The 72,089-nt window shown below is 42.8% G+C and overlaps 2 protein-coding genes across 3 annotated transcripts; both read left to right on the top strand.

The window, feature by feature from the left end:
- The first annotated feature begins 18,167 nt into the window (after positions 1-18,167).
- On the top strand, positions 18,168-52,368 carry LOC125894797 (protocadherin-1-like). Of its 2 annotated transcripts, XM_049586421.1 has the most exons (4): positions 18,168-18,667; positions 18,780-18,867; positions 39,486-40,317; positions 48,280-52,367. In XM_049586421.1, exons 3-4 carry the CDS (start codon positions 39,508-39,510, stop codon positions 50,527-50,529), a joined length of 3,060 nt encoding a protein of 1,019 aa, XP_049442378.1. In that variant the 5' UTR covers positions 18,168-18,667; positions 18,780-18,867; positions 39,486-39,507; the 3' UTR covers positions 50,530-52,367. The 2 variants fall into 2 exon arrangements, with proteins under 2 accessions (XP_049442378.1, XP_049442379.1); XM_049586422.1 differs by lacking the exon at positions 18,168-18,667 and having other exon boundaries at positions 18,716-18,867; positions 48,280-52,368.
- Positions 39,508-50,529, top strand: LOC125895001 (protocadherin-1-like). The gene is made up of 2 exons (XM_049586768.1): positions 39,508-40,317; positions 48,280-50,529. The coding sequence occupies exons 1-2, from the start codon at positions 39,508-39,510 to the stop codon at positions 50,527-50,529; spliced, it is 3,060 nt and encodes a 1,019-aa protein (XP_049442725.1).
- Positions 52,369-72,089: the final 19,721 nt, after the last annotated feature.

Raw genomic sequence — 72,089 nt, 5'->3', positions numbered from 1 at the left:
CCAGTTTAGAGGTCCAGTGGGCTCTGTCATGAATCTTTGTGGCCACCGTACTCAAACCTTTGAAGATTGTTTTCTCAAACTATTGGCTCTGTGACGGTCATTATGTAATATGACATATTTTGCTTATTGTTTGGGTACAAAAACAATTTTACATATTTATTTTTTCATTGATTTATTAGGTGGATATTTTGAGCATGCTTGAATATATGTCATAATTACAGCCTGGGTTGATCCAGATGTTTATACATGTGTGAGTTTGTATATTTTAATATGTCACTTCTATATATTATTATATATATTCTATATATTAAAGTAAATGAAGGAGTTTGATGAATAAACAGGAAATAAAGCAGCACATTCACCGTCCAGAGTCCAGTCTGTCCTCGTCCTCCCTACGTCTCTTCCTTTCTTCCTCCTCCTTTTGTGTTACAGGTCATGCGGCTAATGGGTTAATTAGCCGAATGAAGTGCACTGCGGAGGAAATGTCAGGCTCGATGGCTGCGGTTTGACTTCCTGGACGGGAGGTTAAAGGTCGACGGCAGGTTTACTGAACCTTTTCCCTCTCACCTTTTATCTAAATGTCACCCAGGAGCCATTAGCGTGGGCTTCTGCCGGGGGACGCCTCATGTGGTGGGCTGAAGGGGAGACGTCCTCGCCGTCGGTGATGCACCCAGCGACCCCTGAGGCGCTCCTGAACGCTCAACCAGCGTGAAACCACAAAGGTGCAACGAGACGCCAAGAGTCCTCACTTCCTGTTTCTGAAGGTCCTGCAGGAAAGTGATGCATTCATGGCTTCTGGGGAAAATGGGAAACATCAGCTTCTTGCAAGAAAACCCCGAACAACCCAGAGATAATGATTCATGCTCCACAGAGGACGATCCTAACTAACATCAGCTCTCTGATCTGCCCTCTAGTGACACCAGGGCCCAGTGGTGGCCGGGGGGAGGGGCTAGAGGAGGTCTTAAGCTCCACCTGAAAGTAGCCTCGCCCTCCTCCCTTCAAACCCCCAGTAATTTTGTGATGAAAAACATTTATGGAATGAAAACAGAATATAAAATATGAGGACATCTAACTTGTATATTTATCAAAACAAAACAATGAAATCATGTTTTATTTATGTGGTATTGACCCCTTGACCTTTGCTGCATGATAATGTTTAAAAAGCCGTTCAAGCTGTTTCTCATCGACAGTTCCTTCAAGTGTCAAATCAATTCGGTGAAATAAAATAAGTTAGTGAGTTCTAGTGTGTGTTTTTGTTTTTGGCTTTTTGCCTTTTATTTGAAAGAACAGCTTGAGGATGAAAGTGGGAGAGGGAGGGGATGGCGTGCGGCAAAGGTTTAAATCTGCTGCATCAAATTTAAAGTATCTGGGACCGGTTGCACAAACACACATCCTCCTTCACTGAGGGACTTACACAGTCGCACAGAATCCCTTAAAAGGGAGCTACGGAAAAACATGAACTAATTTACCATGTTGAAAGAGACGTCACAGCGGTAAACGTTTCCATGGAGATTGTTTGTTTGCTTGGACTCACACTTGTGACGCCTGTTATCGTCTCACAAAGTTGTTTTAAAGTTAGATAGTGGGAAAAATGACAAGCAAATCATACTGGTCAGAGGAGGAAGAGATTCAACTTCTTGAGGAATACAATCATAAAAAGAACAAACTGCAGTAAATCTGATCTCCAAATACCAGAAAACAATCTTAGGAATAAATTGCAACAAATTTTTTTTCAGTCAAATCTATTGTTAAGTATTTTGAAAACAGACAATGCATGTAACAGGCTGAAGTTGACACGGCGTCCCAGAACGTCAACAACCAACACACCCAGGGTACCTTGGACGTCATATGTGGACGTGGAAAGTCCATGACCAAACGTCATATGTGTCGATATGTGACGAGGTCAGAGTGAGGATGTGTTCGCCCAGACCTTATTGTTTTTCCAATTTGTGGACATTTATAACCGGCATTTTTCTTCTTTGAGTTAGCCGCTAACTGCTATCAGCTACTTTTTAAATCTCCCATAGTGGGTAGCACACCTAACACGTCTTTAAAACGTCACACCCGTGCCACCCATGATCCTGTCCTGCAGGCTGTCATGTTTGTACAGACAGCATTTCTGTCCTGTTGTTATCCCCAATCCCATTCCACAATTGTACTTAATATACAGAACGGCGAGGCAGCATAATGGCACGATATTTCCGCTTTGAACAGGAAGTGTACACGGGGCTTCTGACTGATGCTTTGGGTTTGTGGAGCCAGCTCAGGCAAAGAGAGCCTGGCTCTGTTGAACTGGCTTTGTCGTACAACCCTTTCAGCATTGCCAGGTGGGAAATGTAGGATTATCGTACCAGAGACTCAAAATTATCGTATTTTGAGGGAAATTATCGTACGTCCGTCATAATCACAATAACTATCTTACTGATGCACTATAGGCAAATATAGTCACTCTAGTGTTTACTTTTTTCCATTTTCCTTGCTTCTGTTTTTCCTCTTCTTCTGTTTTGAATCTCATTCTCACTCGACTTCCTGACGGGTCCCAGCGCCTCGTGGGGCGGGTACAGCTGACCATTCAGCCAATCGTGCTCATTGTTCAGAGACAAACGTCACCCGTATGTCATGCTAAGCAAAGTGCGATTGGCTGGAAACATGTCACATGGGAACAGATGCCTTCAGGGCTCACAAAAACAACGCCGGCATACTGATTACAGCCACACATTCATGAAATGGTCAAATTATTTGGCCTTTTTTGGGATTATTGATCATACATTGTACAGAGGGACAAATTATTGTACAAATACGATAATTATCATACACCTGGCAACGCTGATCCCTCTGAACCCCTTTTATTCCCTGATATTATTCATATTTTGGTGAGTTTGCGGCATGAAAAGTCATCCTGCATCAGATATAGTCACTTCCTGTTGTCATGGACATACAGACGACAGTCAGCTGGATCTGACACTGAAGAGATCTGGTTTTAAAGACAGTTTTTCTTATTCATAATACATTGCAGCCTATCATTACTGTAAACAGTGAGTTGTGTGGATTCCAGCGAGTGTTTGATATCTGTGAGTTAAGACTTGAGTCACAAATGGAAAGAGTCGGTGCAGATTTTGGCGCACAACGCCTCAGATGCATTTGATGAAACAGTAAAATTAGAATCCAAACACAGATCCAATAAGAGTTTGTCCCACTTTGTACACGGACGCCCGTCACACATTCAGAGGGAACACAAAGCAAATTACCGTCTCTTTATACATGCAAATCTAACAACTGGAGTGGAGTGTTTTTTCTCTGTGATTATTCTTTCCAAACAAACACCCCAGTGCATAAACCGCCACTGTTTATAATTAATTAATATGATTTAAAAAGCCATTAATGCACCATTGTAACGGCTTCTTTGAGGCCCATATAATGAAAGAAACACATGTATGCATACAACACACAGTGCACATTATTAGGTTCAATCAGCGCCCGATGACATCACATTCACTTCATGTACACATGAGAGAAGAATGACAGTGATTGCTGCAGCTCACAGTTTACTGCTTCATTATAATGTGACTCATTAGGAGCCTTTTCAACTGTTTTTTTTTTCCTCTGCAAGTGTTGTTTGGTGCTTTTATATCAGAGAGAGCAGATTATTGCTGTACATGTGTGACTGCTCTGAAGCACAGAATTAGTAAAGGCTGATATTCAATACAGGCCACAGCTCTTTATTTACACACTTTATTTATACACACACACTCAGAAATACAAAGATGGAAATAGTAGTGTGCAGCTACTCATGGACGACAGCGTGAGAAGTAAACATTGATGGCATTATCTTTAGTAACTGGGCCATCGCTGTTGAGTTTTTTAATTGTATTTCTTTAGAGTGTCATCTAATTCCATTACATTGTAGAGAACGTAGACATCTCTACAGCCGATATCTCCAACACTCTGCAACTCACACCAAAACTATTGACACTGATAAATAAAAGTTACTCTCAAAATGTCATATTACATATTACTTAGCATCATTTGAAGGTAATAAGTTACTTTCCAGTATTACTCTGTGTAGAGTAAGGTCCTGATAGCACAGAAAGTAAAAAAGCGTTAAAACATTTCATCACACCTCAAGTTTCTGCGCTCTGAACTCCTCGAGTTAAAAAAACTTAAATTCAGAGCAGAAAATCTCCCCATGTCATCTCTGCTTTTTCCCCATTGTCCAATGGGATGGTTTGAGAGGCGGGGCTTCTGTGGTGGTCATGACAACAAGTTTACAGTTGGTAAAAATGGAAGAGAAACTGGTGATAGTGGTTGATGGATACCCAGAGCTATACAGCCTGACGATAGACAGCAGGTTGTCAAACTGCCCCTGAGTCATCCTAAAATCTGCCTGTAAACGTCCATGATGGAGGAGAAGCTCCTGGACCAACTGGTGGTACTCCCCATGATCCAGCCTCTTTTTTAGGGTCTCATGTACCCACACAGATCTCTGTTTATCTGCTGACAGCCTCTCACCCTCAACCACAGCTAGAATGAGAGGCAGGGTTCACCCTGGACAGGTCACCAGACTATCACAGGGCTATCACCCACGCTGACACAGGGAGAACATGTCAGAGCACCTGGAGGAAACCCACGCTGACACAGGGAGAACATGTGGGAGCACCTGGAGGAAACCCACGCTGACACAGGGAGAACATGTCAGAGCACCTGGAGGAAACCCACGCTGACACAGGGAGAACATGTCAGAGCACCTGGAGGAAACCCACGCTGACACAGGGAGAACATGTCAGAGCACCTGGAGGAAACCCACGCTGACACAGGGAGAACATGTCAGAGCACCTGGAGGAAACCCACGCTGACACAGGGGGAACATGTCGGAGCACCTGGAGGAAACCCACGCTGACACAGGGAGAGCATGTCAGAGCACCTGGAGGAAACCCACGCTGACACAGGGAGAACATGCAAACTCCGCACAGAAAGGCTCCCCCTGAGGCGACAGTGCTAACCACTGCATCACTGTGCCGCCCTACTTTGTGTTACTTTCCCCAAAATGAGGAACACTCTGGTTAGGGTTAGAATAAAAAGATGATTGTTTGACTCAATGTTCACACAGGAGGCAAACACCGGGCTCCTGGGTGAAAGTCCGGGGTTTGTTGGACCCATCCACCTCCCCTCCCACCTGCAACTACAGCAACTTTCTACAGCAACTTTCCATTTCCTTAAATTACATTGTTACCAGCGGCATTTCATACTGACACTTTAAACTGACGTTGAAACATTGGCATGATGATGGCGCTCTGAAAGATCAGAGGATCACCACAGTTATTACAATTCATCCAGAACATGAACATGCACTCACCAAATCTCATGGCAACCTACCCAATAGTAGAGATATTTTACTCAAAACCATCAGTGTGAACCTCATGGTGGCACTAGAAGAAAAGTCAGAGGATGACCAAAGTCAGGGGGGTGCTATCATCTGGGGACCATGAGAGTCTAAACCAAATTTCACACCAATCCATCTGATGGTTGAGATATTTCAGTCTGGACCAAAGAGGTGGACGGACTGACCGAAGGACGAACCTTTAACACGGCTATAAAACCAGATCCACTGATCCTGCTGATTGCAGCACAGATACTCCAGAGCCTTCAATATTATCAACTTCCAGCAGAGCTTCATTATTTATGCTGTACATTTCACACACACACACACACACACACACACACACACATACAAACCTCTGGAGGTTAATCTAATTTGTAAACTGCGTGTGTGTTTGAGCAGCCAATTTGTCACTCTTTCATACTGCAAATATTTCATTAATTGTCACAGCTTTGGTCTTTTTTTTCCATTTCATTGTTCTTCTTCTGTCACACTGAACCAGAGGCTCTAATTCATATTTATTTCATATATTTTTTATTTGTACATTCCCACTGTAGCCGCCGCTCCCTCCTTCTGTGGTTTCCTGTTCCTGTTTGTTGCTACAACGAGCCGATTTCCCCTCAGGGATCAATAAAGTTTCATCTGATCTTATCGATAGATGTTTACTGTCGGTGTCTAATTAATTTGGCTCGTTAGCAGCAGGTAGCCGCCGCAGATTACAGATTACAGTCTATTCATCAAAGCGGGGTGAGACGAGCCGGCTGAATGTAAAACAGCTTCCTGCTGAAGAGAGAGAAGCTGCTGGGCTGAGCTGTCTGTCCGCCTCCTGGACGACCTTTGACCTTCCTGCTGGACTCAGAGGTCAAAGGAGCAGCTCACCTGGGACGACTCGCACATTCTTAGAGAGTCCTCTCGTTTCTTGTACAGATTCAGGTGAGAACATGGAGATCAGGTTCATCTCTGCTGGTCCAGTACACAGAGGGGTCCAGGGTGTGTTTAGCTTAGCTTAGCATAAAGACTGGAAGTGGAGGGAAACTGTTAGCCTAGCTCAAAGAGGAACATAAACTCCAGAACAGCCTCTCTAAAAATCTCACAGAAACCAAATCAGGTCCAAAACAGCCTCTCAGTAGTTTTCATTAAAGTGCACTATATGGCCAAAAGTATATGGACACCATTGTCAAACTGATCAGTAACTGTCGCTCTGTCCATCATCATCCTCACTGTGACCTCGTCACATGTCCACGTTTGCTCATGGACTTTCCACGTCCACATATGGCGTCCAAGGTACCCTGGGTGTGTTGGTTGTTGACGTTCTGGGACGCCGTGTCAACTTCAGCCTGTTACATGCATTGTCTGTTTTCAAAATACACTTCTGTTTTCACAGGAAATGTACAGTTTCTGCTCGTTAAATGCGTACAGTCTTTTCCAAAATAAACTTATAGCATAAGTGAACACCTCATTTTTACGTTTATTTTCTTGTGCAACAAAATCACTTGGTTAGGTTTACAAATAAATTTCATGATTTGGCTTAAAATAAGTTACTAATATAACACACTTTTTTGCCACAGAATGTGATATCATGCAAACCATGTGCCCAGTTTGATGTGGAAGAAGTTGACTGATCTGCACAGAGTCCTGACTGCAGCCCCGTCCAGCATGTGAGACCTGACTGGCTGAGAGGAAACATCCATATTGGACAATTCTGCAAAACTCTAGATTACATTAAACTATTTTTATGTCCAGTGCCAGTGTTTATAAAATTCTGTCTTTTTAAAATATCTGTTCATGCACAGAAACTCCTCCAAATCCTTTCTTTCCACTGAAACACTGACGCTGGACTAAAGTTGTGAGGTGCAGAACAGACGCCTCTCTGTCGCTCTTGTGTCTGAGTGAAGTCAAATCTCTGCAGCAGCTTCTACATCTGGTAAAAAGCCTGAGAGTTCAGGATGTGTCCACATACTTTTGGCCGTGCAGTGTGTTGGGTCACGCGGGTCCATCAGTCCGCAGGTGTCTGGAGGGAAATTTTTTAATAGCGTTTCCTTCACGTGACTCATCTGTGCGCTGAAATTACAAATCATTCCCCGAATTCCTCATTTGGGACTCTTTATTTTTTTGCCGTTCTTTCACATATTGTGCCATTGAATTACTTCATTCATTCCCTCGCATTAATAATTCAATAATTCAGTTCAATAATTAATATTGTTATCAGCGTCTTTCCATTTGTCCCTGCCCCCTCGACACCTTCGCTGCAGACCACTTGGATTAATGCAGTTTAACTTTGTTGAGACTCTGATTGGATGTTTCTGACAGACAGGCTCTGTGGGACTCGTCGTGAACTTCTCTCCTGAACCACACTCTGTTTTAAACCAATGAAGCAGAAGCACACTTTCTCTCTGCTTTATGATTAATGATGATTATCAGCGCAGGATTATAAAAACTCTTGTTGTTTTCACAGCAGGATAATTAGCTCCACTTCCTGTCTGTGTGTTTCCCGCTCACATGTTGCTTCAGTCCGTCTGTCTGCAGCTCTGACACGTTGCTTCGGTCTGTCTGTCTGACAGCCAGACGAAACACACAGGAAAAAAAACCCTCTTGCACACTTCAGATGATAAATAAGAGGACTCCAGGTCAGATTTTGTTCCCTAATTGCATTTAAAATGCAGAAAGTAGAGATGAAGACAAACGAAATTCACTTTCTTCTTTTCTTTTCTCATGTTTTCCATTAATTTCTGTGACAGGCTGCTGCTTTATTATTCTTTATGAGAGGCTGTAATGAATCAATGCCTCCAGTGAAACAGCCGGGTACTGCTGCTGAAACTAGCCACCAGTATTATAGCCAGTGTACAGGGATGTAACAAAAACTCCCAGATGTCTGCACCTTTTGTTTTCATGTCACATTTTTAGTTTCTTCTCAAACACATTTGTTGTGTTTCTCTCGTTTGCTCACGTGATAAGTGACAGAAATACTTCCATGGAGAGTAAAAAACAAGAGCGTCAAACTTCACAGCTGACCAGTCACAAATGGTCACCTGCAGCCTCGACCCCAAACTCCACCCTGTGACAGTCGCGCAGGACGCCTGTTTCAGCCGCTGTTCGACAATCCACCAACATGCATCAAACGAACATCATTCGCCTGATGCATAAACGCCTCCTTTGTTTTCTGCATTGACCTTTAAAATGAGAAACTGTAGAGATGTTCAGAAGTGACAGAGAGACGTCAGACTCAATCACAGACCTCGACTCGTCTGGGCAGTTTTATGTCAACGTTCTCCATCATGTTCCTCAAACAACAAAACGCAGTGCTGCAGTTTTCAGATTCATCCAGTCTGGAAACAAAAAGCTGCCTTAAAGTGGACGAAGGCCAAAACAGAAAGATAAAGGATGCAATTTTTATTCCCTCCAGGATTTCACAGGCTTTTTTGTGGAATTGTTGCAGCTGAAAAAAAAACTAAATTTCACAGCAGCGTTTCTAAAAAATTGTAATTCATGTTGCTATGTACTGGGGTGTTTTGTTTTGTTTTTTGCAATAAAAATGCAAAAATAATTCATTAAATCGATTAAAGGCACTTTGCTAAAGTGAGAATAAAACCACACTCTTCTGACTTGGTGAGTGAAACACGAACGTCGCAACTTATCAGCATATTTAACCCTTTCATACATGGATTAAGTTTTTTTTTTTCCAAAGTGTTTATATTCCTCTTCAGGCATGAAAACAAAAATTTGAAGTTCATTTTTTTTAGCATGTATTTTTCAAGATGTTTTTTACATGTCCCAATGGGTGGACAGCGTGTGTTTAAGTTTTCACCTGAAGAATTATAAACCAATTAAAAACATTAATTATTATGTGAAGCTATAGAAATATATATTTTAATGCTGTTAAACTAGAGTGTTCACATATTTTGATTTACTCCAATGCTTGTGCAAAAGCATTCAACCTTGACTCTGACTCCTCAGCCTCTCCCCTCTTGTACCCTCCTCCCTCATTCAGCTCCTCCCTCTTGACTCCTCCATCCTCCATCCACCTCCTCCTGTTAAACCATTATTTTCAACGACCGTTTTCTACAAAAATCTTGTCAAAATATTGTTTCTGCCACAAGAATTGCAAGTTACATCTTGATAATATAAATTATTTTATGTACAGCCCAAAAAGTCGCTGCAGATGAAGTACAAATTCGCAGCAATGGTATTAATTGTCATTAAAATATAGCCAGTGCAGTGGACAGATGATTAATTGTAAATTCCTCTTCCCAAGATAAATCAATACATGGAAATTTTAACAATTATATTTCTTCTTAGATGTAACTTGATGTTGACAGATTTTATTTAACTGCCAGGGTCTCCTTATTATAGCAGGACTGGTGATAAATTCCTGAGCTGCACAACATTTCCTGCGTCCCGTCGGCCATCTTGGTTTCCAGAAATGTATGTTGCACTTACAGCACCTGGCCAGTGGGTGGCGGTGTACAGCAAGACACACTGGGATCCCTCACGTCTCACGTCTGCAAAACATCATAATGTTAACGTCCGCACAGCATTAAATTCTAACGTCATTAGGCCCCGATCACACAGAAGGCGCACTGCCTTTTATTTTGACTTCCTGTGTAGGCCTAATCAATCTACTGTTTATTCATTTCTTCATTTCTCCTCCAGTAATCAATATCTAGTTGCTGCCATGTTGAGGCAGAGGGTGCTGTCTGTAGCTCTGGTTGAGGGTGAGAGGCTGTCAGCAGATAAACAGAGATCTGTGTGGGTACATGAGACCCTAAAAAAGAGGCTGGATCATGGGGAGTACCACCAGTTGGTCCAGGAGCTTCTCCTCCATCATGGACGTTTACAGTACTGCACTTATCTGCTGTTTTCTATTGAGATGGTGCTAACTGTGCTTTGTAAAGTCATATAGCTCTGTTTATTCATTTCTTCACCAGTTTCTCCTCCAGTAATACCAATATCTGTAAACTTGTGCCATGTTGAGGCAGAGGGTACTGCCTCTCAAAGCATCTGATTGACAATGGGAAAAATAGATAACGTGGGGTGCGTTTTTCCAACTGGAGGAGTTCAGAGCACTCCGGCAAAAACACCAGGACCCTAGAGCGCAGAAACAGAGGGCGTGATGTAATTTTTACATGACTATGTAATACAGACGTGTGGTGCAGTGGGCAGCGTCCAGTTTGTTGGCTGATGGCAGTCTGTGCTCGTACTGTAGGTACTGAGTGTGTGGGATCGTGAATAGCAACAACTCTGTGTAGGAACTGTATATATAACTGTTTTGCACCTTTTAACAGGCACCTAAGACAAATTTCTTTCAGGACAATAGAGTCTGTGTTATCTTATCTTAGCAGCACAAAAAGCTTCATTCTCATTAAAACAATTACAAAATGCCACCTCCAGCTGCTTAAATGCTGTCTGCGTGATCAGGGCTTTAAACATTTAAAATATCCACAAACAGATTTCCATTCCAACAAAAATTTAACATCTGCTCAACGTATTCCTGACGTTATATTAACGTCCAGTTTGTCCAGCAGGAGCCAGTAATAACGAGGACCAACAGGAAAATATGATGATTGGTCAAATTTGCAGAAAAGTTGCGGTGACTGGACAAAACTGCCAGATCGTGAAGAATTCACAGAGTTTGGCTGGATTTCCATTAATTGTTGAGATGGTGAAATCCAGTGAAAGATTCTGACTGATTGGAGCATCACTACAACAGAAACAAAAATGTTCTCAGACAGTATTTAGTATTTTGTGTGGATGTATTTGTGCATATGGATTTGGGGATGTATTCTGTTTTCTTTTTACTATTTTAATTTATTATAAATCCTCCTGTGGACAGGTGTTGCAAATTAGTGTTTCACTACAAACACTAAAAACATCTGGTTCTTTTGCATAAATGTACAGTTCTGATGCTGCTGTGATTTCCATATCTGATAAACTAAACTGAAATAAAAAATTAATTTGAATAATGCTGCAAAAATACAACATGCATTGTAACTGTGTAACCTGTGGTTTGACTTTGTATTAGAATCTCTTCAAAATTTAATTTCTGGTAATTAATATCAACATATATACGACCAAAGAAGCATGTTTGTATCAATGGTCAGTTTAATTAAAATAAAGACAAGAAAAGGATAAATGAAAACGTATCAGACACACACAGGAAGGAACAAAGTGTGTCTCAGTATCAGTTTTATGAATGAGAGCAAAATAATAAAGGACAGAACAAGTTGTTTGTGACCAAAAGGGAACTTTTAAGTGTGTGAACGAACTTCATAAGTGCGATTATGAATGTGAGTGCAGCCGAGCGGAGCTGCAGAGGACAGACAGAGAATATTGATAAGGATATTACAGCTGATCAGTCAGGGTCCACGCAGGCCGGAGGGTTAATTACTGAGAGCGATGCTGGGAGACAAAGTCGACCACAGAGGTTTAAACTCCTCTGGAGACGAACCTGCCGCTGCATGTCTTCAGGAAGACGACAAGGAAAAACAAATGGAGGAAACAGACAGAGACTAAATGGTATCGACAGCACTGTTTGCTGCTTTGTTTTAACTCTCTGTCGGTGCCAGACGGGTGGGGTTTGGTAACAAAAACACTGACGGGAATGTTGGCTGATTTATCTGAGATAAAATCTGATTTAATGTTGGTGGTGTCTGTTTAAAGAGATATTTATTTTCATCTGCAAACAAACCATGATGCTCATTTATTTTATTTGTTTTAGTTTAAAACTGCTTTCTACTGTGTTTCACTTTACCTTTGGTGAGGAGCGGCACTCAGCTGTGAGGAGACGCTATAAAGACACATTTTTATTCATTCATCTTCTAACCGCTTCATCCTCTTGAGGGTCGCGGGGGGGCTGGAGCCTATCCCAGCTACATCGGGCGAGAGGCAGGTCACCTCACCTGGACAGGTCACCAGACTATCACAGAGCTGACACATAGAGACAGACAACCATTCACACTCACATTCACACCTACGGACAATTTAGAGTCACCAATTAACCTGCATGTCTTTGGACTGTGGGAGGAAGCCGGAGTGCCCGGAGAGAACCCACGCTGACACGGGGAGAACATGCAAACTCCACACAGCCCAGGATCGAACCGGCAACCCTCTTGCTGTGAGGCGAGAGTGCTAACCACCACACCACCGTGCCGCCTCGACACATTTTTATGACGCATGATAAAGTTGTATCCTGACAAATAGTTTTTGGTCTTTCTGATGAGCACAGAACACAGTTAGAGTTGGCATTGGAGTACCAACTAACCCAGCTCAACCAAGGGCCGTTCATCAGCAGTTGTTTTAAAGTAATTTGATAACTGCAAATTTCATCTGGAGTTTGCACCATTATGTGACACCAACATTTGAAAAGGATGAACATATAAGCCTGTTTTACACTGCCTCACCAACCCGGGAATTTTACACCGTTATTACGTCAGAGGAAGTAACAACGCCAAAACCATGTCTGTATAAACGGGACAGCCAGCAGGACCAACACATCCTCACTGCGACCTTGTCACATGTCCACGTTTGGTCATGGACTTTCCACGTCCACATATGACGTCCAAGGTACCCTGGGTGTGTTGGTTGTTGACGTTCTGGGACGCCGCGTCAACTTCAGCCTGTTACATGCATTGTCTGTTTTCAAAATACACTTCTGTTTTCACAGGAAATGTACAGTTTGATACAGTCTCTTTCAAAATAAAAGCACAATAAAAGCCCTGCGAATTGATGTTTTTTCCCTTCAACAACAAACACACATGTGGTTGTGTTTTGGCTTTACAATCTTACGGGAGGCGAAAACTGACCTTCCAGGTGAAAGTCTGTGGTTGTTCAACAGCCACTCCCACCCACCCTACTTTCCCCCTTAACTTCCGTTGTTGTCCTGCTGCGTTTTTCGCTGCCGCCGCCAGGCATCGTTAAAACAATATTGGCAACTGGCTGCCGGACGTCACTTACCAAGCACCAGGTTTCACTGACTTCGAGGTGAGACTGGGTTGGCAGGACAGGATCACAGGACGCACAGGTGTGAGCTTTTGATGACATGTTACATGTGCGACTCACTGCAGGAGATTTAAAAAAGTAGCTGTTAGCAGTAAGCAGCTAAGTCAGAGAAGAAGAACAGCTGATGAAGATGTCCAGAAAGTGTGAAAACAGTGAGATCTGTGAGCGCCTCGCCCTCTGCTTCCATGATGATGGCATACTGTCTAAAATCACACACTGGAGCAGAATGATGCCGCTGTTGTTTAGTCCTGTGTAAAAATACAAGGGGGGCGTATTCGTAGGGGATATATCGACAGAAATGGAGAATAATATGGTAAGTATGTTTTCTATAGTGTGTAATCAGCCGAAAAAAGAATGGTTGTGTTTTTGTTACCTTATAATGAGCTGTTTATATCTACACAGGGAGCAGGTCCTCGTCTACAGAGATCACCATGTTGCACAGTTTCTACAGTAGCCCAGAGTGGTCAAACCAAACACTGACTCTAGATAGAGACATTCATGTTTTCGTATTTTCGCATCAGCCACCATTTTAGCAACCTCTTTTTGATGTTCAGCGTCGGAAAAACACTGACTTTTTTAACCTGAAACTGTTTTATTCAGTGCTTTTATTGGTTTTAATCAGCTGGTCTGTTTGTTTTGGAGAGGAAGAGACCTCTGTGGATAATGCAGCACCTCCTGAACAATGAACGCTGAAGGAATTTTAACCAGGAGAAGTTGGAGCTGGTTGCAATCTGCAGTCCTCACTAAATCTCCCTTTATCTCACAAACTGGACCTTTAACTCTCTTGTGTGAGTACAAACCACTCCAGAGATTCACACACAGTTATTACATTTGCAAGCAAGCTAAGGAGCTCCTGTCGGACTGTTAGCAAGCTGGGAAGCTTATATGAATATTTTTAGTTCATATTGTCATGACAGGGTGAATAATCCTAAATCAATGTGTGGAATTACCAGAAATAAAAGCTTATGTGCAGTGCTGGATGAAACACATTCAGCATTCTGGACCGAAAAAAAGATCTTGTATTTATTACTAACAACAACAGGAGCTAACGACAAATAAACTGAAATAAATAAAATGGTGCTGACTGCTAGCGTCAGATCTTTGGATCATTTCCGCCTCATGTCCGAACAAACATACCTGTACGTTTGAAACATTTCTTCTGGCAGTGTGATCATGAAGCGTTGCAGCCATCCTCCAGGAAAATAAAACCACCTATTGTCCGTTGTACAGTATCTGTATGCACGTCCTTCAGAAAACGGCTGAGCTCATTGTGACAGCTTCCACAGCAGCAGCGACACGTCTGAGTATAATGGAGAGATGGCAAAAGGAAACTGAGACAGTCTGAAAGGAGTTCATGTGCTGTTATAACAAAAAATACTGATAAAAAAATCCTTTAATTTGACCACCAAATGGCACAAACATTCAGCATGTCTGTTTCATTTCCTGGAGATAAAAGCAAAGAGCAAACGCAAAAAGAAACACAAAGAGAGATTATCTGTTTTATACCAGGCACAACACTAAACCACTGGACCTTGTGGACCAACGAGGAAACTAATCTGATTAAAGAACACAAAAACAACCCCAAAAAAGTCAAACAAGCCCTCTGACCTCAAACACTGCAAAAATAATGTGTAGCAATCAATGCTGTAAATGAAGAGGGCTCAGGTGTGACACAGAGACACAGGACGAGGGTTCACCCAGAGGAGTCCATGCTGTGTGTGTGTGACGCAGTGATCAGGAATGTAGTGGTAAATAAAGGGTGTGTGAACTCTGGGTAACGAGCCACAGCTATGCTCGTCATCCCTCCCAGCTCTGTGATCTTCACGTCTCTGTAATTAACCAAAACTACAAACTGCTATTTACACAGACCTCGATTAATGTGGAGGCAAATAGATTCAGTAAATATTGCTCAGAAATGTCAAGCAAAAAGAAATAAATCTTCTAACAGACTGTTATTAAACCTTTTAATGTCCACACCAAGACATAAAGCAACGGGAGAGTTTTGTCTTTGTGTCTTTTTATTTTCTTGGAGCAATAACAACTTCTTTTTTCCTTTGAACAGAACATAATTTATTTTTTTAAATATAAACTGCTACCAAACGGTCCTGAAGTCACTTCATGCTATTTGTGACACAAAAAGAAAAAAAAATCAAAATTACAAATCATATAGGCTACTGTAATAATGCCAAATATAAATATACCAACATATAGGCTATATAGACCCTTTAACTGTTACTGAACAGTGTGATGTTTTTGGTGGGCGGGGCTTAGCTGGAGGCAAAACAACTCTCCACAGACATTAGCTAGCGCTAGCTAGCAACTTCTGTTGTCTTGTTTTAGACAGTGGAGGAAGATGATGTGAGTGGTGCGTTCAGAAACACTCATTCTGAGTGCCAGAGCGCACTCTGACACAAACTGGAGCGTTGATAAATTGGGAGCGCTGTCTGAATGTAGCGTTGGGTTATCCAGAGCAGCGCACTCTCAGAGTGGCAGAGCGCACTCTGGACACTCTGTCTGTGGAGACGGAGCAGCAGAGCGCCGAGCGGAGTGAATGTGTGATTAACTTAACCGTTGGTTCATTCATGTAGAAATATAACGCTGCGTTTCTTCCACCAACAGGGCTCTCATTTTAGTGTAGAGCGTCAGACTGAATTTACCAACGCACCATGTCAGGTCACTCACTCTCCGGGACCGCCAGTGTTACTTGAATAAGTAAACACTGACCAACGGGACCAGACTGGCCGACCCGTATGCTCTCACTCAGTGGATGGATGATGTCACAGGAAGCCAGTCTTACAAAGGAGGACCACACTTGTTTGTTTTGCTATGGAAGCTAACGTTAGCTAATGTGCTAAAAAGTTAGCGTTGCAGAGAAATCCAATCTTCCTCTTAATCCCTCCCCAGTTTCTGATGAGGTGGACATGATAACCCTTAATACACATAACCTTATTCATCCCTACAACAGGAAATACTTTTCAACTTTTAACTTTTAGAAATCTAATATGTCAAATATTCTTTTAAGTACATGGGGAGAGACTTTTGATTTTTATTTTGGCTTACAAATACAAATTTTAAATGGTTGTATTTGATATTTATTTTACAGCTGAATTTCCAATTTCCGAACACATTATTGGGAACAAAAAACATAAACCATTTGCATGAACTAACCAGCATGCACAAATAGAAAGAAACTTCAAATCCAGGATTTTATCTTGAACTTTTTTCTTTTTAACTTTTTTTTTTTTTTTTTTTTTTTTTACTTTTTACTAGATGTTTGTATTTTTACTTTATACATATATATGACAAGTCACACCCCAGCAACCCCCCTCCTCGGATAAATACAGAACAGTCCCTTAAATATATATATATCAATTTGTGCTCCTGAATTTATAACTTGCATGCACAAACTGGTACTCAATAAACTGTGCACACAAATTCAGAAAATACATTTATATATGTCAATATTATAAATTTTAACACAGTTAATAGACGTGAAGGATAACACAGTGTTTAACCAGCAAATCTGAACAACATCCAGATTTCTCTGAGTGATCACCTGCACAAAATAAAATGTCAAAAATATATAGACCTAGGCTATTTCTGAAAAAGTCACCCCTTCCCCTGGTAAATAAAGAACATTCCCTTAAATAAAGTTTTATTCTTCTTGTTTCCAGCTCAGCCTTTTCACTTTTAATCACTTCAGATGTTTACTCATGAAATACAGAAAATACTTGACAGGATGTTTTTTTGTTTTTTTAACAGCTACAGTAATGTCTGTCCTTTAAAAAAAGCCAAAGCTGCAATAATTTTTTAAGACAGCCTCTTAATTGTTTTTGAATGATGTATTTGGATTAGCTCTCTAAGCAGATGCAATGAAACTGAGGCGGCCATATGCAAGAAAACATAATCCATATGTGTTGTGTGTAATATCACAGTACAGTAAGCTGCTTTGGATAACAGCCTCCCTCCACCACAAGCTGCGCTGTGTTCATGGAACACACACTGCTGTAATAACGGCCATGATGTCGACACTTGTGCACTATACAGACTCCATCTTTTGCCTATATGTCCCCTGCTGTCTGCGCTCCACGGTGGCGGGAAAAAAAACACAGTAGAAGAAGGCGAGGAAGAAGCCTGAGTGAGCTCGAGCTCTCTGCCTCGCTCCTGTCACGTGCCGCTTCTCGCCTGTAGGTGGCGCTCAGAGCGCGAGAGACGGCCGCTTTCCCGCCTCTCTGTGCTGTGGCAGGACGGAGCGGCGAGAGGAGGAGGAGGAGGAGGAGAGGAGGAGGAGGCAGGGAGACGGTGGATGAAGACGGAGAGGGAGATGATTTAAAAAAATAAAAGAGGTAGAAAGATTTATTTACTGTATATACGGGTGGAAGCGGAGGGAGGGTTGGTGTTTAGACCGTTTGAATGAGACAATATGGCAGATAAGAGTCAAATCAAAGTGTTTCATCCCCTCTTTAACAGCAGTTACACTCATTTTAGATTTAATTTAAGGTGATGGAGACTTGGACCCCGAGCTGCCGCAGTTTAAACAGTTAAAAGTAGTAGAAGAGCTCCGCTTGTTCATGAACGGCGGCCGGGAGAAGTCGCCATATCTTTGTAAAAGAAGTTAAAAAAAATGGCAGAGATTGTTGGGAAATCCACTGAAGAGTTAGTTGTTGGGGTGGATGCTCGCTCCGCCCCCCCTCCGGTACACTGTATAGAGAGTGTATAGGGGAGGGAGGGGGGGAGGAGTGGGGGGAACAGCTTGGTAGAGACCGAGAGAGGGAGCGCGAGCGAGCTACAGAGAGGGAGAGAGAGGGAAGCGCGAGCGCAGTCGTTTGGATTCACTCCACTTTCTCATCACACACAGTGCAGCCGCGCGACCTGCTCCGTGCTGGACCGGGAGGCGGACAGAGTTTGTAGCGGCAGAGCGGTGACTGCGCGTCGGGGTGGAAACTAACCGGACGACCGCTGCTGGCAACTCCCGGACCTACCGGACCTAGTGTTTCTTGCTTGGGTGATTTTTAACCGTTTCCCCCTCCTTTTTCCCGTCCCGGTGCTCCGTCCGCTTCCACCACCACCACCACCACCTCCACCCCACTGCCTCCCCAAGCGTGCCATCAGCGGAGGATGCTGTTGCTGCTGTCGGTGCGGTGGTAAGCGTTCACGGAGTAGCAGCAGTGAGTGAGTGACCCCGGTCCGGACGGGTGTTCCCCCGGCTGGGCTCCAGCTCCAGCCCCGGAGAAGAGGAAGGACCGCCGGGTTGACGCGCAGCGCTGGTCACGACAGTAAAACTGGACAGAAATTGTGAGAGGAAATTGGAGGAATAATTTACCCCCTGCCTGGATTGTTTGATTTGTTTTAAGGTCTTATTTTTCCCTGCATTGTGGATTGTTAATTTTTTTTTCTCCCGGAGCAGCTCCGTCTGGGTACCGAGGAGGAGCGGAGCCTGTAGCCGGGCTGGAGCGCTCAGAGCTGGGGAACCGCGCGGCTCTCACCCGGTCCAGGTAGGAACTTCTCTCCACAGACCCCGCTCCAACACTGAATCTTAAATCTAGATCTTTTACATAACAACACGAAATATTTTACATATTTTCATCCAGACCCTGTCAGTGTGCAGGGCTGCAGGAGCCGCTTTACGCACGACAGATAGGAAGAGTGCATCCACTTTATTTTTCATTTTCGCCTGGATGAGCACTTAATTAAAAACATACACACACACATAGATGGATGATAAATCCCCGCATGCACTCAGGCGTTTGTAACGATCCGGCTGCTGTTCTAAAAACACTTGTTGGTAAAATAAAGGCGTTTAAAACGATTGCATGTTCATATTCAACGTGTAATCTCCACTGATGGGTATTTTATCTATATTACACTACAGTGGTATTGATCCGTATCGATCCCCTCCGTCCTCAACATTACCTCCATGTCTGTCAGTAATAAAATACAGCTTTCCTGCGGGTCACTCCGGGTTTCCTAACCTCCCCGAAACTGAAAAATCACTACAGTAATCCTGTACAGTGCATTTGAGGAGCAAAGTACAGTATGCTGCTGCTGTGTGCACGGCTCCCTATAGTGCGTATAGGAGCTGCTTCTGTTGGGCATGTCTCCATCCGAGGCTCTAAGAGTTCTGCAGGGACTGTCAGTCTATAGAGAAGGATATAAAATGGCAGTAAAAAAGCTCGTCATTATAAGCAGAGGTTTGTCTTCTCTCTGTAATATCACAGCTAATCTGCCTCAGGGACTCCTGGGGCTGCTTAAAGCAACAACAATACAACAGTCCATTCATCTGAGGCTGCACATAAACCGGTCACACAGGCGAGGCAGCGAATCTCCATTATCTATTTCCAATGTGAGCCCAAGCACAAGCACCTGAGGCCTCCTGGGCACCTGTAGCATCACATTTAACACCCACACATTTAACCCCCCCTCCCTGCAAGGAGTATTTTGTGTGTTCTGTTAACATGAGCTCATTCCCAAATAAAGGCGGTGGAGTTTCAGGGTAAACTGTAGAGGTGGGATGACGAGGGCAGGTGATGATGACTATCCACCGCCGCTGAGCTGTGGAATCCAGTCCGTCCGGTCCCTCCAGTCTGCAGCTCTCCAGTCCTTCCCTCTGCTGTGGTGGAGAGAGAGAGGATGGGCGACCTGCTCTACATGAGAGAGACAGAGAGGAGGAGAAGGAGGGAGGGAGGGTGGAGGAGTTGGGTATTTACATGCAAACTGCATCTGCCTCTCCCTGACAGAGAGTGAGCTGTCGTAGTAAACGCCACCAGCACCGCCGACACCGCTGCTGTTGTGGTCGTCCCCTTCAGGAACGCCGTTCTCGTGGTGTTTCCGTGGGTGCCCATGGGAAACGGGCGGTGTTGCCTGTTCCTGCACTTGACCTTTGACCCTGTTCCCTATTATCCCCACCACCCTCCTGGTGTGTCGTCTCGCTCTGATCATTTCTTGTGACATAAAGACACTTGAAGCAGCTCTGATGTTTCAGCCTGAAACCCCGTCGCCGTCACACTTAATGGAGATGTTCAGTGTAGCGGGGGCCGGTGTGTTTCCTCGAGTAACAGGGGGATCCACCTTCTGCGGTGGCGGTGTCGTGGGTAAGAATTAGAGCTGCAGTGATCAATCGTCCACTTCTAAATTAAACCCCAACTAATCTGATAACTGATTAATCACAAAGTCTCAAAATCCAGCTTCTTAAATGTGAATATTTCTGATTTCTTTCCTCCTCAACGACACTGAAGTGATTATCTTTGGGTTGTGGACAGAACAAGACATTTGAGGACGTCATCTGGGGCTTCGGGAAACACTGATTTACCATTTTATTGACCAAACAACTAATCGATTAATCGAGAAAATCATCGACACATTCAAGTAAGCGTTAGTTGCAGTAAAATGTAAATCTGCAGCAGATGTTCAGCCTTTAAATCTAATTTAAAAAAAAGATGTAGCCTTGTTGCTTGTGGCTTTGAATCGCAGTTAAACATCTTTACATTAATGTCATATAATAATGTTCTACAAACACATAAAAAGCTCGTTAAAGCCTCGGAGGTTCTCGTTGTGGTTTCCTGGTCAAGCTGGAGGGTTTCCCCTGTGCATTATATCAGGCGTCGGCTCAGGTTTCTGCTACTGTAAATGTATATTCAGGTTTATTTCGCAGCAGCAAGTGGATGAGGTGGAGATACCCTCGCTGAGGTTTGCGGCTGCTTTGGATGGCGGGCCGTGCCGTCACCCGAGCTTCTGCCGCCGTGGTGTCGAGGGGCGAGGTTGGAGGTTTGATACCAAGCTCTGGGATTCCTCTCTGCCGCCTCTAATTTGGAGGTGCAGCCGTCCAATTCTGACCAGATAAAACAAACGTCTCGGTCATCCACGGCTCTGCGGGAGGCTGAGGCGGTGGGAGGTGGAGGATTAGTCAGCGGGGGGAGGAAGAGGATGGAATGACAAAAAAGAAAGACAAGGAGGAAGAGGAGGAGGAGGGAGGTCGAACAGAGTCCGTTCTGCACATTTCTGCGTAAAAATTGGAGATCTGAGCGCGCCGTGTTGTTAATGCCCATCATTAAAATGGGAGCTGGGAGAGTGGAAATGGGTTTGGCGTGTGAAATGGAAGCACACACACACACACAGTCGCATCCCGGCTCCACAGAAAAAGAGGCGTCCGTGCTTCTGATTAAAGACTTTTCACGGCAGGTTTCTTTATTTTTAGTTCAGGTGTGACGACAGGCGAGCGGGCAAGAATGAGGAAGCCAAAAATTTACATGAACACACACAGAGAGGCAACAGTTCTGTTCTTCGGAAAGCTGGTTAGACGATTAATCAGTAGTTCGAAAGAAGTCATTATTGGGAAGTGACAGTCACATCTTTAGCATCTGATTAATATTCACAAACACACCTTGGTGTCTAGTTTCATCAGTAGACAAACAACAACTGATTTTATTTCAGCTTGATCCCAGTAATTGATGAAACAAAGTGATTTTTGGTTTGATTTTTAGAGTTTCTTCAGAGGACAACAGCTCGTAATGATCCTCTGTTGGTTCATCCACATCAAAAACACACACACCGCAGCCAGTACAAGTGACCGAAACACCTGGTTGCGCATTATCTTGTCACCTTTTTGGCTCCAGGTTTTTTAAAATACAAAGATATGTTGAATTATAAGAAGTAAAACCAAATTATTGTATGGTTTCTTTTGACATCTGGGGAAGAAAACATTTAGAATTTCGGATGAAAAAAGCAAAAGTTTGAGACAAATCTGACAAAGAATTCATCACTTTTGGTGAACAGATGTTTTAATAAATGCTACACTCATCTTTTTGATTATTTTTTTCTATTTAGTGCAAAAATGAAAAACAAAAAAAAAAAAAATTCATCATAGATGAAGTGTGAAACATGCTAAGCTGTCATGGCAGCAGTTCTACGTAATGTCACTCACCTGAGGCGCCGTCATCGTCCTGGTAGCTTTCTAATAACAACAAAAAAAGGGTCACAGAGGTCACTAAAATCACCAGAAAGCACCCAAGGGAGTCATAAACACCCGCAGCTAACTCCATGTAGATGTGTCCGTAGGTGGTGAGACACAGTGCTGTCAGACAGACGGACAGATGTCGTTTCCGCCCGTAAAACTGGACTAAAAGCACTTTTATTGATCCGACATTTTATTGCTGTATTGATTTTTTTTTTTTTTTTGTGCCAGTCAATAGAAACGAGCGTTACAGCCAGTTTATATGGTTTGACAGTCGCTGCCTGCTCACCCTCTCTGAGCACCAGGTGTCATTTCACACCTTTGTGCAAAACACATCTCTGCATATTTACAGTAGACAGTCACATCACAGCAGCTCCTTCACCAACGCCATGCAGCAGCCATTTTTAACTTCAGCTGTCATCGTGCTGCAATTATCGACTGTTTCTATCAATTAATCTGATTTGAAACATCTCGTTTTGTCTGACTAGTGGCCCTAAATTCAACCGTATTCAATGTGACAAAATAAGAATTTGATCATGTAAATTATTTTTAGCTTTTGGTGTCGTATCTTAACATTAATCTGTCGAACTGCACAGAGTGTCGAAGTTTCACCAACGAGGAACATTATAAAAGACTGACGCTGACACTGCGTAGGTGCAGCACTGTGTGTTCTATGTATTCTGGTTCTATATGTAGTAACGGATGTGATTAATGTCAGTATTTTTACAGTTTCAGGTGCAGATACAGCTGCAGAATTTATCATTTTAAGAAATCCTCTTGGCAATATCAACCTGCATGATAAATAGAAGACTGTAATATTGAACATCAGGGTTTCCCACACATCTGTTTATCTGTGGCAGCCCGCCACGATAACAATTGATGCCATGTATTGATTTTTTATTTTTGAAACTGGACCGTTTATAACTATTGGAATATATACCAGTAGGTAATTAAATGCTTCACAGTCTAGGAGTGCAGAGCGTCCTCTGGGCACAGACAGAGAAGCAGAATGCCATTCATTGCTCTAGGTCTAAAAGTTTGCCTTCACTTGCCTCTGCAGCAGCTGCTCCTCTCATCCATCAATCTGACCTGATCTGATCAACTCTGGCTGCATCGACTGATCAGTTACACACCCCGCAACTCAAACTCCGAAACACTGAATATAGTACCAACGTATTAAATATCATTCTGTCTGTAGGCGCTGTTTTGTCTGATATGTGCTTGCTGTTTACCCCAATCAGATGTAGCCCTCGCTGTTAGGCATCATGTAATCTTGTTATCATGATATTCAACACTGTTATCACATATTTTCCTCATGTCATGCAGCCTGAGTACTGCAGATACACTTTAGATAACAGTAGTGAAAGTAGTTTTTATCCTTCAACTGTTACCGTATCCTCGTTCATATCAGTACTTTAAAGTTTTCCTGTTGCGTTATTGTACTCTGAGCCGTATCGTAATAATATCAAGATGCTACACATTCAGCGACTGCAATAATTTTACCATCTGATTTGAGCTTATTACAGCTATACATGGAATAGATTTGTTCAGTCTGCTTGTAAGATCAATGAAAATAAAAATAAAAAACAGAATTATTGCTTGAGCTTACACACAAAACACAACTTAAGTTCATGTCAATCATAGCCCAGTGTAGATAGTTGTTGATACCAGTGTAATTTCCAGTGACGTTTACAGGTTAATAACAAACTAAAATGTTTTTGTCAGTTAATATTTGAACTGCGAAATGTCCCACTCAACACATATCTCTGTCACAAACTGTTTAAGGTCCGGTGTACAGGATTTAGGGGACATATTGGCAGAAATGGATTGTGTTTTTGTCACCCTATAATGAGCTGTTTAGATCTACATACAGAGTGGTTCCTCTTCCACATTACACCAGTGGCCTTTCTAGGATTTAAGGACATTTAAGGATCAGCCCGGGGGTCCGCGGGGACTCCTGCCCCGGCACTTGATTATTGATAACAAGCATGAATTTGATTTTTTTATGCAGCCTAGAAATTTATGTACATTAAAAGCACAAAAAAAAGCCCATTTTCATTGTGAACGCACTGCGGTATCGTGGACCAGATTTGGCACACAGGTGGTAAGTTGAGTATCACTGCACAAGACCTTTATGTACAATCTTTGCAGGATCTTTATACAGTGTTACATTATTAAAACATTATCTATCTATAGATGTAGACATATTTACTAATGGTGAGACAAAAATCAATACAGCAGCGTACCATGATATTTTGTGTGGCATTATTGTGTCGGGATATGGACAGCAAGTATTGATTTTATATATATATATATATATATATGTATATATATATGTATATGTTGTTAGTATTGCATGTACAAATTAAAGTCTTGGTCGCCTACTGTAATAATAAAATAAATTGCCTTTTCAGTCCACTAGGTACATTTTACTACAATAAAAATGATTTAAGTGAGACGCACAGACGTAAACCTTTATTAGTTAAAAATAGATGTTCACTGTTTCCTTTGGGAACGTAATTTTTAGTCCATAGCAAAAAGTTTTTGCAGTGCTCAAAAAAACATTTATCATGATACTTTAGTCATGATTCAATATTATTGTGATTTTATTTTATATCATGAGGTCTCTAGTGATTCCCACCCCTAATATATTCTGCATTGGCCGCTTGGTTTTGGCTGTAACGTCCTCTGAACTGAAAAGAAGCCAAACACAAATTTAAATATAGACTGAACAGGAAACGCACTTGATCACCTCAGTTTGATCGTGTTCGTCTCCCCGTCACAGTGAAAAGAGCATCAGTTTGGTCATATTAGCGGCACATTATCAGGCTCGGTCAGGTGGTACAGCAGTAGTCTGTTCTCATTTTGTCCTCATGCTCCTGCTGTAGTCTGACATGTGGAATAAATATGTTGCTGTGGATTTAAAACAGCGTTGTGATGATGCCTGATCTTTACTTCATACCAGCCTGCTGTTCATCTGCCATCCACTCCCATAATCCCCTTCTGCCGCTGCTGCTGCGAGGGGATCAGTGTGTGTGTGTGTGTGTGTGTGTGTGTGGTTAGGTTAGACAGCACATCCTGTCAGCAGTGAGGTCACACGTATGATCCCTGAACCAGTAAGTCCTGCCACAGTGCCTCTGAGCACAGTGACACATGCGCCGAAACCAGTCATGAAACCATTAAAACCAGTGAGTCAGCTCACAGTTATCCAGAGTTTCCTGTCTGACAGTAAAATGGCTGTCACCCACATCAGTCAGTCAGTGAGGCGGCGTGTTCGTGGCCCAGTGACGTTCTTTTCATTTTCAGTCCTGATAACTTTCCCTGCTGCACACAAACTATTGACACAAGGTGTGGACGCATTCACACGCTGTGACACAACAGCTGCTGCCGCCCGTGTGCAGAGACGGAGGTGTGTTACAGGTGTTCAAAGTCCTTATTATTACAGCTCAGGTGTGTTTGCTGTCCGCACGTTAAGTGAAATAATATTGAACTGCAGTCAGGTGAAAGTCATGCCTGTTTAAACTCTTTGTTGTATGATCTTTATCAGAGCGAGGTGTAAAAGTGTGAATGCCAAAATCAGTTTGAGGGACTGCCAACGAACAAAAGATGTTGTTGTGTATTTGGTCAGATTTATGATCTTTCACGCGACAGTTCATGACTTCAATTAAAATAATGCAGATTTTAGACTTTTTTAAATTTAAGTAAAGTTGTTTCTGTGTTAAAACATTTAACATTTAGAAATAAAGCCTCAATTTTCTCGTGAAAATGGGCAGTTTTGTAGAAAAAAAAGTTAAAGTATTTTTCAAAGTAAAGCTCTTGTATTGATGTGAAAACTATCCGTGCTATGGTATTTCCATCCAGATTTCCATGTGACTTGTTTAGAGGAACTGGTTTGGTGGAATTTACACAGTAACAACTTCTCACTAATGTTATCTCGTCAACATGTGTGCAAAATAAAACAAGTTCTCAGGACTTGTGGCTCTTGTAGGTTTCTACAAGATCTTCTTGGTTTTTACTGATGTTTGGTGTTTTATATACATATGCCTTTTCCAACCAAAATTAGTGCACGTGTGTGCGGGTTTTTAAAATGCGTGATCGACTGCTTTCCCATCGCCAGTAGATCACGGCTGTGTACACGACTCAGCAGACAAATATGCTTTTCTGTTTTCTTTCCTGGTGTGTCACATTAGATGTCACCAGAAATCAGGTTACTAAACAATAGCAGCATGGAGGCCAGACAGAACGCTACTGGGGTTACTTCTTTTTTTATTTCTCTTACTGATTCAGTCTTTCTGTCAAACTCAGCACAGATTAAAATTAAACGATGTTTGAGTGCTGCTTGTATACGGGGGATATTTGTAGCCACCGCCATCGCACTGCGTCGGCAAAGGGGCTAAAATTAGCCCGTTCACCTGGTTGTTGTTAATCAGAGCTAATAAATTCCTGTGACTACTGCAGAGTCAGTTGACTCGAGCTTGAATGCCGATCCTTTTAAATACAAAAGTGCAACATTAGTGGGTGTCGGTGGGTTTTTGCCCAGATGGAAAAGGAGCTATAGAGTTTTGCTGCAAACACCAACATCAGCTGATAACGAGAAGTTTCAAGATGTTGATATGTGACAGTAAGATCCACTTGATGCGGCGATGGTCAGGCGTATGCATGTGTGAAAGCAGTTCTGTCACGTTCCATGTGCCCAATTAAATGCCTCTTTCATTCATTTATTTAAAGATTTTTGTCATTTTAGGACACGGGGTTGCACATTACATGTACATTTTTGCCCCTTTCGCTAAACACACACATATAGAGCATTTATACAAATATAAAAAAACAGTACTGAGGAGGTGTGTAGATGAAGAGGGGTTATGCTGATGAGTTAGTTCATTATTTATCTTATTTATCTCTGAGTGTTAATAAAGTTCAGATGGGGTTTGTATATTTGATATCTGAGGTTGTTGTTTATTTATCTGTTTTAATGGTTGTAAATAAGTTCGGGAAAGTTGTTGAGAATTTCATTTTGAAACGAGAGATGAGTAGTGAGGAGGGGGAAGGGTTATATAAGTGTACCTCACCTTCCGACTCCTTTTCAAGCATGTCTGTCGATGTTTTGTTTGTCATTCATTCATACATGAATACATGAGACTGTGTACAGTTTAATAATGTGAGTATTTTTATGAGGGGGGGCTGAAAATGTGTCTCCCTTTGTACGATTATCTCACCTCACAGTCTCTATGACAACAGGGTTTTCACCCCATCGTCCGGTGTATTCATTCAAACAAATCCATGCAGTGCGTGCGCACACACACACACACACACACACAGGTGGTGGGGCTCTGGCAACAGTTGGCTGCTGCATCTGAATAGGGAGGATGTGTGTGCGTGTATGTGTGTGCTAATCTGGATCAAACAATGGTAGTGAATGGAGTCATTAGAGTAATCCCCTTTGTGCTGCAGGGTGGGGGGACTGGGACCACACACACACACACACACACACACACACACAGACAGACTGGACAGTCCATAGAGCTCACCTCCACTATGAACATCCTGTCCTTCTGAGATCTGAAACATCAAAGCATCTTTTGATTATCAGTGTGTGTGTGTGTGTGTGTGTGTGTGTGTGTGTGAGATATTTGATTCAAGCCAGCTCAGGTATGTGTGAACATGACGCACCGGACATTCAGGTTAGCCCACTGTAGTTTACTTAAAGAACAGAGACACGCACGCAGATATAAAGACACACACCTGTGAGGCAGCACTGAAACTTTGAGAACTGGTTTCCAGTTTGGCTTCAGGCCACCGGCTCATTGAGCTGCCAGATTCAACAGAATAGTTTTGATATTTTAATGGTTTGTAATTGGTCTGATAATGTTACTGTGTAATTATAGAACACATTACTGCAATTAAAACTGATGCCAGGCAGGATTTTGCAACCTTTTTATGTAACACAGATTACTTTTATTTGGTTTCTGTCACACAAACACGCGTTCGACGTTAAACACATTCACTAAGAAAAAGTGGTTCGCTAATTAGCTGAAATAAACAGCAGTGTACTGGTGTGATTATATGAAGCAGGGCTGGAAATCATTACACATTTCTCTGCACTAATGAAGACGTGACAGCTGAGTTCATTAACTTATTTATAGAAATGTACATTCAGGAATTAAACTTCTAAAAGGTTGAATGTTTGTCTCATGAAAAGAGTCTAATACTCGAGATGGATCCTCAACTTGCTTTGCCCGGGGGTCAGTTTTGCAAAGCAGTATGAGTCAGGGGCCAGTTAATTAACAAATAATGATAGTTATAAGTACATACAATAAATAATTTGCCTGTTTTCAACTTTGTAATGTTTGCTTTTCTCACTCTGCTTTGCCAAGAGGCAAATCCAGTTGCACAAGTCAGGCGTACACAGGGGTGTTTCTAGGATGTGAGGACATTTGGGTCTTAGCCTGGACTTCTGTTGCAGGGTCCAGGGGAATCCACAGGCAGTTTTTTAATAAACAAACTCTATTTTGATGCTTTTCTCTGCCCTTTCTCTTCTCTCTGTTGTCACTCACTGCTCCGTCCAGCACTTGCTGTATTTCCTCATCAGCGGTGACACAGATGGAAGTCTGCACCTGGTTTATCGTCCACAGAACGAGGCTGCACGCCCACATTTTCACAACAAAATAGAACAGGCTGCAGTGAGAGTCTCTCTCCATGGGATATTTCAAAATAGCAGCTTTGTGCATTTAGTCCTTCTCAGGCAAGCTCAGGGGTTTAGTGTTGCTGTAGCCCACAGGAAGTGAGGATTAGAATATATGACCTTCACATAATCCGCTCCAAATGAATCTATATTTTTAAAGTCATTACTAAAAGTGTGTGTCATATAAAAACTAAAGTGTTGCCATGGTGAAATTTAAGGTGTGCATTCCACCTTAAAAGATGCTGGCAGTCGGCCCAGTGTCATTAAACCAGACACAGCTCAGCCCTGAGCAGAGTGACCGTCCTCTACTGACCAATCAGACTGCAGTGTTCACAGCTCCACTTTTTAGTACCAGATCTGTGTGCTAGGTACCCCAACAGAGGGGGGACCAAACATGGGGACGCTAAGGAACGCTTCTGTAAAAGTACCCAACTGAACTGAATTGCACCCGACTGCTTGGTGAAAACATGGCGTATGTTGAGTGTAACTGCCTCATAGTGTATTTGCAGAACACCTTATCAGTCATGTAACATCTCATCGTTATCGATCTGCAGATGCTTCAAACTAAAACAATCTGAAAACAGATCATTGTAAGAATCCTGTTTGTTTTCAGCTCAAATCAAAACAGTAGCGTTCCTTTGTAGTGGGGGCGGGTCCATGTGTAAAGTAACCAATGGGCTTTTGTTATGGAGATGAAGCTGTTGGTTGGACTTTATGGTGAACTCCCACTCATGCAGCTCACAGTCAACACTGCAGACACTCTGCAGTTCACCTCAGAGAACCAAGAAGGGCAGCAGCTCGTCTTTTAGGAACCTTTAAAGTTGATCCAGGTTGTATGTCCAGTCTGCAGGTCAGTCATATGGTTTACACGTCACCGCTCCAGGGTCGTGGATCATATTTTTATTTTCGGGTAAGTTTAGAAGTAGCTTTGTGATTTGATGAGAGATACGATGCTTTATGGTTTCTGTTGTTAACATCTCTTGTAGCAGCATTTGAAAAATGTTCTGCAGCATGGAATTATTTTAAAGAGGAATATTTGGGGAGTCTGTGAGGTGACTTAGTTATTGAACATAACTAGCATGATATCTTAATTTAATACTTGGGTTTTGTTGACATTAGCTTTGTCATGGCGATGGTGTGTGTTTAAGTGATAACTGGTGCTCTCCTGAATACCAGTTTTTGGGCATCAGATCTTGAGTGAGAGATTTGTGAGAGAGGGTGAGCTCCAGATTCTGGGACTATTCCAGACTTTTTGACATCTTGCTAACAAATTCATATCTGCGTCACGTGTGCTCAAACTGTCCCAGTTTCAGTCATGCTGGACACCAGAGCCAGTTGGAGTTTAAATGTCGTTATCTGAGAATAACTGAGTTTAATTAATGCTGATGCATGATGGGTAATGTTGGATTACTATTTCTCACTGCTCTGGGCTGTTTAGGATTTAAATCGGAGCATTCAATACAGATTTGACCGCTGATTGCCATGGCGCCATTTAAAGCGTTTGGGTCAGCATTAGTGATACAAACACAGAATCAAATTCAATTAATTTTTAAAAGGCAATATTTAGTTGAGCAGGGCAATAATCAGATTTTATTTTCGATTCTAATTTTGTCTTCTACGAAAACAAGATAATAGATATAAAATGATTATCGCGCCACATTCTGTTTTGTCTTGTGTTATAAATCCAGCGCACCTCTTTACTTTACAGCGCGGTGTCAGTGCTTCCAACTTGGCGACTTTCTTGCCAGATTTTTCGACTTTTAGTACCTTCTCAGTGATTTTATTTCTGAAAAGCAACTAGCGACAAACTTAGCGACTTGTTCAGATCATAGAGGGAAAACAAACAAGAAATATATTAAAATTTCTTATATCGTAGTTCATTCCCACACAGGTTCAGCGTAATCGCAGTTTGTGGCTGTTTTGCCAACAGCACGACGTCTCTCCTTCGCTTCTTGTTTTAATATTCATACCGTATTAGGGCTGGAGGATATGCAAATAAAATCATGGTGATATTGTTTGGACAGATATTGCGATTGTGATAGGAGTGGTGATTTTAGTGGAAACGGTTTTGAATTTCATTATATGATTTTTACTCTGGTCTGCACCAAATCAGCATGTTCTCTGACGTCTACGATAGGATTTGTTGGCTTTATAACGGTACATTGTGCCACATTTTACTACATTTTCTTTGGATATTCCACTCGGCCATATTGTGATATTGATAATATTTGGATTACTTTTATTTATGCAGCTCTTTTTGTTTTTACATTTATTTTTCATGTTGAAAAAAATGCCTGTTTCCAAAGCCACTGAATAATTGTGTTAAATAACCAATATTGACCAAAATAATTATGAAATGAGCGTGAACACATTGTTATTACAGCAAGTAAGAAAATATTTCATGTGGTAAATGCTATTACTAAACCTTTATTTAACCAGGAAGTCCCATTGAGATTGAAAATCTCTTCGACAAGAGACCTGGTCGAGGTGGCAGACGATCAAAGCACATTTGAAATGCAACAGATACAACATATATGACACAAATCCACAGTAAAACAACTATTCAAACATAATGACCTCTCAGGAATAACAAGCACGTCTCTGTCACCACATTCTTTATGATGCTGTAGGCGAGGACATATATCACTTGTGTTTGCCGACACGTTAATCACAGATAAATTACGTCCAGTATGTAGCTGATGTTTGAACGTCAGAGGGAAAGTCATGAAGCTATTTTCAGATTGGATTTGATTTACTTTAGTTTTTTATGGTTGTTTGATACAAAATCACATTTATATGTCTGTGCAGGAAAAATGTGACTGTTGTTGAAAAATTCATTTTATTTTCAGTTTGTATTAAAAGCCGTTAATGTGGCGTTTACAGCTGTGGCGGTGAGTTAATGTGCTGTGATGTCGGGGCGGCTATAACTCTGCAGCTTGTCTTTCTAATGTAATGTACAGTAGTTAAAGTGTGTGTGATGCAGGTGGGACATTAACATGGAGACTAGCTCTGAATATCAATAGTGAACACACACACACACGGTGGGTGGCAGCGGGGCCATTGAGCTGCTTTGTGATGTTCAGACAAGCGCCGTTGTCTGGACACACGCCCTCTCTCCGTCCCTCTGAGTCCTCTATTGTGCGTCTTTGTCTTTCATTCGGTCCAGAGTCAAACCGTCAAACAGTGACTGCCTGGCTCCTCACACATGGAAATGTTACTGTCCTTAAACAGCTCGTCACTGTCTTTGTGTGTGTGTGTGTGTGTGTGTGTGTGTGTGTGTGTGTGTTACATTACAAAGAGCGTCTCCAGCAGCTCGTTGGCTCGTCGTCCTTACGCACAATTGAAAAACACACACTCACAGTGTCTGACTGGTTGGTGAGAAAGTTTCAGACTGTGGGAAAAAGGACGAGCTGGACGATCTCTGGTTCACCCGGGACGTCCCCCGAGGACACACACTCACACATACATACACACACTACATGTGAACAAACATGTCAACAGGAATTCACCATACTTTGTATTTTTTTTTTTTTGTTTTTACTGTTTCCTGACATTTGACCCGGTTTCTAAACTCCTCACGTCCTGAGAGCTTTTCACTGTGATTCACATGTTACAGTTTACATTGCACATAACTTACATGTCACATGTCAGCTGGGAGCGAACACAGTGACTCAGGGAGGGGGGTGTTGGGTTACATGTCCAGTTAGATGAGAGGCTTGGGTGGTTGTGCAGGTTGTAGATTGCGCAATTATATTTTTACAGATTATAACAGAAAATATGGCTCTTTAATTTGATTTTTTAACTGACTTTTGTGTTGAAACTTTTTTGGAGCAGAGTGTGTCTGCAGCCCAAAATGACACACAACTTGTGTCACTTGTGTCAGATCCATTATCTTTCTTATCTTTTCTGTCATCAGATAGCTCCAGATTACAATTAAAATTTTGCCAATTTAAGATAAAGTTTGTGTCGGGCTGCTTCTGTTTAGACAACATGTGAAATCTTTGGCTTCATCTGCTAAATGTGATACATGTTTATATTCCTCAACACAAGTTCTCGGCCAAAAAGACAAAACTCTGAGTCCTTTTTTTGGAGGTTTTCAAGTGGAAGCATCCTCTTAGTCATAAGCAAAAAGCTGTGACCTGTGTTACAGTGCTGCTAACAATAATAATAACTCACAGGGTTAGTTTGGATTATTTGAAGTGGGGCTGTGTGAGGCACTTACCCAGAGTCAGTGTGGTATTTCCCCCTCTTCACCCAGCTGTCAAACAGTCCTCTCTGACAGGGAGCTGATGTTGTTATATCGCTTCTTCAAAGCCACTAGGCTCCTTTGACAAAAGCTGTAACTTTGCCTTGCAGAATATGTGAGTTGCTGATCTCTCGCTGCCTCAATGGGTTAGTTTGTGTTCATTATGTGATCTGAACCAACGTGGCATCCACAGCGGTACGTTGCTCAGCTCCCAGTGGTTAGGAGGTTAGAGGAATATAGCTAATTTGGAAGATTGATGACACAAATATTAAACAAGGCCTTTCTCAGTCATAAAGAGGCACACTAGGCAGAATAGGGGGTTTGAATGTTGCAACATCATCATGCAGAGCTGCTGGACGGCGTGATCAAATAAGCAAATTAAGCGAGTAGCGCAATTTTGTGTCACACGCTTATTCACTAGAGTTGAAAAATCTGGACTTCAGCGACCAATTCAGGTCGCGTTAGCCAATCAGCACTGACATCCTCCGGTGACAGTTCATTCATCAATTCAGCGATTTCATGCATGTATCACACAAGTTATTCGCATGTATGAAGCGAGTCAAAACAAAATATTATACCGTTCAAACTGGCGTGAGTAACGGTGCAAAAATTCACATCAGTTTTAGCGTAACTATAACATATCAAACAATGAGAAGAGAAGAAGAATGAGACGAAACAAAAAAAGAGTTTCTAAAACATTTTTTGTTATCACCTTTAAGAACGATCAAGTCGTGTCTGTCATCATAAACTCAAGCTGTGCAGCCAAGTATATCGTTGTGGAAATCCCACAGTGTCCGAAGATACCAGATATGTCCGGCTGAATATTGAGGGAAGTTAAATGATGCACAACATGTGTAGGATAACAGAAACCTATGTGTGTGTCAGACAGAGAGAGATAAGACAAACATCTTAAGCAAAATTCAGGATTGAAATATCTTGAGATGAAAATAATCTTTGTTCTCTTGTGTGGTGTAGTTTTGGTTTATTGTGACCTGCTGGCAAAATATGTGGTTACTGTTAAACAAACTCTGCTCTCAGGACAGAGACGCAGTTCATGTTGATATACAGAGAAATACAAACAAAGAAAATGTTGCGTCATTTGTATTCAGCAAATGTAAATTATGACCTGGAAAATCATTAAAATGTCACTTATTTTTTAAGAGTTTACAGCCGACGAAGTGCAACAGCGTTTCTGTTTTATATGAAAACATCTGTTCAGTATCTTTATTTGAAAAATATATAACGTGTATGACCCTAAGAAACACATACATGTGGCAGTAAACTAGCATGTGAGTCTGTTCACAACCCGTCTGACTGGTCGGTTCAGTGTGGCGCAGACTCACTGTTCATTAGCAGACTGGACGTCAGCCAGTAAACTGTTGTTTCAGCTTCGTTTCCACGGTGACATGTGAAATGCCGCGGGGTCAAAGGTCAGAGGTCGATGGTTTGTGGGTATTTGGCAGCTATGCAGTAAAATGTGAGAAAAGAAACACACACTTTTACACAGTAACACACACACAGAGGTATTCACATGCACATTCACACTTGTAAACAAAGCAACCCCCCCCCCCCCCACACACACACACACACACACACACTCACTCATTCACATTCATACAGGGGTAATTAAATGTGTGTGTCCCAGCAGGGAGCAGACCAGCAAACACTTCAGATGAACAACTGGACAAAAGCAACAACGTCAAACATTTGCTGCTCTCAGCCTCCGGCCTCGTCCACACTGATACACTTAAAAACTCACAGCTGTTACTACGTCTGCGCCCCACGTCCACACTGCTCCGCCGGATTCAAACCTTTAAAACAGAGATCGTTCAAAATGCTGTTGTAGCTTGAAATCTTCGGGGTTGTGCTCTGAAACCTACGTTCACTTCCTGTTTAAGTCCTCTTAGTCCCAGCGTGTCAAATCAAAACTTTACAGCAGTGATTTCATCTTTCTTGTCTGGGTAACGTCACTCTCTCACATCGCAGTGACTTCCTCCTGCGATGGATAACGCTCTGTTCTGATAGGTCGGTGTATTTGCTTTGTAACGACAGCCCCGACTTTCTTACACTCACGTTTTATTTTCAGTAACAGTTCCACCTCTTCGACAGTCCGACCAGAGAAACCTCTGCTTTTACTTTAAACCATCTTCTTAATATTTTCTGTATGTGATTTTCTATGCAACCTAGTGCGGACTAGGTATTTTTATTTGTCAGATAGATATTCAATACAGCACCGTCTGATCAACCCGTATCAATTTCAGGCTTAAAATAACAACTTCCAGTTTAACCCCACCCATTTCCATCTTAAACTCTGCCCATTCAAAGTACAAATACAGATAGTGATAGTCGTGTACTTGTTCATCTCTAGTCTATGTTCTTCAGGTCTGACAGGTGAAAGGATGCAGCTCCTGTGATTTCAATATAACACTTATCTACAGTATATTGTGATTTAAATAATATTTCGATTAATGTGCAGCCCTCATTGAGACACGCTGCAGGGGAGGTATTTCAGGTTCAAAGTTCAATTTATTCTTCCAGGAAATTGCGGCACTCCCGTTCTTATCAAACATCGCTGATATCAAAAGGCGAGATTAGAAGTAGCTGCGAAATAAAGCCAGACATTTAAACACCAGAAAAATGTATTTCACACACGAAAGAAGGCAGAATAATATGTAAAGTTTATGTCGTGCTCATGAACTTTGTGTTCGGTCTACCTCGACAGTACTGAGAGTTGTCCACAGCATAATCTTGTTCCCATATTTCTTTATTAGACTGTTTTTTAATTCAAAATTTTTTAACAGCCATAGTTCATGTTCAGCTGCTTGTGTGGAGACGACATTTAACGTTCCTTTAGTTAAAGGACAGAAAGGTTTTACAGTCGATGACTCATCTAACCATGATCCACTGTGTGTGGACGACCAGACGAGGTGCTGTGATGTGTGAGGGGTCACGCGGCGTTAGAATAACGTTATTATGATGTTTTGTGTTGGTTTTTGTGGAGCTGAAGGAAGAGCTCAGGCTGTTGATTCATTTCATGTCAGCCACTGAATGTGTACAAGACCTGACTTCTCTGTGGCGCTGTAGGAGACTTAACAGGCTCAGAGAATACAAGCCTTTACTCCCACACACACACACAAACACACACATGGTTAACTCTGTGTATCGGCGTTGCAGTGGTCAGAGGATGAGGAGGATGAGGAGATGACACTGAGACTTCCTGCTTCCTGCTCAGCATGCTGGTCCATGTTGGAGTGTGTGTTGGTTTGTGTGTGTGTGTGTGTGTGTGTTTTTGTTCCTTTCCAAATCAAGGACGTGAGGAGAAAAAAAAAAGCGCTCTCCAGATTAACCTCGTCGACCCGCAGCCGAGAAACTCCTACAGCACCAAATACAGAGTGTGTGTCTGAGATGAATTACTGCCAAGAGAAAGAGACGGAGAGGAAGAAAGAGTTTCTATCAGGCTCAAATATAACACCGTGATCACCAGGCGTCAGGTGGAGAGTCAAGCAGGATTTATTCTTCGGCGTTGAATCAGCATAGGCTCTGCGTAGACACATACCCTACACTGTAGCCTGACTTCATGTCACTTTTATTAACCTTTATTTCACAGATTAGAAAACATGAATTGTGAAGACAGTAAACCCTCCACAAAAAAACATTTTAAACCCTGTATGTGATTTATATGGGAAGAGGAAAATGTTAGCTATGTTAGGCGAATTTATACAATGTAAAATAGGCTTGTGCTAATGTTAGCATGTTGTATTTGCTTGGAAAACGTGTTAAGTATAAGACAGTTGTTTTGCCAGTGAACCTTGTGAGCTGTAATGGAGTTAAATTTGTAACGTTACCTTTGTTAAAAGTTGCTGTTGTGCCTGGCTTCATATGAGTAGAGAGAACTCTGCTAGCTGCTAGGCTAATTTATACAATGTAAAATGCCATAGGCTTGTGCTAATAACGTTAGCATGTTGTATTTGTGGGGAAAATGTGTCCAGATAAAGATAAAGTGTTTGTCTGTGAATGCTGCGAGTTATAGTGAAGCTGATTTTGCGTATTTGTGTTTGAAATTGACACTATTTAGCCATGTTTAATGTGTGATTAATCAATCTAACAGCGTTCTGGAGGTTTGTTTGTTTAGCTTTGCATTGCAGTAGCTGTTCTCCCCGAGGGGTCTGCACAGTTACATGGTGACAGATTCACACTGCACAACACAATACACTAAATAGTACATCAGAATGTAACTAATGCAACTTATGTAATACAAAAAAATAAACCGTCTCCGACTGAATCCATCTTAATCGAACAGATAAACATAGTCATTTAACAAACAATAAAATGCGAATATCTTAAAATAAAATTAGGCCATTACTTTCAAGTTATCTTAAACTTTGTGAAGAGAGGAAGAGTTTCTGTACCACTGTGATCACCAGCCGTCAGTGTGAGTCTTGCAGTAAAGGATTGAGGTGTCATCGACATGTTAACTCACAGCTCTGTGTCGTCTTAAATCCAGTCAGATGTTTTATGACGTTAATTCTGTTTATAACAGACTTGATTTTATCTTTTATTCCAACTGACATTTATAAGCTCTGAAAGAGTCTTTATTCAGACAATCAAGGATGCGTGCCCACCTTCAGATACAATGACCCCAAATGTGGTAAAATACAAGTAATGATAGTGTTTTTAATTTAGCATTTTAGATATTAAACTTAGTAGGTGTGCTGCTGCTCTGGTGGGAAACGAAAGATTCAGATGGTTTTTTTTTAATCAAAAGAAAGTGCTTCAGGGGCGACGTCGAGCTCACCTGGTGGAGTCCTTTGTAACTGCCTGGGTTCGATTGTGATTGGTGGCCCTTTGTTGCGTGTCATCCCCCCGTATCATCCAACATTTCCTGTCAATCTATAGCTGTCAAAGAAATATCAAAGTTCTTCAATACAGTTTGACGCCATTTGACGTTAGCTTGATGCAGAATCGTCTGATGCCGCCTCCTGAGAAGCACAGGGAGATTTGAATCAGCTCTCATTCACATATCTGCAGTCAAACCACCTGACCTTTGAGTAGCAGACTGACAGCGAAGTCTGGAACAGTCAAGCAGATCAGCCAATCAGCTGATTGTTTTTACTGGCCCGACTTCACCTTTTATTCCTGGTGTGTATTCAGGAGCTGAGCCCCGCCCTCAGTGAAACATGATACAGAAACAATAGAAGCAGCGTGCCCCTAAATGACACCAAAACATTTTATTTCCTGTTCATATGGCTGTTCATACACTCTGTGAAAAAGTGCCTTTAAATGTAGGGGAAACCCAGACTTTCATAAATTATATCTGCAGATTCAGATTCAGACACTTTATTAATCCCACCAGGGGCAGTTTTCTTTGAACAGCTTGTCTTACACACATATTATAACACACTGTAACATGTAGACAAATAAAAAGATGAGTAATAGATAAAAATCAAAGATCAAAAAAATATGCCAAGGAGTTTAGTGGGATAAAGGAATCTATAAATAATTTAAAATCTAATAGAATGATATAAATACATTTAATAGAAAAAGATATCAAAAGTTAAAAATGAAAGGGATTAAAAAACAATTAAAAAAAATAAATAAAACAATAAATAAAACATATTTATATTTAAATAATGTCTTTCAGAGGAGGACACACCGACGACAGGATGTTAAAAATATATTTATTATTTTATTCTAGCATCCGTCAGCCAAATGTCATCGTTTCTTTTAAGTGTTTTCTTGCCTTTTTTATTAGTTTTCAGTTGTTGATGTGAAGTGCTGACGACAGACTCACCTGTATTTAAAATCCTGTGAACATGTTAAGTCTCTGTGGGTGCACATATTTATTTATTTCTGTTTGGCATAAAAACGTCTCTGAGAGTCGAAGGCGTCCCGTTCCTTCTCGCTGCTCCTCCTCAGTATTTTGTGTTGCCTGCAGTGCGGTCAGTTTGTCTTCCTGTCAGTGTTGGACTGGCAGCAGGAAGAAGTCATCACTCTGTGCTGCTCAGCTGCTCCCTGCAGCCGGCCACCACACTGGGCCTGAAACCTCGCCACCCTCAGGTCTCGCAAATAACTGTTTGGGACACATTTAGTGGCCCACGGAGACGAATTCGACAATCTGTTCCTGAGCGGCGTTGACATAAATCTGAGGGAGGAGCAGCTCTTCCTCTTATTTTGTCTGTGTGGACAATGAGTGACGGCGCTCTCCCTAATCTGTTTTGTTTGTCTTCTCTTTCAGAGCGGTGCTGTCGGTCGGAGACATGGCGGCGCTGAGGTGGGAGGTTCTGCTGTTCCTGGTGGTCGTCCTGCTGGTCTCCTGCAGTGCCGCATCCACCGACATCCTGTATCGGGTTCCTGAGGAGCAGCCGCCCAACACACTGATTGGCAGCCTGGCGGCGGACCAGGGCCTGCCCGACACCGGCCACCTCTACAAGCTGGAGGTGGGCTCGCCGTACCTGCGGGTGGATGGCAAGACCGGCGACATCTACACCACCGAGATCCCCATTGACCGCGAGACGCTGAGGGACTGCCGCAACCTGTTCGAGGGCGACAAATGCTTCCTGGAGTTCGAGGTGTCGATCACCGACATGGTGAAAGGGATCGGCTCGGGGCCGCGGCTGATAGAGGGCCGCATCGAGGTGATGGACATCAACGACAACACGCCACAGTTCTCCTCGCCCATCCTCACCCTGTCCATCCCTGAGAACACGCACATCGGCGCCCTCTTCTCCATCCCCATGGCCACCGACAGGGACTCTGGCGCCAACGGTGTGGCAGAGTACTCACTGAGCACTGGGCCTGACGCTGACCAGCTCTTCAGCCTGCAGGTCGCAGTGGACTCCGACGAGAAGCTGCCTCAGCTGGTCGTCATGGGCAACCTGGATCGTGAGAAGAAGGACTCGTATGACCTGAACATCCGGGTGGTGGACGGAGGGAAGCCGGCAAGAGCGAGCAGTGCACTGCTGCGGGTCACCGTCACCGACCAGAACGACAACTCGCCAAAGTTTGAGCGGAGTCACTACGAGGCCGACCTGCCGGAGAACAGCCCGCAGGGACACTCTGTGCTGCAGGTCAGTCACTGAACACTAACACACACTGCATGTACATATACACAACAAATACACACCAGGTTTTCTATCATTTCTGTCAGTCCGTCATAGCAGCATTTGTTTCTAATTTTTTGATACATTAATTGTCAAGAAACTAATCAATAACAATGAAGACAAAGGATACAGTCAGTTATCAGGCCTAAATGCCAAAAATTGTCTGGTTCCAGCCTCTTAATGTCGGATTTCCTCTGTACTTTTGGTTTGATATCATTTTGAATTGAATAGTTTGGGGTTCTGTTCTGGTTCCTGCGGCTTAATGTCAGGGTCCCCAGATTCAGGGAAAACTTAGAAAAGTCATGGAATTTTGTTGTGTATAATAAAATTGTTAAGTTGCTAATCTGTAATGCAATCACGTATTGTAACGGCAAATATATCTTCTGTAGCTGTTGACGTAGTGTTGCTCCAATATGTGTTGATGTTTCGCCATATTCTCCCCGGGCTCGTCGCTCCATTCCTGATCAGCTACCTGAAATTACGTTTGAATAAAGTTTGAATACGATATGTTTATATTCGCCAGGCAAATGGGGCGAGAAAAAAACCTTCATTATGAGTCCTTCAACTTCAGTTCAATTCATTTATATTTATAAAGCCCGATATCACAAATCACAATTTGCCTCAGAGGCTTTACAGCATACGACATCCCTCTGTCCTTTGGACCCTCACAGCCGATCAGGAAAAAGTCCCCAAAAAAACCTTTAACGGGGAAACAAATGGTAGAAACCTCAGGAAGAGCAACTGAGGAGGGATCCTTGAAAAGTCGTTGAAAAGTTTGCAAATTTTGTCCATAAAAATGTGTGGGAACCCTGGAATTTTGAATTGTTCGGAGCATTTTGACCAAAAATGAATTGGTTCAGAGCCCAAAAACTTCCAAGCTGAAAGCACCAAATAGCAGGTTTTCTGTGAACAGTGACATCATCAGTGGGCGTGGTATATTCTACAGAGCTAATTTGGTGGTAGAGGAGTGTCTGAGTCCGGCACCTTCTGATGGGACAATTTATCTGATATTTTATAAGCTAAATTATTGATCACTTAAACAAAGAAATGATCGATGCTGGAAACAGTCACAGCCTTAAATCTGAACCACTGAGTTTGGAATAAACACAGAGGTGATCAGAGTTTTCTCTAAATGCTCGCATGCTGTGTTACAGCTCAGCGCCAGGTTCAGGTTGGGTTTCTCTTCCAGATCAGCGGTTCGGATAATTTAATTAAACTGGACCTGTGATGTCAGACTTTATAGAAGAAAGGAATGACCAACATAACAACTGACTACAAACCAGGGTGTAAAAGAAGGGGTTTAATTTATGGGGTGTGGTGTAAATAAATCAGTTTAATCCCTCAAAGAGGATTGATGTGAATGTTTAAGGCCTTAAAACACCTTAAGGAAAGTTTAAAGGGAAAAAATCTTCCCTTGTCAGACTGTTGTGTTTCAGGTGTAGATTAAAGTTCTTATCAGGATTTAGTAACTGAGTAAATCCTCCACATACATTAGCCTCTGTTCTTGAGTGAAGCTCAGTGCCTCGTCATGTCGGAGCGCTGCTGCTGCTCCTCCAGAGCTTTTCTGGTGCACCGAACCTGACGGAGGAACCTTTTGTCCCTGTTGGTGCTGCAGGACAACATGGAGCAGTGACTGCACATAATACGCTGCTCAATTATCCGTACAGACAGATGGTGCGTTGGAGGTGAAGCAGGGCGTGGGATCGCCGTGTGTAGTCACATATTAACACTGATTCAACTTCACCTTTGAGCCTCTGCACCGAGGGGAGGGGGGGGGTACGTGATGTCAGCGTCAGAACAAACAACAAACCCACCCCACTGTATCATCATCCTCCTCCTCCTCCTCGTCCTCTTCACTTCCCTTCGCTCGCTGACTGCGGCGTGACCAGCCAGCCTTCCAGTGAGCCGTGCATGACTTAATCTGAGTCAGTCATGAGATTATCCACGGGGCTTATTGGTATTATTGCTCTGGATGTGGCTCATTGCATTTCAGAGAGCCGCAGAATTCATTTCACTTAACGTGCAGTTGAGGAGTGATGCTTTAGAGGCAGCGGGACAGCGCTGACTGACGACCCTGACCTGCTTAAATCGTCCAATGGCGGCGCAGACTTGTAGATCTGTGCCTTTTGACTCGCTCTTTAAAGGAGCATGCCGCTGCGTTTTACATATTTTAACCTGCTTTCTGTCCAAAAAAAGCTGCCAGAGTTCACATGGAGTCACTTTAGTTCACAATAAACATCATCAGAGCCTGAAAGTTTATTTATGTATTGATTTATTTGAAAGGGACGATACTTTTACATTTAATTAAAATGCAAACAGTAGATATACGCAGGACTTTTCAGCTGAGGCTGATCTGTAGACGCCCTGGTTTGATGTTTGAGGACATAATGCAACGCTCTCATACGGAAATAGAGACAAACAATAAAACAAACACAGACAAATGAACACCACACACTAATCGAAATCACGATGACTAATAAAAAATTATGAAGGAGAAATCATGCGAGCTACAAACTTGACATTGGTTATTATAAGAAAATCCTACGGTCTACTAACTTGGTTTTTCTACAACTTACAACTTTGATTTTTGCTCATTGCAGTCATGATTATTTAATTGGACCAGCTCTGTCTCCAGAGCTTTCAACCACATCTTACTGTCTTCCTCATCAGTATAAGGCCCAGTGGTTCCCAACTGGTCCAGCTGCAGAGTCCAGATTTCTTCTTAGTCATTCGCTCAAAGTCCACACAGTTTAATACACCCAGCGTCATACTTGCTTTGGCCATGTCACTGAAATAGTTTACTGTCTCTGTTAAGTACCTGTCCTTTAGTCACTCACTTTACAACAGGAAATGCACTTCAAAATGAAAGCTCTGTGCCAGAAATTCACTGTACTTCAGAATTAAGTGTCTTCTACAAACCTGACCAGTTTGCGAGGCACTTGTGGCCCATTCTAAATGGACCCCCGACCAAACAGTTGAGAAGTCCACACAGACATATTTTTTAAAACCAAAATTGGCCTACTGTCCTTGTCCCAGTATACAAGCACGGGAGGGGAATCCATTTATTGAGCCAAGTATGTGCGACTCCTCTACGATAGGTGGAGATATGCCCCCTTTCAGCTTGTTAGTATTGGACCTTTTTCCTGTTGACCTATTACGTCACAGACCAAACAATGGACAAACAAGTTAGCTACGGTTAGCTAGCAGCTAACTGCTACCATGGTGGACAACTTTACAGCTCTGTACATTTGGTCCGTCCAAAAAGTCACGGTCAAAGCCCGGGGCGGAAACTGTGGAGCATGCTCAGAGCACGAACAGAGTCAACGCTGAAAAATTTCTGAATGAGTTTGAGTGTTTTCTGTGACTTACATCACAGTTTGCGTGTGGACGAAAGGCCAAAATATTACCTGTGGACCTGTGTGTGGACAGGACCTTAAATTTCAGCAAATCATCTGCAAAGTATTGTGGGTACTTGATACCAGCTGCGGATACACACATGCATCCTTGAAAATCCTCTGAAAGAAGGACTCGGTCCTCAGTAGAATTTGAAGAACAAACATTGGAACAGTCCTTAGGTGGGATTTGATGATTTAGTATCCTTGAAATTCAGCCTTGACTTAGAGAAACACCTACAGTTTTGAGGAAACATGTTGTCCAAGCTGGAAACTGTAGCAAAACAGTGCACACTGTATTGAGAGTGAACGTGCCCCTGAGAAAGAGAACAACACCCCAAACTGTTTGTACTCTGTCTGACTCATATTGGTTCATCAGAGGAAGAGGCTCAGTGAGAAATAAAGTTTTCAGGGACTTCTATCGACCGATAATCACACAATTTCTTTGACTGATTAATTAGATGATTGTAAAAACCTGTCACACTGCTCCTCCAGTACTATTATTATTATTCTCTTTTCACATGAAGGAGCTCTATAAATCCAGACCTTATTAGAGACCAAAGAATCATTGAGAATATTGACAGAGTCATTTTCTGTAATGACTAACAGCCAAAAGAAGATGGTAAAAAACATTAAATATTACTTCAACACCCAGCTGATTAATCCATTAAACACAGGCAGCCCCAAACTCTGAGCCACCGTGTTATTATAATGTGTTTCCACCATCAGTAGAGCAGACAGGAAGTAGAAACTGTGATGGATAAACTGACTCTAACAGCCTCTTTAGAGGACGGTGAGCCGTGTGGAGATTTGTGGCCTGATTTTATAAATATTGATGAGAAACGAGAGGTTTTAGTGTCAGAAAACCTGCAGAGAGTCTGGCCCTCATTTCAGAAACCAGTAGGTCTTGCTGGTTAATGGTTAACTGGGAGATAAACAGGGTTTATTTGCGTGGACAGAGCGGCCTTGGAGGGCAGCCAGCTTGGCTCTGGCCTCATCACAGCAGCTCAACTGTTCAATACACAATTCTCAGAAGCTGTCAATAATTCACCGCTGTTTGGTGATGTCTGCTGCTTAAAGCCACACCGGAGGAAAGGAAATCAATGGGCAGGAGAAATTATAATTTCACTTTCATGCTTTCTTTAACCTTAACCTCTCCGACTTGAGTCAGTGACTTCCACGGTCTGTCACAGTCTGTGATCCTGAGTGAGCAGGAAACCAGATATTTATTATGTGGCAATGTGAACTCCAGACTGTGTTAAAAAGAAAACCCCTCAGAGACTCTGTCGGCTGCTTTAACCTTTTAAACCCTGATCTTCTCCTTAAATCTTTAATTAAACGTTCATTGGAGATTTTTCCCACATTGATAATGTCATGTATTGTGTCGCAGCTTCCTGCAGCGCTTCATCAAAGCTTCATGCTGTTTACACTCAGGGAAATGTTACAGACACTCGCTCTGTGTTTTTGTGGCTGCAGCCGCCAATCAAACAGAAATAATACAGATTTATTTCTACATTGAATTTCCCCAAAGTTCAGCTTGACATTGACAAAGCTCACAAAATCAAGACAGTCATTCAGTTTGTGTTAAAAGCACCAATTTGGTACAAATATAGTTTAATACATGGAGAAGACATCTGGGTATTGAGGTGTCGCTGATTGGCATTCTGATGACCATGGTGGCAAAATCCAATATGGCCACCACCTGAAAAACGAACCAGCTACAAATATAAACTTGGTGTCTATTTTATGTTGGACCATTAGAAACATATTGGACATTTTTTTGACAGGATGCATCAGGACCACTAATTCGCATATTTTCAAGAGGGCAGCCAACTAAAACAAGATAAAATAAATCAATTTTTAATCTCTAAAGGAAAACTTGGTGTCAGTTTGACATGTTTAAGCATTAGAAACTCACTGGAATACTCAGATTTATTTTTAAATCGTATTATATTTCATTTATGAGCCCTAATAAAAAGGAATAGTACGACATTTTGGGAATAAAAAAGATAAACAAAATAAATAAAAACGTTGAGGTTTTGGTCAGTTTCCATTAGATTCCTCGTCAAAACAGCTCTCTATTATCTCAGGGACTATATTACTTTACTTTCACTGTCTCAAAGTTGCACTTTGACCAACAAGATCTCAAATGAAGAGAAACGAAATTAATGAATTCAATTAAATGGCAGTGGAAGTACACCTTTAATTGTAACTTCTTATATTGTTCACAAACAGGAAAATATAAAAACATTTCCAGCGTTCACTCCTATCAAAGTTGCTCAGTGGTGCATGAAGCCAGAAACGGTCAACTGCTGTGTATAAATTGCCCTGATCATCGGCACGGCTTCAGGTGAGCTAGAGACGTCCACCGGCCAAGTTAGCTACTTCCATTTTAGTGCTCTGCTAACATGAGCGGGGGGGAAATTATTAATCCTGCAGCTCTTCTTGACTTTCCAATTGGTATCGGACTGAATGGATACAACCCTGATAGTGAAACGAGCCATTTTACCAGGTTGGGGTTGCTAAAAATAAACAAACGTATCCACTAGTTTAAAGGCGTCTCTTTCCTAGTTTAAGTCTATGGCAAAAAGTTTTTTGGGGCCAATGGCATCATGTGACGAACCCGAGAGTTGTAATTCCACTGTTTGGCCACTACGAATATTGGCTTCAAAGCCCAGTGGACTCTTGGGGGGCCTGGTTTACAGTCTGTGTGCTAAGCTAAGCTAACCAGCTTCTGGCTGCAGCTTAACATTTATGCTAGATTTCCATTCACCTTGGAGGTTGGAGGTTAGAGTTGGGAATGATCTTAGTCGGCCACGTTCCAGTACAACAAGTGGAAAAACCAAGATGTTGTTAACAATACCAGTGAATAACAACATATGCTGTATTTTGTGCACACAAACACCGTAGCAACACGTCCACAGATAGAAGCTGGACAGTACTGAGTGTACGACTGATTTAATGAGACCAAAGTGCTACTAAACAGTAAATCACCACAGCTGTCACTACTGTTGATGCACGGATCAGCCATCTAGGAATCTGTGGTCAGGGCTGGTGAAGTTTCTCTGACTTTCAGAGTTAGAGATTCGACTTTAGGAAGTGTTCCAGTTAAAATTTCCAATTGGGAGCTCTGAGTGCAAATGTGACGCATCATTATTCTGCAAATATCAGAGTGGTATCAATCTCCTTTAACTTTTGCCAAGAAAGTTATCGAGTGCTTTTCCCAAAATGTCAAACTATACCTTTAAAAAACCGCTGGCACCTCGGGTAGAATTTAAAAAGGATGTTGTGTCCTTGACCAAAACAACTGGAGTTTTATTGTTTGTTTAAAAACCGTCCTCACTTCAGGAAGATTTCCTTTCCCTTGTATTTTTAAAGAAACCAATATTTTCAGGAGTTAAATTTTTAGGAGATTATTTAGTGCTGGCTTGGCTCAGATCCCAGTTGTGCTTTAAAGGAATAATGGCCTTAAAGTTTAAAAAGCCTAATTACATTAGTGTAAGTCCCGGGTGAAGCCTGTAGAAAACGCTGAAGCAGCAGCACCTGGGACATTTAAATCAGCTGTTCAACAACTAGTTCATTTAAAGCTACACGGCGACCTACATTTCTCCACAGCAGCCGTGGCATTGAATGAATGCAATTAAAAAGTATTAGATGTGTAGATAGAAAGGCGTCCTAACGAGTCCATCCTAAGTGATACGCTGCTGACTGATCGCACCTCCTAATTGACTAATTACCTTCATTTACTTTGGGTTTGGGCGTTCGAAGGCGGCTCGTGTCCGATGGCGGTCCGTCCTCTCCAGCCTCGTAATGGGCCCCGAGGAGCCGGGGCTTTTCTGATAATGAGAGGAACATTAACATTCACTCATCTGCCCATTAGACGCCAATGACCCGCTGCACGGCCGTTAGATGTTGTTGTGTGGGTGTGTGCGCTCAGCTTTGATCGTCTATTATGTTTCAGCAGAAAAACTCCTCCCCCCTCAGGAAAACACAAAGGCCTCTGTAGTGCTGCATTAGTGACGGCTGTGACTCTGTAAGTCACAGAGGATAAATAATCATTCGGATAAAACTGAGGCGAGAACGAGGAGATATAATGGGAATATGATGCGTTCAGGTGACCTCAGACAGATCAATTCACGTACCTAATAATGACCTCCTCACCGAACTCTGATCAGTCAGATTATTGCACAACCTTTTTCTTATAGACCAATTCTTAGTACGAGACAGTTGTTTTGTCAGTGAACCTTGTGAGTTGTAATGGAGCCAAATTTGGTAACGTTTCCTTTGTTAAATGTTGCTGTTGTCCCTGGCTTCATATTGTGTAGGATCTGCTAGCGGCTAGGCTAATCTATACAATGTAAAATGCCATAGGCTTGTGCTAATAACATTAGCATGTTGTATTTGTGGGGAAAATGTGTCCAGATAAAGACAAGTGTTTTTTGGCTCTGCCCACAAAATATGTCATCACTGTTTACAAACACAAAAAGAGTTTAATGGATGCTTTAAGAAGGTAAACGTCTTCTTTTTGTCCTCATAGGTCAGAGCCAACGACGCGGACACCGGCTCCAATGGGGAGATCGACTACAGCCTCCATCAGGTGACAGAGGCCGTCCAGAGGCTTCTGCGCATCGACCGCTCTACTGGCATCATCTACGTTAAGGGCCTGGTGGACCGCGAGGAGGAGAGCTTTCTCAAGTTCTTTGTGGTCGCCAAAGATCGTGGGCCCAACTCCAAGAGCACCAAGGTCCTGGTGAACATCAGCGTCAAGGATGTGAACGACAACGCACCCGCCATCGAGATCCGTGGTATCGGCTTGGTGACACACCAGGATGGCGTGGCCAACATTTCTGAGGACATGCCCATCGGCACGCCAGTGGCATTGGTCCAGGTGTCGGACCGTGATGAGGGGGAAAACGCGGTGGTGACTTGTGTGGTTGCCGGCGACGTCCCGTTTCAGCTCCGACCTGCGAGTGAGTCGGCCAACGACCGGAAGAGGAAGTACTTCCTGCAGACAACAACCCTGCTGGATTATGAGCGTGTGAAGGATTACAGGATTGAAATCGTCGCAGTGGATTCTGGGAACCCGGCCCTGTCCAGCACCAACTCCCTCAGAGTGCAGGTCACGGACATGAACGACAACACGCCAGTCTTTTCACCTGCCATGCTCGAGGTGGACTTTCCAGAGGGCAATCAGCCGGGTGACAGGGTGTTGGACATCACTGCGACAGACGCTGACAGCGGCACCAACGCAGAGCTGGTCTACAGCATCATCGAGCTGTCGGCCACCAGGCTATTTGAAATTGATGCCGACACTGGAGAAATTCGAGTGAAGAACCTGCTGGATCGGGAAGAGACGGAGCGTTACGAGTTCCGCGTGGCGGCGGCAGATAAGGGTGTTCCCAGCAAAACTGGCACCGCTACATTGGTGATTAATGTTCTGGACCGCAATGACAACGATCCCAAGTTTATGCTGAGCAGCTACAGCTTCTCCGTCATCGAGAACATGCCTCCACTCAATCCCGTTGGCGTGGTGACTGTCACTGATGCCGATAAGGGTGAGAACGCCCGCGTGAAGCTGTATGTGGAACAGGACAACAGCAAGTTTGTCATCCAGAACGGCACCGGCACCATCCTGTCCAGCATCTCCTTCGACCGTGAGAAGGAGAGCACCTACACCTTCCGCCTGAAGGCCGTGGACGCTGGTGACCCTCCTCGATCGTCCTACGTGGGTGTGACCATCAACGTCCTGGACGAGAACGATAACGCCCCCTACGTCACCAAACCAGCGAACTCCTCCTACACGTACATGTCCCCCGTCACCCCGCCAGACACCAGCGTTGAGGTGGTGGAGGCTGAGGACATTGACTCTGGACCCAACGCTGAGCTGGTCTACACCATCACAGGTGGCAACCCGTACGGCCTGTTCCACATCTCGCCAAACAGCGGGGAGATCACGCTGGTGCAGGAGTTCACCGGCAAGCACAACGGGCTGCACCGCCTGGTGGTGAGGGTCAGCGATAAAGGCAAACCTCCCCGCCACACCACCGCCCTGGTCCACGTCTTTGTCAACGACACCAAGTCCAACGTCTCCCTCATCGAGGCACTGGTCGGGCACAGCCTCTACACCCCGCTGGACAGGGACATTGCCGGAGATCCCAACTACGCCCTCGCACAGCGCAGCAACATCCTGTACGGCAGCCTGGCGGGGGTCGCAGGCGTGATTCTTGTCATCGTAGCCGTGGTGGTCATCAGACACCGACTGCAGAAGGACACAAAGAGCGGTTACCAGGCCGGCAAGAAGGAGAGCAAGGACCTGTACGCGCCCAAGCAGGGCCCCAAAAACGGCAAAGGCAAAAAGAGCAAGAAAGGAAAAGCTCCCAAACCGGCGAAGCCGCTGGAAGAGGACGAGGAGGCGAGCCTGCAGAAAGGCCTCAAGTTCAACCTCATCAACGACAACGTCAACGACAGTCCCAGAATCCACCTGCCCCTCAACTACCCGCCAGGAAGCCCCGACCTGGGCCGCCACTACCGCTCCAACTCCCCGCTGCCCTCCATCCAGCTGCAGCCGCAGTCGCCCTCCGCCTCCAAGAAGCACCAGGCCGTTCAGGACCTCCCCGCCACCAACACCTTCGTGGGAACGGGCGACAACAACTCCACGGGCTCCGACCAATATTCGGATTACAGCTACAAGGCCAACCCGCCCAAATACAGCAGCAAACAGGTAGGAGACTACGCAAACACGGCCATGTACCACAGGGACATCCATTGGACCAACGGGGTGTGGTAGTCACGCTGGGACTCCGATAACCTTCCACCAAAGCTGCACTGATTCCCCCCCGCACACTTCAGACGCCTGTTTTGTTTTTGGTTTGTTTGTGTTCACCATTTCTGTTCTGTTCAGTTTTTTGGTTTTTGGATGCCACAGTAATCACACCCTAACGGGATAGACCAAATATGGGCATATTTATCGATTTGGTGACCCTGAAATGAACTCTGACGAACTGTGTGATGATTTTTGTTCCTGTTCCACATTAAAATGACAAATTATTACAGTATTTAATTGTAATTTCTGGATATTCCTGCACAAGCAAAGCGAGAAAACAAAAATACAAAGGTATATTTTGGATATATGAAGATCCTGGTGAGTCCCATATGGGTCTATCCTCAGCTTCTGTTTGTTTTCTTTGTGTTTCACCTTTTTCCACTGTGGGTTAAATGAAGGAGTCTCTGCTGTTTTTATTATTCACAAGTGTTTCTTTCATTGAGAGGTTCACGCTGACATCCTCATTAAGTCTGAATTCTTTTTTTTGTGGAGAGCTGACTGGAGGTTTGAAAGCTGCTCTTTATGCTCGGATCAGCTTGTTGAGGTGTGACAAAGAAGAGTGACTGTGACTTTTTTTTTTGTGTTTCTCGGGGTACCCATTTTTTATTGTTTCTTGGCTTTTCTCTTGGCCGGGGGACTGGACGGGGCTGAGCGGCACTTTAGAGTGTTTCCATCCAGTTCAGACCAATTTGAGGTAATTTCAGCTCGGTCAGGGAGCCAAGCCGTGAAAGGAAGAAAGAAAGAAAAAGAGAGGGAATACAAAAAGAAAGGAGGGATGGGGGAGGGAGGGCAGGTTGTAAAGAGCCAGCACACTATGAAGGAAAAGGTACACTAAGACTAAATACGACCATTTCTTAACCTCTGCACCTCCTGTCAGGTCAGCTGAAATACGACTTTTAATTTTGCCGTGTTCCCAATCAGCGGGGTTTAAAAGTCAATTGTTTGCACAGATTAATGGCAGGTAATTTTCCAGGCGCCCGCTTTCGCCTTCTTTTACCCAGAGTGCCTTGCTCTACTCTATTTAATGTACAAAAGGGGGGGTGGAGGGGGGGGGGGTGTCATTACCTGCGTGATGATGACGAGTGTTTTTGTTAAATGTCACGTGCACTGTGAAACCGTGGAGACAATCGTACAGACTGTATGTGAACGACTCATTTTTGTTTTCATCTGCTGTTTATGTTGCAACGTTACCGTGTGTGTCACGACTTGTGTGTTTAACAAGAGCATTTCATTGTTCTCCTCAAAGACTCACCAAAGACTCACACACACACACACACACACACACACACACACACACACGTTCACTGTCATCACCACCATGTATATGAACTGTGTTTCTCTGTGTGGTCGCTGTAGCGAGTGTTGGCGACTCCTGCTGGTTTCAGATTCAGCCTGTCGGCGCTCGAGCTGGCGGGCGTCACGCTTCATATCCACACGACCACTTGTACAGTGTTTTTGTTTTTGTTTTTTACAGCTAAGAGCAAGATTTTAATTCAATAAACATGTTGCTTCAATGTGACAAAGTGGCGCTCTGTCTGTGCATTCACTGGGTGGTCAAAGTGGGCGGGGCTACAGACAGGAAGTGGGAACAGTTTTCATTTTCATCTTTCACACATGGAGAGAAAATGTATGTTTACAGCAAATGAGACATGATTAAGCCGAGCTCACTGTTGAGTTATGTTGTGATGCGTTCAAGCTCTACTCAGTAAAAATCAGTATTGAGCGAATATAAATATTAACTTTAGTTTTTAGGCAAGAAACTTGAATAAATGCAGAAATGTATATTTTTCACTGCAATATAAAATAAATATAGAGAGGGAATTATGAGATATTAAATATAGTAAAAAAAAACAAACATTCAAAGCATTTATTTTTTGAAGATGTTTTTTATGTGAAAGGTTATTTTAAAGGTTGATAAATAAATGTGTATGATTGAATTTGCACTCATTCAAACGTCGTGTAATGAAGGTCTTACTGACTTTAAAAAATATATTTTTTTGATAATTAAGATTTTTTTGTTTCCCTGGCACAAAAGGGGGAATAAATAACAACAGTAACCAAATAAACAACAACAAAAACATCAGTATTTGCATCAGAATTTCACAATCTGTGCAATCAGGGTGCATCTCAGTGACGTAGGCATGTATATATACTGTAAATATATATATTTAAAAATATCTATACAGAGGTTGAATTATGACTATAATATTCAGAGTTGGAGGCAAACGGTGCACAGAAGAAGTGTGAAATAAATATCTGATGAATTAATATAATGTTCCTTTACACAGTGGATGTTTGTGAGCATCTATTGGTGGATTCGATCAGGTCTTTATTGATCAGCGGCTCAGAATATTGAGCAGCAGAGAACTGATAAACTTCAGAATATATTACAGCTGTATGATGGAGTAAATATTCACACGTCATTTAATATATTTAGGCTCATATTGGACAGTAAATGGATGTGTGCACGCTGCTGTCCAGCATTCACAAGTTTCTTACAAGTGTTTCTTTTTCTGCAGCAACGCCGTTTTCCACTCAATGTGGAGATCAAGATTTCAAATCAGTTTGATTTTGTTGGAGATGATTTAAAACTTCAGGGGGATATATCTGCAGAAATTAAATATAATAAGTCTGTTTTCTTTCGTGTATAATCACCTGATAATTAGAATTATTGTGTTTTTGTTGCCTCAGAATGAGACGTTTATACGTACACAGGGAGCAGGTCCTCGTCTGTGGAGATCACCATGTTGCACTGCCATGTTTCTACAGCAGCCCAGAAAAAAACACTTATTTTTTTAGTGTTTTTATCAGTTTTAATCAGCCAGTCTGTTTGTTTTGGAGAGGAAGAGACCTCTGTGGATAATTCAGCTCCCAGTAAAAACCTCCTGATCAATGAACACTGAAGGAATTCTAACCAGGAGAAGTTTCAGCTGGTTGCAATCTGAAATTCTAGAGTAATCTAGTAATCTCCTAAATCTGGACTAAATAAATACATTTTCTCTTCATAACATGAACCATTTTGTCTGTCACTTTAACAGCTGCTTACCTACACACACACACACACACACACACACACACAGGAACAAAGCAGCAAGCAGGTGCTGAAGCTGCAGAGGTCAAAGGTCAGAAATCATTCAGACACAGTTATTAACAACAAGGAGTGAAGAGGTCAGAGGTTACTGAGGAGGTTACTGAGGTCACCCCCCCCCCCCATCATCATCCTCATCATCATCATCATCCTCATCATCTTCATCATCATCCTCATCATCTTCATCATCATCAGGAGGCCACATTAACAATCTGCCAGCGTCCTTCCTGCTTTTATGCTGACCAACTTGGCTGTCTCTATGGTAACACAACGACCTGTGTGTGCGTCTGTGCGTGTCTGTGCGTGTGTGTGTGTGTGTGCTGACTCATAGTACTGACCCCCCCCTCCACCTCCTCCTCCCCGCCCCCCTCTATCCAATCCAGCACAATCCCTCCTTCTATGGAGAGCTCTGCCCTTTGAATGAAGAGACGTGTGTGTGTGTGTGTGTGTGTGTGTATTTCAGCTCTGAGCTGTGTGTGTGTGTATTCCCTCTCTCTGAGTTCACGGCTGCAGCAGCCTCAGTTTCATACTTTCATGTTTACAATCGGAGAGAAGTCGAGAGTGTTTCGGGTGTTTGTGTCTCAGATTCTTTAAAGTTCAGGTTTTTGGACCTGCGCAGACATCGGTGGAAATGTTTCATGATCGGAGCTCAGTGGATTGAACGAAACATCAACAGCAGGGCGTCAAAAAAAAATCTCCAGTCTGACCTCTTTCTGTCGAGGATCTACTTTGTTGTATATCACTCCGCCTGCCTCTCTGATCAGCGCCGCTCAGCTGTCTGCAGGGGAACAGGAGGCAGCAGCCTGTCTGCACAAACACCACCTCACCACCTCATCACTTCATCACTTCATCCAAATCTGCAGCTTCACCCTCTGTTGGTTGACTCATAATCTGTTTCACACCATCAGCACGGCTGCACAGCGTCAGAGTGTTTGTCCAGTCTGGATGTAAACCTGTGGAGTAAAAGGTTTGTAGGTTGGTGTTAGTTCACATCAGTGATACTAAACTTATGGGCCCCCAGTATGGTGCCAGGTGGCCCCCCATCTGGGGCTGCACAGATAAAAAACAGATCGAAATATCTCCAAAATGTCACAACGTATCAGTGTGAATGATGGATTGTGATGCTGCTGAGATGCTCCAGCCTACAAGTTATATTCTAGGTGTCAGGAACAAGCTTGTTTGGTAAAAATCCCATAATCATCATTTTTATTTTTATTTTTTTCAGTGAAAATTATGAAAATTTTCCACTAAAATTGCGACTCATATCACAATATCTGTCAAAATGACAGCTATATGACTGTTTTTTGCTTATCTTGCAGCCCTAATCCCAACCATTCTCTGATTCACTGAGAAAATAAATTAATAAATAAATGATATAAATAAATATAAAATAAATAAATGTTCTCATTCACTGCCCGCCTGCATGCAGTTCATTTCTACCTGCAAATTTATTCATAAATACATATATTTTACCTGCTATTATTTGTACCTGCGGGTCCAGGACTCTGGTAAGGACACAGGTAAGCACTAAATGCCGAATGTCCTCAAACCTAAGCAACACCCGTGCGTAGCTGTGCAGGGCTGCTGCGACCGGCCCCTGACCCCCTGTCATTTTGCAAAAAAAGTTGAGTATCCCTGGTTTCAAACTTACAGCCAAAAGTTGACCTGTGTGTATCCCAGGACACAACCGTTACACCCTGAAAATAGGCGCTTGGAGATGCATGCACGCCACGATGGCATCGCTCTGGCGCACCTCTACATTGAAAACAATAAATCTGAGGGCGCAGACAACATGACGTGTACGCCCCCTTAAAAAGTTGTATTAAAACTGATCTCCAGTAGCACAACACTGGTTCACAGCGATGCTGATTTACCCGACAGCCTGAACTGAGCACCGCTGTGATGATGTCACAGCTACAGCAGCACAAAATCAGTGTGTGATGCATCTGTAGGTACATCAGTAGATCTGACTGGTCACCAACCGTGATGTCAGGTCAAAGATCACAAGACAAATGTTTCAGTTTCAGATGATACGTCTACATTTAGCTTTTTTTTGTTGGTAAATACTGGACATGTTTACCAGATGAAACAGCCTGAGGAGAAAAAATCAATCTTTAGGTGGCAGATCTGTAACTTAAAATCATATATGTACTCCTGGAGCTGAAGGATTAAAAACACCTTCATTATAACCACAATGATCATCAGACTTTCAGCCGTCCTGAACTCCTCCACCCTCCAGACTGGACCTGCTCATGTTCACGCTCATAATGATGCGTTACAGTCCATTAAATGCCGACTGATTTAAGACAGGTGTTTATAAATCAGAAACATGTGTTTCTGCAGTTTGACAGACAGATGGACTTCCTGTGTCTCTGCAGTCCGGATCGCTGTCTGAAAAAAAAAGAGAAATGGAGGAGTAATGGAGGAACCATTAGCCGGGCGGCTAACAGCCTTTTTCCTCCCCAGAAAATTACAGTCATTCTCTGCAGCGGCTAAAAATGTGGCGAGTCAGGGACAGAGTGTCTGTCATCAGGCGGACACAGCTGAGAGGAAGTACAGGTAGCGAGGCTGTACTCAGACGTTACTGCAGCTGCAGGACAGGTACTGATGAGTGTGGATTTAAAGACGTCACCTGTTCACCTGTTCACCTGAGCAGATTCCTCCTCTCTGATGAGACGCTGAGTGAAGTCAGGACACAGTGAATGTTTCCACAGTGGTGGTGCTGACGCGCTGAGGACACGGTGGAGGCGTCTGTCAGCAGCAGCGGTTCCTTTTGAAGAACCAGAACTTTTTCTTGAATTTTCAAGAACCTTGAACCAAACCCAGGGTCAGCAACTTTAACTATCTAAAGAGCCGTTTATGACCAAAATAATTTAAAAAAAATCTTAAAATTATTGTGCAGTGAAGCAACAAGAGAGGAAGAGGAGGGTGTGTTTGTCTCTTCCCACCTTCACGTCTCCTTTCCAACATGCATTCACACCTCACACAGTCGCACACACACACACACACACACACACACTTTAACCTCCTGATGCTGTTGTGATGTGTTCAGTGTTTGATTTGTGAGTTTTGTTCTCTGTCACTGAACAGACAAATGAAATGAACGAGTGAATGTCTGAAAGAGGTTGAAGCAGCGCTGTTGTGCCATCGCAGTGTTTTGTAACCAGTCAGGTTGTGTGTGTTTTCACAGGTCAGAACAGGTACGATGGAAAGATGAAGATACATCTCTCAGTGGTGTGTGTGTGTGTGTGTGTGTGTGTGTGTGTGTGTGTGTGTGTGTGTATGAGGGGCTAGCTATTGACAAAGGGGCCTTTGTGATGCACGCACACACACACACACACACACACACACACACAAAGGACCCACATTATTTCCCCTAAAACACACACATTCCTGAACATGAACATCACTCAGCACAACATAATCCTCTCAGCCCCTCTGTGTGTGTGTGTGTGTGTGTGTGTGTGTGTGTGTGTGTGTTTTTGTGTATATAGTAACAGACAGGTGTGTCAGACAGGTACAGCGTCTTCGTACGCTCAGTTGAAGCTGAAGGTCAAAATAAAAACTCGTCACGTAGACGCTGCTGTCTTCACTGAGCGCGCTCAGTCACATGACCCTCAGGTGTTTCTCGGTGACAGCAGGAGGCTCAACGTCCAGTTTAACACCAGCAGTGAAACGTTTATAAGCTTCATTTCCATTATTAGCTCCTTTAGATCACTGAACGTGGACACAGGAAGTGGGTCGGCTGTAGTGATGGCGTGGACACAATGTAAGAAGGAGTGTCTCTCTGTCACTGATGGACCGTTAAACTGTCTTAGAGCGAGACAGAGGAGCCACATCAGCTCTCTGGTCTCTCGACATGGACTCAGGTCTGCGTTCCTACAAACTGCCAAACAAATATCAACCAGGGAAAGTTAGCCGCTAACATTAGCTCTCAGGTTAGCTTGTTATATTAAACAGCTCAACCCATGCAGAGCCCCTCTCCACTCCAATTGACATAACTTTTCTAGAATGTATCTAGATCTGTAATCACTGTGCTCTGGCTCCACCCAAACACACAGACTTTGATTGGATGTCTGTAAGCCAATCACAGTGTTCCACATCATCTAAAGTGGACTGCAGTAGAGCCACGCCCCCTTTTAAACATGCATGGTCGACCGTGAGGCAAGGAGGAAGAGTAAGACACATTTAAATCTGTTTATCATAAAGTTCATGACTTGTGTGTTTAAATGGTTTATAAAGTAAAGATGAGATGCTTTTTTATTGTTCCATTAAACTGTAAAGTAGATAAAGGTGTTAAGTAAATGTGGTCATGAATGGATTACTGATTACTGATTACAAGTACAGGGCCCTGGCTATCACCTGCAGAATGTTAAATGTCAGATTAACATGTAGCTAACAGGAAGAGTCTCAAAATAACCACAAAGAGACAAAAAATGACTACAAAGACACACAAAACAACCACATAGAGACTCAAAATCACCACAAGGAGAAACAAAATGACTACAAACAGACACCAGACTGCAAAGAGATGCCATACAAACACAACGTATCTTCAAAGAGACACCGGACAACCACAAAGAGACACAAAACAACCACAAAGAGACACCGGACAACCACAAAGAGACACAAAACAACCACAGAGACTCAAACAACCACAAAGAGACACAAAACAACCACAGAGACGCAAACAAACACAAAGAGACACAAAACAACCACAGAGACTCAAAACAACCACAGAGACTCAAACAACCACAAAGAGACACAAAACAACCACAGAGACTCAAACAACCACAAGGAGGCACAAAACAACCACAAGGAGGCACAAAACAACCACAGAGACTCAAAACAACCACAAAGAGATACAAAACAACCACAAAGAGACACAAAACAACCACAGAGACTCAAACAACCACAAAGAGACACAAAACAACCACAGAGACTCAAACAACCACAAAGAGACACAAAACAACCACAGAGACTCAAACAACCACAAGGAGACACAAAACAACCACAAAGACACCAAAAACAACCACAAAGAGACACAAAACAACCACAGAGACTCAAACAACCACAAGGAGACACAAAACAACCACAAAGACACCAAAAACAACCACAAAGAGACACAAAACAACCACAAAGACACCCAAAACAACCACAAAGAAACACCAAACAACCACAAAGAGACCCAAAACAACCACAAAGAAACACCAAACAACCACAAAGAGACCCAAAACAACCACAGAGACTCAAAACAACCACAAAGAGACCCAAAATAACCACAGAGACTCAAACAACCGCAAAGAGACACAAAACAACCACAGAGACTCAAACAACCACAAAGAGACACAAAACAACCACAAAGACACCCAAAATAACCACAGAGACTCAAAACAACCACAGAGACTCAAACAACCACAAAGAGACACAAAACAACCACAAAGACTCAAACAACCACAAAGAGACACAAAACAACCACAAAGACACCCAAAATAACCACAGAGACACAAAACAACCACAGAGAGACACAAAACAACCACAAAGAGACACTGGACAACCACAAAGAGACACAAAACAACCACAGAGACTCAAACAACCGCAAAGAGACACAAAACAACCACAGAGACTCAAACAACCACAAAGAGACACAAAACAACCACAAAGACACCCAAAATAACCACAGAGACACAAAACAACCACAGAGACTCAAAACAACCACAGAGAGACACAAAATAACCACAAAGACTCAAACAACCGCAAAGAGACACAAAACAACCACAGAGACTCAAACAACCGCAAAGAGACACAAAACAACCACAGAGACACAAAACAACCACAGAGACTCAAAACAACCACAAAGACACCAAAAACAACCACAAAGAGACACAAAACAACCACAAAGAGACACAAAACAACTACATAGAGAAAACAAAATCACCACAAGGAGACACAAAGTGAGCACAAAGACTATATGTCTTGCTCCCCTGTAGGAGAGGTGGTGGGGCCCTCTGCATATCTGAGCCCATTGTTTGTCTCATCATCCGCTCATGAATGTCGTACAGTACAGAGTATAGATATAGAGCAGTGTAGAAGTATACTGTGACAGGAAGTGGAGATACTCAAGTAAAGTAAAAGTACCTCAGAGCTGTACTTGAGTAAACGTACCGTCCACCGCTGTGTGAAACAGGAACAGAAAGACAAAGTGTGACACATGAGATCCTCTCACAGCTCCTTTGTTTGGCTTATTTTAATGGGTTCTTTAGAGAACCTCGAGAACCGTGAAGGAACTCCTTCATTCAGCCTCTCTCTCCATCTCTGTCTGTCTGCGTCTATCTCGGTCGCCCCTCAGGGCTGTGATTGTGTTGGAGCCACTGAGACGACTCCATACAAAGATCACTGTGTGTGTGTGTGTGTGTGTGTGTGTGTGAGTGTGTGTGTGTGTGTGTGTGTGTGTGTGTGTGTTTTACTTTAATGTGGAGCCAGAAATCACAAAAAATACCAGAAACATAATTTTGTTAGTGTGTGTGTGTTTGTGTGTGTGTGTGTGTGTGTGTGTGTTGTCTTGCCACCTGCTCCAACAACACAAGCGAAGTGGAACGGAATCAGGCCTGAGGCTTCACACACACACACGAAAACACACACACACGAAAACACACACTCACAATAACAAAACAGGCGAGTGACAGTAAATGCAGGCATGGAGAGAGGAAGAGGAGGAGGAGGAGGAGGAGATGAACGGGAGTACACACACTACTACACACATTATGTGTAGTATGTGTGTGTGTGTGTGCGTGCAGGTTGCAGGTGGTGTGACTCAGGAGAGGAGGAGGTCTCACACACACACACACACACACACACACCTGTGGGCGGGGTCAGAGGTCAGATGCTGTACAGCTGCTCTGTACACTGGGCTGCTGAACTCTGTCTGTCTGCGGGATCACACACACACACACACACACACACACACACAGACAACATGGCTGCCTGTTGTTGGCGGCAGCAGAACAGATGCAGCAGAATAAAACAAAGAAAATATGAACAGAGTTTGGTTCAGATTTAATCTCCTCATTCTGTTCAGAACAAAAAGAACCTGAAAACATGTTCGGAGCCAAACTCTGTTCTGTTTTCAGCAGATTTAAGTCGTCATGTTATCTGATATTTATTGGCTCTGATCAGTTATCAAATTACGTTTAACTTTTTTATCACTTAACGTTGAATCACACAGTGACACACGACTGTTACTTATTTTTGTGGAGCCATTTTAAGGACAGTGTTAGTCGTCCCACATGCAAGTGTTCCACCAAAACAAGTTCACCCTCGACACTAATTTGCAGGGTCATTGTCACTGCATCCTGGTCTTAGCTCCGCCCAGGACGACTGTGATTGGTTTAGAGAAATACAAACGAGCCAGAGTGTTTTTCCCCTCGACAGCGGAACAATAATGAGTGCTTTACGAAGTTTCTGCAGCGCTGACACAGACTGTCAGAGAGTCAGTATCAGTTGTAGTATTATCAGCAGTATCCGTGGTATCTGTGGTAGTGTTAGTATTATCAGTAGTATCTGTATCATTAGTCGTAGTAGTGTTAGCATTATCAGTAGTATCTGTATCATTAGTCGTAGTAGTGTTAGCATTATCAGTAGTATCGGTATCATTAGTCGTAGTAGCGTTAGCATTATCAGTAGTATCGGTATCATTAGTCGCAGTAGCGTTAGCATTATCAGTAGTATCGGTATCATTAGTCGTAGCAGCGTTAGCATTATCAGTAGTATCGATATCTGTATCGGTATCATTAGTCGTAGTAGCATTAGCATTATCAGTAGTATCGGTATCATTAGTCGTAGTAGTGTTAGCATTATCAGTAGTATCAGTATCATTAGTAGTAGTAGTGTTAGCATTATCAGTAGTATCGGTATCATTAGTCGTAGTAGTGTTAGCATTATCAGTAGTATCGATATCTGTATCAGTATCATTAGTCGTAGTAGCGTTAGCATTATCAGTAGTATCTGTATCATTAGTCGTAGTAGTGTTAGCATTATCAGTAGTATCGGTATCATTAGTCGTGGTAGTGTTAGCATTATCAGTAGTATCTGTATCATTAGTAGTAGTAGTGTTAGCATTATCAGTAGTATCTGTATCATTAGTCGTAGCAGTGTTAGCATTATCAGTAGTATCTGTATCATTAGTCGCAGTAGTGTTAGCATTATCAGTAGTATCAGTATCATTAGTCGTAGTAGTGTTAGCATTATCAGTAGTATCAGTATCATTAGTAGTAGTAGTGTTAGCATTATCAGTAGTATCGGTATCATTAGTCGTGGTAGTGTTAGCATTATCAGTAGTATCAGCATCATTAGTCGCAGTAGTGTTAGCATTATCAGTAGTATCTGTATCATTAGTAGTAGTAGTGTTAGCATTATCAGTAGTATCGGTATCATTAGTAGTAGCAGTGTTAGCATTATCAGTAGTATCAGCATCATTAGTCGTAGTAGTGTTAGCATTATCAGTAGTATCAGCATCATTAGTCGCAGTAGTGTTAGCATTATCAGTAGTATCGGTATCATTAGTAGTAGCAGTGTTAGCATTATCAGTAGTATCAGCATCATTAGTCGTAGTAGTGTTAGCATTATCAGTAGTATCAGCATCATTAGTCGCAGTAGTGTTAGCATTATCAGTAGTATCAGCATCATTAGTCGTAGTAGTGTTAGCATTATCAGTAGTATCAGCATCATTAGTCGCAGTAGTGTTAGCATTATCAGTAGTATCTGTATCATTAGTCGCAGTAGTGTTAGCATTATCAGTAGTATCAGTATCATTAGTCGCAGTAGTGTTAGCATTATCAGTAGTATCAGTATCATTAGTCGTAGTAGTGTTAGCATTATCAGTAGTATCTGTATCATTAGTCGTAGTAGTGTTAGTATTTTGGGGAGCAGAGTGCAGTAATTTGCAGCAGATGCTTAGTGACAATCAGGACTGTCAGAGAGTCTCTGGAGACACGGAGACAGAGACTCGAGGTGTTAAAGGACCTTCTGCCAAGTGTACAGTCACTGGCAGTCGCCGCGGCAACCGCCTCCGTCTGCATCCTGACTGACAGGTAACGGCGAGGGAAGTGACAGCTACCGGAGAGACAGAGACACAGAGACGGAGAGAGAGAGAGAGAGGAGCTCTTTCCTTCTTTTCATTAGGTTATAACCACGTCTTTGTCCACTGAGTCGTCTGCTGGTGGACGCTGGTGTCTTTACTGAAGGACACATTCAAGGTACTTTACTCTGCCTGAGTATTTACATCTTCTGCTCTTCCTTAACTCCATCTCAGAGGTAACTGTGGTACTTTTACCAGTAGTGGAGTATTGTCTCAGAGTGGTAATAGAGTACTTCCTGCTCGGCTGAGTGTCTGTCAGGGAGCAGATTCAGCCTCTGAGCTGACAGTAGAAGAAGAAGAAGGCTCAGTGAGCAGAGCTGCAGCCTCCATCACTGTCCGTCTGCTCACAGTTCATCTCCTCACTCACTCAAACAAACGCAGCAGCAGCAGCTCGGTCACATGACTTTTGTCATGAGAGCTGCAGGAAGGTGACAAGCGTCCGTCAGTCTGTCCTCACCTCAGGACGACACTGCAGTAAAAACACAAAACTAATATTCAGCAGCCTTCATAATGTTCCTCTTCAAATATGCTCACTGCAACATTTTTCTTAAAGGGACAGTTCACCCCAAAATCAAAACTCCATATTTTTTCTCTCACCTGCAGAGTTGTTTATCAGTCCAGATAGTTTTGGTGTCAGAGTGTTGTCTGTCTTCTTACCAATATAATAAAACTAGAAGGCACTCAAAAAAATAAAAAAATAAAAAAGATTTAGATTAAAAAAAAAATTATGAAAATAAAAAAAATATAATAAAATTAAATTAAATTAAATTAAAAAAAAAAAATAAAATTAAATAAATTGAATTGAATTAAATTAAATTAAATAAAAACATTACATTTGAAAAACTCAACATCAATGTCTCGTTCCAGAAATCATCACCCAGTTACTCAAAATAATCCACCTACCTCGTTGTTAGCAGTTTAATTTAGGAACTATTTTCCTTCTACCAAACTACACCCGCCAACCGTATCACTGCTCGCCAAAGATCCTCTATAACAGAAGATACCCCACTACAAGCTGCGCTAATGGAACCAAATGGTACACACTTCCTGTATCCTAAATGGTCGCCTCATCACATCCTCCACCTGGTTTGGAAGTAACCGTCATGTGGATGGATGAATCTAAACAGGCGGTCGGCCTTCGTCATTAACCTCTCATGACTTGAGAGGCGGGGCTTCTGTGGTGGTCACGACAACAAGTTTACAGTTGGTAAACAATGGAGGAGAAACTGGTGGTAGTGGTTGCTGGATACCCAGAGCTAGAGGAGAAGCTCCTGGACCAACTGGTGGTACTCCCCATGATCCAGCCTCTTTTTCGGGGTCTCATGTACCCACACAGATCTCCGAGCTAGTACACTCTGTCCGGCCATTTCAGGAGCTAGATACTGATTACTGGAGGATAAATGAAGAAAGAAATAAACGGTAGACTGATTACATGCGAAGGTAAGGGTGAGGAGGTGATGGGGTGGTTACCTGGCAACAATAAAAGACGCAGTGGCGTGATTTTGGGTGAACCGTCCCTTTAAGAGCTCCATAAAACAGAAATCTTTAGTTCAGATTATTTTGTGAGAACAAGGGTCAGTTTGTGATTTTGGGGGCGGGATAAGTAACAGTTCATCATCTTCATCATCATTCAAATCTTCCTCCTCCTCTCCCTCCCCCTCCTCCTCCTCCTCCTCTTCCTCCTCAGCTCTCAGCTCAGCAGGAGTTTCTCTCTCTGCAGACTTCAACCATAAAGACTGTTTTTACCTCTCTGCTACTTTATATGTCTCTGTCTCTCACACACACACACACACACACACACACACACACACACACACACACACACACACACACACCGGGACGCCCTCTGCCCTCGTCACGCTCTGCCCTGCAGGGTCCAGGGATTTTATGACTGGCAGAGGTGTGTGTGTGTGTGTGTGTGTGTTGGTTAACTGCTTCAGCGCTGAGGCAGAAAATGACGCAGCGGTCGGCTGAGCTCAGAGAGGTTTTGTAGAGCCAAAGGGCGTCCATCCTCCTTTACCCACTACTTCCTCATCTGTTTCCTTCCTTTCCTCTGTCTTATCCACTTTATTCCTTTCCTTCCTCCTCTGTCCGTGCTCCTCCTTTCTCTTTCTCTCGTCATCTCCACTGTTCTCCCTTCCAGCCTTTCTTTCTTCCTCCCTTTGCTTTATTTATTCCCTCCTCCTTTCTTTCCCTCTGCCCTTTCCTTTTTTCGTATCCACTGTCCTTCTGTTTTACTTCCTTCTCTCATTACCCACGTTATGCCTTCCCTTTCTCCCTCCTTCCTTTTCTCTGTACTCTCCCTTTTTGTTTCTTCCTCCTTTTCCTCTTGTCATCTTCGCTTTCTCTCCATCCCTTCTTCCTTCCTCCCTTCACTCCTTTATTCTTTCTCTTCCTTCCTGTTCCTTTTCGCTTGTTTCATTTTTTTCTTCCTCTTGTTTTTTGTTTCCTTTCCTTCCTTTTGCTTTTTTCTCTTCCCTCTTCCCTACTTGATGTCCTTTCCTCACTCCTCTATCCTTCCTTTTTGCTCTCCTTTCCTCTCTCCCTTCTCCATCTTTCCATTTTGTCCTCCTTTTCTCTCTTCTGTCTTCTCCACGTTCCTTTACCTCCCTCCTTCCTTCCTTCCTTTTTCTTTCTTACCTACTTTATTCCTTCCTTTTCCTGTTTCCTCCCTCCTCCACTTTCACTACCTTTCTTTTCCTTCTCTCCTTCTTAGCCACTTCTTTCCTTCCCTTCTTTCCTCCCCCTTGCTTCTTTTTGTCCTCTTCTTCTGTTCTGTAATTTTTCTTTCCTTCCTTTTCCTCTTTCCTCCCCTCGTCCTTCCTTCCTTCCTCTCTCCTCTTTCCTTTCTTGTTTGCTTCTTTTTGTTTTCCACTTTCTTCCTTCCTGTTCTTTTTCCTCTCCTCCCTCCTCACCTGTTCCCCTCCTTTATTCCCTGCTCTGTCCCTCCTCTTCCTCCCTCCTCCTCTCCTCCGTGTCTCTCCTCTGGTTTTTATTTAATATGGCCGCCTCGTTCTTCACCTTGAGTCACCTCTCCTTCCTCCGCTCAGACTGTGGAGAGGAGATAAGAGAGAGGAGGAGAGAGGAGAGAGATGCTGTCGTTCTTTACGAGGCGTTTTCTCTCCGTATCATCTGAAGTGTCTGTTTGGATGGGAAACACTCGTCTCCTCTCTCCTTCCTCCCCCTCCTCCTCTCTGTATCTCCTCCTCTCATCACCTCTCTGCTTTTATCTCCTCCACATTCCTCATCCTCTGCACTCTCCTCTTCCTCCTCCACCGTCCTCTTCCTCTTCCTTGGTGCTCTTCATGGAGTCTCAGTGGAGACACAGAGAGGCGAGTCAAACCTGAAACTCCTCAACACCACCGCTCCTTTATTTATTTGTTTATTTATTTGTTTATTTGGTTCCTGAGTCGTAGATCTTTCAGGACGGTCGAGCTGTTTCTTATTTCAGTAAATGTCTCGATCTGTTAACACACAAACTGAACCTCAGATTTTTAGGGAGTAAAAATAAAATAGTACGATGCTGCTGTTGTTGTTCAGTCACCGAAAAACAAATACAAATAAACAAACAACTGATGTCTTTTTTTTTTTTTTTTTTTACAGAAAACATCAGACTGAAATCAGTTTGTTTAAAAAAAAAGGCAGATCTTTAAACTTTTGTGAACTTGAATGTTATTTATTATTTATTTTATTTATTTTTTGACTTTATTATTATTATAAATTATTTATTAATCTATTTTTTATTTATTTTTTCATATTTATGTATTTATTTATATGATTTTTATTTTCTCAGTGCAGTCCTGAAAATTTTTAATTCTGGTTCAACCACTTTTTAATTTTTTTAAATTTTTAAAAAAAATTTTTTTTGGTAATTTAAATACACATTGTTTTAAAAAAAATATTTATTATTATTATAAATATGATTATATCTATGATATATAATATAAAAAATGTAGTGAGCCAGTTAGCTCATTGGATGATCAGTGTTCCCTCATGCTAGCATGCTAACAGCTAGGTAGCAGTGTTGGAATGTAATTAAGTACATTTACTCCAGTACTGTGCTTTAGTACAATATTGAGGTACTTTTACTCGAGTATTTCCATTTTATGCTACTTCATTTATCTGACAGCTTTACAGATTCAAATTGTTAATACAAAATGTAATTAACTGACAAATGATGATGTGTTATTACAGATGAAAATACTCAGCAGTATAAAGTCATTAAAATGAGCTTCACATTCAGTTTCAACTTTAAATCAGCATCGATAATTATTAAAGATGCACCGATTCTGATTTTCTTTTAATTAACAGCGTTCACAAACATATTTGAAACTCTGCTTAATGAGTACTTTTACTTTTGGTACTTCAAGTAGGCATCAACTTTGATGCTAATAGACTGAATCAGAAGCCCTTTTTAAACAGGAATTGTGCAAATTTGCAGGAAAGCCCAATCAGTCTTTTTTCAGCATTGGCAGTATAAAAACAAAATCGGGGAGTGCAGCAAAATGCCGCCTACCTACTTTTGTTTATACAGAATGTGCCTTTTTCGGGGCAATGGGGGGCGTGAGCAAGTAACAAAACGTGTAGCTCAGCGTGTGACGTAAACAGTGACGTGGGAGGGAAGCCGCGGCTGGTCAGTCCTTCGGTGATTCTCTCATAAGTCGGCCCGTTCTTCACCGTCCCCGTCATCTGACGGTTAATGGCCTCTTCGTTTGCGAGGATAAGGAGGGCGCGCAATTCCTTGTCTCCCCAGTTGCTCATCTTTACAGTGTCTGTCAGGTTTGTGTTTCCCTCTTGCTACTAGCTGCTTGCTAATTCCTGCTATCAGCTGTTTCCTGTTTATCCACCGCCAGTGGCTCGCACGTGCGGCGTCATCAACAGCTCCTCCCACAAGTCATCAACAGCTCCTCCCACAAGTCATCAACAGCCCCTAGAAAAGCGTCTCGTTCTGTTTAAACTAAAAGGGTTCCTCCAATATGTCTACCCTACGAGGAGGAAAATTGGACACCTCGGATCAACTCGCCAATCTGGCTCTGTGTGTCTAAACGCTCGCAGCTTGCCGGCAAAACGGCCCAACATTCACGGAAAATCTGGCAGTGTAAAAGGGGCTACAGTGACGTTGTGCACTTCAAAGTCAACAACATGTGGTTGATTACAGTTGCAGAGATATGTAACATCAGCAAACTCAGTGGTGCGACCCATCTGACGTCTCTGCTGTGCTTATTTTATGTTCTGTGTTACTGTGCCAGCGTCGTTAGCTCAGTTCAGACCAAAGATTCATGATGAGACCAAACAGTTTTAGAACGTTGCAGAGAAAAGTATCAGCGGTGTGAACTGGCCGGTCTGAGCTCAACTCAAGCCGGCTAATGGTGTCACCTGACACTCAGCTGGTCAAATGGCCGGCAGCTGGTTTTAAAGCACGTCACCTGTTTCAACAGCCAATCAGCTTGTAGTGAAGTCCACTGGTCAAGTCAAAATGACCACAGACGGTGTGTTGGCTTGCTGCAGCAGGTGCTCCGTCCCCACAGAGCCCTCTGTTTCCGTCCTCACGGTGGGTCGCTGCTGCTGCTGGCTGTATGTGCTTTGACTTTACATACATGACGTCAGGATTGTCTTCTGATATCAGAGTATTTCTACACTGTGGTGTTACTACTTTCACTTCAGTTGAAGTGTTTAGATGTCTGTGGTTGGCGTCGGCAGCTTCATGACATGTATGTCTCTGTAGAGTTTCAGTTAACTGATGTAAACAGCTCTGACACATTAACAGAAACAAACAAACACATCAGCCAAAGTTCATCGTTCCAGGTAATTAAACCTGATTAAATGTACACAGTGACTGTAGAGGATTTTTAACCCTTTACAGCTCTTTACATATAAAATGATGAACTGTGGCGTGTTATAAACATGTTCAACTTTCCCATCTGTATCATCCATCCTGAATGTGCTGAGCGAGGCGTTCAGGGACTCACATGAGGCTGCGTTTTCCCACCATTTACACGTTTGGATGTTTTATCTGTTTATTAATATTCGTGTGTGTGGGATCAGTGAGTTCAGCTCGCATTTTAAGCATTTAAGGAGGCTTCAATCAGGTCCTCAAATGCAGCACTTTAGTGTGTGTGTGTGTGTGTGTGTGTGTGTGTGCTCAGTGAACAGCTGTTTCTCTCTCTCTCTGTCTCTCTAATCCTCAGGCTGACCTCAGATCATCATTTCATTTCCTCTTTTCTTTATTTTAATTTCACTTCAGTCTGTTTTTATTGGTGGAGGCGATTCAGTCGACTCCAGCGCTGGAAAACAACAAAATATTTCATGAAACAAAAGACAAAAATACATAAGTAATACATCAGAGAGCAGGACTGTGCCTCGCTCTGTGTGGATTAGCGGCTGGTCCTAATCTCCGGAGGTTAAATTAGAGGATTGAGGTCGGATGTTAACACACAGCTCCACATCTGTGACTTCTTCTTCGTTTTTTCTTTTGCCTCTTTTTTTTTTTTCTTTTTTTTAAGGGAGCTGAAAATTTCCCTGAAGGTTTGTGTGAATCCTGTTAAAGCCACTGCAGAAGCTCCGAAACAGAAAATAACAAATCTGTTCTGCGTCAGTGTTTGTCGGACAGCAGCGCTCATGTTCTCTCTTCAGCTGCTGTCAGGAAGCAGACGAGCACAGAGATGCTTCTTAATGTTCATTTCCACCAGCAGCACACACACACACACACACACACACACACACACACTCTCTCTCTCTGACAAACTGAACACAGCCGACAAACAACATCATCAATACAGGAAGTAATCAATAGTGATTTGTAGTGTTGCAGGAAATAAACAGGGAGATATTTTTCTGGCAGACTCAGTTCCTCCTGATAACAACATCATTAAATGATGGAAATAAAACCTGCAGACATGGCAGGAAGTAGCCAAAAATATGTGGACGCCCAATCAGTTATGTTTAATATCCTGCAGCAGTAACATCCACCACGTAGACAGAAGTGTCTACATACTTTTGGCTGTGTATTAATACCTGAATGGAATCAGTGGGCTTACAGATGAAAGACAGGAAGTGTCGAGAGACGGACTGACACATCGTTGGTTTTGGTCTTTTTATGGGATTTATCGTCAATACCCAAAACATCAGGTAGAGCTGAAACAATTAATCAATCACTTGTCGGTTCATTCATGTCGTTATGATATGCGGCCAGTCGCTGTTACTGTTTAACTGTGCCCAGGGGCGTCAGGGGAAACACAGTGGGAAAACAACAAAACTTTGCCTGGGGCCACATCACACTAGAAAGTGAGTGGTTGGCTGGCTCCAACAACCACCACCTTTCACCCAGGAGGCCGGTGTTCACTTACTGTAACACTGTAAAGCCAAACCCTGTTCTTTTCTCCTAAACTCAACCACATGTGTGTGTTGTTGGAGGAAAGAAACATCAGTTGGTGGTGTTGCACTGACGTAGTGCTTTTATTTTGAAAGACACTGTATCAAACTGTACATTTCCTGTGAAAACAGAAGTGTATTTTGAAAACAGACAATGCATGTAACAGGCTGAAGTTGACACGGCGTCCCAGAACGTCAACAACCAACACACCCAGGGTACCTTGGACGCCATATGTGGACGTGGAAAGTCCATGACCAAACATGGACATGTGACGAGGTCACAGTGAGGATGAGCTGTGCCGGCGGTCTCATGAATCTCTGGGTTGAATTAAAGTAAACAGTAAAACAGTAAAAGCACCATCCGTTTTCTACAAAATAAAAGTTCCCTTTTCTGTTTAAAATGTCCTTTGTAGAGTTTAAACAAGGAGAAAACTTGTTGAGCTCGACCTTTATTTCACCTCAAAATACCAAAATCTGCCTCCACAAAGATCAGAGAGGAGAAAAGTTGTTGGATTGGATTTTATTTTGGTAAAAACAAATTGATTATTAGATAATATAAACAATCTTTAGTTGCAGCCTGAACGTCAGAATTACTCTTAAAAATTTAAAGATCATTGTTTTATGCATAAAATGAAAGTGTAAAACTGTCAGTTTTTTGTTCCTCTTCTGGTTTAATAATTCTGTTTAATATGTCCTTTGTAAAATTTTTAAAACTTGTGGGAGTGAACCTTTATTTCACCTCAGAAGATCAAAATCTGCCTCCACATTTATCACTGAGGAGAAAAGACGGCGAGCAGCAGCTGAATCTGGATCCATTTTTAATCTACGAACCGCCGGTTTGAAAGTTTTGTTAATGAGATTTGGGAGTTTCAAGAGTCCACTGTGAGTTAGTGTGTGTTAGTGTGTATTAGTGTGAGTTAGTGTGTGTGTGTGTGTGTGTGTTTGTTGTTGTTCTCGTCACTCCACTCCTTCCTTCTGAAAACAGATAAAGTGATGCAGAGAAACTCTGGACAGGTGGAGACACAATAGGTGTCAACAGAGAGAAGAATGAACTGATGACACACCTGAAGAACTCAAACACCACTTAAACTGCCTGTCAGCGTCGTCATGGTAACGGTGACAGGGAGGTGTGTGTGTGTGTGTGTGTGTGTGTGTGTGTGTATAACCTTTCTTTGGGGAGCAGAGGCATGTTCGGGCAGGCTGGATGTGAATGCATGGACACACACACACTCAAACACACACCTCGTCTTTCATCAGTATTTGCATTACGCTTTGCATACAGCCTGAGGTCATGCAGTGAAGCCGTGTGTTGCCGTGACAACCTGCCTGTGTGACAGGTCACAAAAAAATAAAACAACCTCCCTGTCCCAGTACCCTCTCCTTCCCGTGTCCTCCATCATGGGCGTGGGTCCGCCCAGCGGCTCGTTATGTGATGTTGCGGGTGGCCGAGCAGCCAATGGAGCGATCCCGGCAAAACTAATAAATAAACACATGGAGAGTCAGCGTGCCGCTGCAGGGGCTGCTGGGTAGTTTGGTCTGACAGATCCGCTGTGTGGACCGACTGCTGATCTCCACAGCATGCTCATTTGTCTGCCTGAAATCCCCAAAATCCTGTTTGTGCTCAGTTTTGTCTGCTGATCAAACAGCTCTTAAGTCATGTTACTCAGATAAACGTCAAATATGTTCACGGTCCAGACTCTTTAATATGATGACGACCTGCTGCGTTTATATTTTATATTAATGTAAACTGAACGTCTTCGTGTTTTGGCCTGTTGGTCAGAAAGACCAAGCACGGGGCGCCGGTGGCTTAGTGGTAGAGCAGGCGCCCCATGTACAAGGCTGTTGCCGCAGCGGCCCGGGTTTGAATCCAGCCTGTGGCCCTTTGCTGCATGTCATCCCCCCTCTCTCTCCCCCTTTCACGCTTACCTG

This window comes from Epinephelus fuscoguttatus, linkage group LG9 (genome assembly GCF_011397635.1).
Source record: "Epinephelus fuscoguttatus linkage group LG9, E.fuscoguttatus.final_Chr_v1".
Lineage (NCBI taxonomy): Eukaryota > Metazoa > Chordata > Actinopteri > Perciformes > Serranidae > Epinephelus > Epinephelus fuscoguttatus.
This window is presented reverse-complemented; position numbering and strand designations above follow the sequence as displayed.

Excerpts from the sequence above, each read along its gene's own strand:
- LOC125894797 (XM_049586422.1), top strand. The coding sequence starts at position 39,508 with ATGGCGGCGCTGAGGTGGGAGGTTCTGCTGTTCCTGGTGGTCGTCCTG. Across the intron at positions 40,318-48,279 it reads AGGGACACTCTGTGCTGCAG|GTCAGAGCCAACGACGCGGA; the intron begins GTCAGTCACTGA and ends TTGTCCTCATAG.
- LOC125895001 (XM_049586768.1), top strand. The coding sequence starts at position 39,508 with ATGGCGGCGCTGAGGTGGGAGGTTCTGCTGTTCCTGGTGGTCGTCCTG. Across the intron at positions 40,318-48,279 it reads AGGGACACTCTGTGCTGCAG|GTCAGAGCCAACGACGCGGA; the intron begins GTCAGTCACTGA and ends TTGTCCTCATAG.